This window comes from Asparagus officinalis, chromosome 8, assembly GCF_001876935.1.
Source record: "Asparagus officinalis chromosome 8, Aspof.V1, whole genome shotgun sequence".
Lineage (NCBI taxonomy): Eukaryota > Viridiplantae > Streptophyta > Magnoliopsida > Asparagales > Asparagaceae > Asparagus > Asparagus officinalis.
The window spans coordinates 13,131,495-13,198,487 of record NC_033801.1 but is presented as its reverse complement, the minus strand read 5'-3'; the positions used below and the strand labels follow the sequence as shown (position 1 = coordinate 13,198,487).

The 66,993-nt window shown below is 39.4% G+C and overlaps 1 protein-coding gene across 4 annotated transcripts; it reads right to left on the bottom strand.

Annotated features, from left to right (window-relative positions):
• Positions 6,549–47,754, bottom strand: LOC109851213 (mitotic spindle checkpoint protein MAD1). 4 transcript variants are annotated; one of them, XR_002249720.1, is made up of 18 exons: positions 47,305–47,754; positions 47,126–47,225; positions 46,899–47,059; positions 45,298–45,495; positions 45,130–45,222; positions 44,727–44,849; positions 32,123–32,370; positions 31,685–31,856; positions 31,333–31,443; positions 31,062–31,250; positions 20,400–20,562; positions 19,023–19,110; positions 18,853–18,922; positions 10,777–10,905; positions 10,653–10,691; positions 9,673–9,784; positions 7,116–7,166; positions 6,549–6,867 (listed from the first exon to the last, which is right to left on the bottom strand). XR_002249720.1 is itself a non-coding variant. In XM_020421250.1 (17 exons), the coding sequence occupies exons 1-16, from the start codon at positions 47,455–47,457 to the stop codon at positions 9,695–9,697; spliced, it is 2,127 nt and encodes a 708-aa protein (XP_020276839.1). In that variant the 5' UTR covers positions 47,458–47,754; the 3' UTR covers positions 6,549–7,166; positions 9,673–9,694. The 4 variants fall into 4 exon arrangements, 2 of the variants coding, with proteins under 2 accessions (XP_020276839.1, XP_020276838.1); XR_002249719.1 differs by having other exon boundaries at positions 7,116–7,177; positions 47,305–47,753; XM_020421250.1 differs by having other exon boundaries at positions 6,549–7,166.

The following is a 66,993-nucleotide window of genomic DNA, read 5'->3' as shown; positions in this document are numbered from 1 at the left end:
AAGTTCAAAACAGAGGTTGAGAACGCATGTGACCACAAGGTGAAGACATTAAGGACGGATCGTGGTGGCTAGTTTTTGTCAAAAGATTTCACCAAGTTATGTGAAGACTACGGCATCAAGCGTCATCTCACTACACCGTACACCCCGCAGCAAAACGGTGTAGTGGAGAGGCGAAATCGCACGGTGATGGACATGGCGAGAAGCTTACTTAAAAGCATGCATATGCTCGGAACGATGTGGGGCGAAGCGGTTAGACACACGGTGTACATCCTCAACCGACTACCAACCAAGGCGTTGTACGACCACACACCCTACGAAGACCCCACCTAGAACACTTGAGAGTTTTTGGATGTATGGCGCATGTGAAGATTGCAGGCCCTTCTCACAAGAAACTCGACGATCGGAGCATGCCAATGGTGTATATTGGGGTAGAGGAAGGAAGCAAAGCGCATCGCCTATACGACCCTCAACATAACAAGATACGTGTCAGCAGGGATGTCGCGTTTGAGGAAGGAAAAGAGTGGGAATGGAGCGCCGATGGAGTCGAAAGATCACCCAGCTGGATGGACATAACAGTGGAAGGCGAAACTGCAGCTGTCGACACAACAACCGGCGCATTCTCTGCAGTCCAAAATGGACAGCAAGCAGACCGATCTGCTGCAGTTTTTCCTGGACAACCTGCTGGCCGAACAGCCCCTGCAGGAACTCGTATCGCAGCGGCGCTGACCGGAGACGACCCTGGACAGCCGGCACACCGAACAGCTCCTGCAGGAGCTGCTGCTGCTGGCACTGCTGCAGGCCAAACACCCGCAAATGTTGGCACTGTTGCAGGCCGAACCAGGGGTAGTTTGCTCGCTGGTCCAGAAACTGCTGCACCCGCAAATGTTGGCACTGTTGCAGGCCGAACCAGGGGTAGTTTGCTCGCTGGTCCAGAAACTGCTGCGGAGGCAGCGAACCCCACTGTTTTGGACGCGTTCGGACCCCCTGAAGCTGCAGTTATGACTCCTGTACGCTATCGATCCCTTGCGGACATCTATGCAGAGACGGAGGTGATTGATCTCCCTGCAGAGGAGTTGTTCCTGATCACAGAAGAACCTGCAAACTACATTGAGGCCGCAACAGATCAAGAATGGCGGACTGCCATGGAGAAGGAAATGGAGGCCATCGAGAAGAACAAGACTTGGATACTCACGGAGTTACCGCGGGGTTGCAAACCCATTGGTCTCAAATGGGTATACAAACTGAAGAAAGACAATGAAGGCAACATTCTCAAGCACAAAGCAAGACTTGTAGCAAAAGGGTACGTCCAGCAGCAAGGCGTGGACTTCGATGAGGTGTTTGCACCTGTGGCGAGGCTTGATACCATCAGAATAATCCTCGCTATATCAGCACAGAACGGGTGGGAGGTGCACCATTTGGATGTGAAGTCGACATTCCTAAATGGTGATCTCCAGGAAGAGGTGTATGTGGTTCAACCTGAAGGGTTCGTTGTGAAGAATCAAGAGCACAAGGTCTACAAGCTTTCTAAGGCACTCTACGGTCTACGCCAAGCACCTCGAGCATGGAACACACGCCTCGACAAGTGCATGAAGGGCATCGGATTTGCAAGGTGCACACAGGAGCAGGCAGTATACACCAGGAACAACAAAGGGGATACACTCATTGTTGGTGTGTACGTGGATGACTTGATCGTTGCGGGCTCGAGTGCGGATGAGATAAAGTTTTTCAAGCAACAAATGATGAAGGAGTTCGAGATGAGTGACCTTGGATTGCTTTCCTATTATCTTGGTATCGAGGTGGATCAGCGAGATGATTGCATTGCGCTAAGGCAGGTGGCCTATGCGAAGAGAGTTTTGAGTCAGTTCAGCATGATTGATTGTAACCCGATCCAATATCCCATGGAAGCAAAGCTAAAACTTGGAAAGGATTCTGAAGGAACACCGGTGGACGTGACGGAGTATAGACACATTATCGGATGCTTAAGGTATCTAACTCACACCCGACCCGATATCACATATGCCGTGGGGATTGTGAGTAGGTACATGGAGCACCCTACAGTTTTGCATCGACAGGTGGTCAAGCATATTTTGAGGTACGTGAAGGGTACTATATCCTACGGATTGGTGTACAAACGAGGTCGAGGCAATGAAGAGTTGGTGGGATTCACTGACAGTGACCTTGCGGGAGATGTTGATGATAGGCGCAGCACAGGCGGCATGGCATTTTATCTAGGTGACAGTTTGGTCACTTGGACATCACAGAAGCAGAAGACGGTGGCATTATCATCCTGCGAGGCAGAATTTATGGCGGCAACTGCAGCAGCATGCCAAGGCTTGTGGTTGAGGAGTTTAATCAGCGAGGTGATTGGGAGTGAGCCCAAGCCGGTCACACTCTTCGTCGACAACAAGTCCGCGATTGCCTTGATGAAAAATCCAGTTTTCCATGGAAGAAGCAAGCATATCGACACACGGTTTCACTTCATTCGTGAGTGTGTTGAGCGAGGACAGATTAAAGTGGAGTTCGTGAGCACGAGCGAGCAGCGAGCGGATATTCTTACGAAGGCACTAGCGAGGGTGAAGTTCATCGAGATGCGGGAGCTTCTAGGAGTAAGGGACTTAGAGTCTAGTCCAGATTAAGGGGGAGAATGTGAGTTGTTAATCAGTCCTAGTTAGAATAGAGTTCTAGTTAGAATAGAATACTAGTTAGGATAGTTTTTCTAGTTATTGGATAAGATTAGAGTTGTAATCTTATTCCTATATATATGTAAACAATCTTTGTAAGTAGTAGAACGAAAATAAGAAAAAAGTGAAAACTCCTCCACCGAAAACTCCTCTCTCTCTGTTTTTTTTTCGGTTCTGTTCTATTTCCTGCAGCAACACCAGTTTCTGTTTTTTTGTATTTCCTGCAGTTCGGTTGCTACAGTGTTTACAGTTTTTCCAACTCAGTTTCAGATTTGATTCAGGCCGATCCTATTACAAATCCAACATACTGATCCTATATCACTCTGATGCTCCATTAATACTATGAACGTAAACCGCTAGATCCTTAATTTCTAATTTGAAACAAGCTTTCAAAGGGAACGCACGAGAGTTAACTTAATTGTTTCTCAATTATTCAGAGAACGAGGTCCCACTGAGCACGCGTAAGTGAGAATTCGAATCAAGATGGCGATTCCTGTGAAGATTCGTCAGGGCTTTTCTCATCTTTGAGCAATTGAAATGCCAAGCTTGACGGCTCCAAAATAAAGAGCAAAAGGATAAGAACACCCCACACGCACACCAAACGCCCATGCATGCTTGTTGCTTGCAATTGTCAACCTTTTCGTCCCTGGCCTGTTATTTGTCATAGCATCCGGTACCATCAGGGAAACGACACGACGCCATAAACCCAATAAGACTACGATTCATGCTTATCAATCTCGATTAGACACGCACCTGTTATTTGTGATAGAGAGTTTGCGACGGACACGAATGCACCTCCCTTATTATTATGTACGTTTTCCCCCTTTGACTAGCATTAGCACAAGTCTCGCTCGATCGCTTTCTATAAAAATGTTATATAATGTTGTAGATCAGGTTTGTTGGTGTAAAAGGTAGACAGCGTTTGCCACCAAGCTTCACCACCCAAACGAAAGATCAAAAGTCGGTTCGGATCATTGAAGATCTGCGGCCATTTTCATTTTAAGAAATTGAAATTATAGCTAAACTAGATAGTGTAGTCATCCTCATTTTGCCATCGGCTGTGCTGTACACCCTTGATCATTATTTTCGTATTTGAGTGTTTCGTCCCGCTACTATTTGTTGTTGACATTCATAAGGAACATTACTTATGAGAAAGCTCAACCATGTACTATAATCATATCTCATTAATTTGTAGAGAGACGGGGTTCTCCCTAGTTAATTATACACACGCCTTGTACCAGAAAGAATCAGGATTAATTGTCTCAGAAAATTGCCCTCCAAATCTCTAGACAGGCCGAAGGATCTCTCTGCGTCGCACAGAGAACTAGATGTCAAGCAAGAGCCTGAGAGTGGAGATTTCCGCATCATCCACCAAAACCAAAAACATCAAAAGCATCCGTTAGCTTCAACGTCACCCCAGTTCCGACCCGCCTCTCCTTTAAAAGAAGCTTCTACGGGCAAATCACATCACCGCACCTTGCACAATGCTATCACTAGCATCCTTGCTAAAAGCCTGGTATGGATTTTCCCCGTGGACCCCTGCTTCCGGGTAACATGTCATAAAGAAGAGAAAGGCGACTGTCCGTGGGCACCCCACCCACCCCTCAAAACCAAAGGGGTGGGCACTGGGCCTGGTTTTGGGGGGGTTCGGTCGGGTCTACTGGGTCACGTGGGGGCTTTACCGAAGCGAGTGATTAAACGACGCTTTGCTCGAACTCCCCTCGAAAGTAAAAGGCATCTCGACAAGTACGATTTTGTTCGGCTTGTTGAGATCTTTGTTTGAGCCGTCGCGTCGGCTCGCTTGAAAGTAAGCATCCCCGTTGGTCTCGAAGTTGTTCCTTTCTTTCGTGCTCATCCGCGCAATGTGTATCTGCCGTACCCAACTGAGGGGACATCAAGAAGGGGTACGCGCATATACATAGTATCTAGAAGCTACAAGCTGTTAGGATGCATGTATACTATAGACACCTATTTTACACCGCAGCTTATTATTTACCCAGCAGCTTACTCTTTAGTATATTCGGCTCACGTACGGAGCGTTTGCAGCTCGTACCGTCGAGCTTCACTTGTGTTGAGTGTTGGTGTTACCCGTAATCGATAGGACGAGTTATTTCCCCAGACTCTCTACTCCGAACACAAGCGAAAGAAGAATAGTCCAGGGTAAGTTGGGACTTCATACCCATATTTTAATAGATGTAAACTATTCATACCGCCCCGTTGGGAATTTCAATATCAGGAAAATATACGCATTCATATCTCTACCCGCAGAAGAAAACTAATACATGTTACGTGTATAGGGCACTAACATTTACTCTCACGCGCACCTGTCAAGTTTCCAAATTTAAGATAATCTTGAAGGTCAACACTCTGTTATAAGACGAAAAACGTGCAACTTCACCACTTCGTGGGATGGTCCATGGTAATTAAACCTTTTCCTTGCAAACAGCCTCAGCTCAAATTCACCGTCAATGAATTAAACTTTTTAAGTCTTTCATAAATCTCTTCTTTGGTGAACCATTTACAATAGCACGTGGTAAAACACATTCCCGGTTGCACGTCTACGGCTTGCGCTTGTTCAGTCTTGGGGGTTACTGAAAGTCAGAACATTACTCATGTCGTTCAAAATTATCACCTCATGAAAGTTCTTAAATTTTTATTTAGGAATACTTGATATGCAAGTACAAGTATAATCACATTAGTTAATACTATTCCTTTTCATATATGAAACAACACTTAACCAAATTGCATAATAACACTGCGTAATAAGTTCAAAGTAACTAATTGAGTTATGTACTGGTGTATGTGAAGATACATGTAAACTATAGAACAGAAGCTACCTCGAAGTGAGAAATGGGTTTTAACGAAGTATGTGTCTGCACATTCCTCCACATACAAACTACAAGACGGATAAACTAGATGAAGTGATAGTACATTACTCCACTCAAACTAATTCCACGCTACAAGAGAGAAGTATGGAGCCAATCCTTTTAAAGTTTTTTTTTTAACTTAGAGGACTCAAAAAAGCTCACACTTCTCTCACTTGTAGTCTCACTTATAGTGTAGCAGCAATTTAGAAAAGTGAAGCCGAACGAGCATTATCCCAAAAAAATCCATACACATAGAATCCCTACCTTAGACAAACCTACAGGCATTTACATACAATATGATTTTATAGTAGGGGAAGGGAAGAAAAATAAACAATCCACATAGTATCCCTACCTTACACAAACCTACAGGCACTTATCATACAATATGATTTTATAGTAGAAGAATATAATAGATAGCAATTCATCATGACAGAACAAGGCACTTAGCCCATACCAATATATTCCACATCTTTTGACTCTCAAACAGGCATGGCATCAAGTATTCAACAATCTCTGAACAGTACAAATGGAACCTAGAATCTGTTAATGATAACTGAGCTCTTGACACTAGGCGCAAACTGAGCCTATAAACCGTTAACAACGCAATAACTAAGCTTCTTAAAATCACCGCTCGGCAAAGAAAGGTGGTTTACCATGAATATATAAAACCTGTAGTTTGGAATCCATTTGAAGCTCCAAACAAGCAGATAGATCCTTACGTCGAGCATGGAAATCAAGTGAGACTTGGATTACAACTTTACACAAACTTAAGTGGCAAATATCATGTAATGTGGTTTATATTAGAACACTATAGATCATATGTGCATCATAAAAAAATATGACTCTTGTGCTCATACCAAATAGATTCCAAATAATTAGCTTTGACACAGGCGCAGGATGAACATTCAGCAGTCTCTGCAGTTGATACAAAAATGAAACTGTAAACCATTAATAAGGAGATAACTAAGCATCTTGACATTGCTGGGAGAGAAAAAGGTGCTTTAGCATGAAAAAGAAACCATTGGTTTGTAATAAACATGAAATTTCAAAACAAGACGTTAGATTCTTACATTTTATGTTTACAGATGAAGCACTAAATACAGAATTAGGGATGAAATCTGTCCCTAACACATTAAACAACTATTTGATGAAGATTATGAAATTAAAAATGCATCTGATCTGGCGCAATGTTCGTCAACATCTCTCCCTTCAAATCTTTTAATCCTTTCGCTTTATGAATCAAGTTCTGGTTGCTCTCGTAACTCCATGTTTTCCGACATCATGGAAACTATCCGACTTAACCTGATTAAACAGTGATTCTGAAAGAAATATCTTAATAACTGACTGTGCCAGGAAAGAAAGACAAACATGGCTCTATAACTGTCTTTTTACCTCCGGAGTAAGCTTAAAAAAGCAAAATGACAATTATCAATTCTACAAAATTTCATAATATCAGGCTGATGAGTGACCAACAAATGCTAGACATAGGTGTGAATTGCAGGCCCCTTGTCAGTTTCTGAATATGAAACTGGGTCCACATGCTACTCAAAAGAGGGAAGGACCTTACTTGAACAATCTGTTGCAACTCACAAATTTTCAAAGCAACTATGCCCACTGCCTGTTGTTAACCTTACAAACAAAACACACTGTCAGCAATGAAAATATGGTGAAAGAATATGCTTATAAAAAATTTATTTTTTTAAAAGAAGCTTAAGAGTAAAAATGGAGGAAACTATTGGAAAATCAGGATCAGGAACAAACTGCTTGCTTCTTACTATATAGTATATGCAACCAAGTGTCATGCACATAAAAAAATGGATCAATTGGTTACATACAAGTGTCAGACATAAAAAACATGGATGAGTGACACGCACATTAAAAGAAAATATATTTAAGGACTATTGACAAAGATACATATATACTTGCGCAGTATGGCAGTCAACACACACAATACACTTAATGTTTATGCAGTAAGGCAGTCAATGCACACAACACGGACACTTAATGTTTGTGCAGTTGTATATCTGTTTATGCATGTATGTGAGTACGAGTTGGGAAGTCCAGATAGTGTTCTAGAACATGTAACATAGACATAGGAAAGAAGTTAGTGAAGAAAACATAATACTTGTGAACAGACAAAGCATGCATTACACATATTAATGCGTGCAGGTGTACAGACATAAACATGATTGTATGGACTATGGAGATACATATTCCTATATCTCAGCAATGCACATGAAACTTGGCCTACGCAACTAATTACACAGCACGGAAGGCAATGTAAGCACCAAACAATTTTATGCCGCCAGATACTCAATTAATCTGAATCAAGTCTAATTTTGGACGTAATAACAAGACCACTTTGACTTACGTTGTACTACCATTATATGCCTTTTCCTCTTTGATTTTTTTAGTCTTTTCCATATATTGCCGTCCTTGATTCCTAACTTTTTCACCTTACTTTTCCAACAGCATCTTCAGAAAATTGGTGTCTAGCACATCATATTATGATGTTTTATTTATATTTCTGTTGTCTTGTATCTTAGTCATTTCTTAATTTTGGCTTAGATTACACCAGGTCATAGACTGACAGGGGTGTTATATATTTATGATAACATTAGTGGTTAAATGTTACCGTGTTAACCTAGTCTTTCTTACCTAGTACCGACATAGTAAAATTGAAGTTAGTAGCCATATGACTAATTTATACGTGTTATTGTACTTAAATAATCTACGCTTTCAAAACTTCCTTTATATTCCGTTACTACTGCTGATTCTTTCCGATTCATTTTGGAACTTTATGAATGTTCTTAATTTAATTTTCCAACAAGCTTAGCAATAAATGTGACCTTACTCAACAGCATGTACTCTTACCAAGTATGCAATCCCCAACTTGTATGTGTGTGTGTGAGGTCATAGTTATTAGATAGGATCCAGTGACACATACATCAAGAATGATTATGCAAGATCCAGGTATCTAAATGCAGCACACAGTTCCAACACCAACACAAACGACATGCACAATGTGTGAGTGCACACTTGCACTCTTTCACGTGGACCCATTATATATATATATATTTATATATATATATATATATATAATACTATATATCTATATATATATAATATATATGAGATTAATGAGGTAATCCATTGTCATAGGAAGGGGATTTCCTTGCTTGACGGTCTAAAATCAAACATTCTTGGGAACATTATGGATGATCGCTCCGTTAAATTTGATCTACATATTCTAAAACCCCAACAAGACATCCAGTTTGGGGTGAATCCGTCGTTGTTCGACCTTCAATCGAGCCATATGAAAAGTTCTATTCATTCAAAACCGTTAAAGATGATACGGAGTGGATGAAGGGTCAAACGACGAGCGGGTTCACCCTAAACTTGGTGTGTTGGGGTTTTAGAATATGTAGATCAAGTTCAACGAGCGGATCTATCCACAATGTCGCTCATCATGTGATTTTAGCAGGCGTCAAGAGGAAATCCCCTCCTATGACAAGGATACCACTTAATCTCCCTCTCTCTCTCTCTCTCTCTCTCCTCTCTCTCTCTCTCTCATATATATAATATATATATTATATATATATAAATATAATATATATATTATATACTGTCAATTTGGGAAAAGGTCCAATTACTCAGAGATGTGGAAAAAGATTAAAGAAGTTCTAACAACCATATTGATCTAAGCATAATACTAACCCCCAAAAAATGTAAGTATCATACTGGTAGATATATGCAAAAAAGATGAGATACTAGCGAAAACCCTCGCTTGCGTTCTTCTTTTTCTTTCATATACAAAAGAAATTTAGGTCATGATGATTAAAGGTTTTATTGGAAACAAGTAGAAAAGCTAGTAGACTAACTGAATTACAACATACAGGAGATATAACTTCCTTTTCCAATGTGTGCAAAAACCACTAATGTAATTTTCATACAGAATTCGTACAATTTGCAAAAGAGAATATATAACCTCGGAAGAAAATAAAACTTAAATAATGGACACTGCAACTGTATTTTTTATTGAAAAGAAATAACCATAAAAGAATAGACAACAAATACCAATACTATGCATCTGCATATATCATAAATGGACAGACAGCACATACCACTAGTATCCCACACTTTGTTTCAACTTAAGGTACGCTTGTTGAATGACTCCATAGTCAAGTTAGCCGTAAAAGCAGGTATTGAGTTCATCTTCCTTACAAATATCTCAACCTGTAATATATGATTTAAAGCTTAATCTGATAGCTTATGCTATATCTCAAGTTCATGTTAAAATATCACAGTAAAATAACAGTTTCAATGTTAAACATATAGGTAAATAAAAGTCCTCGGCATTGATTGATAACCAATAGGCAGCGATTAAGACAGTAACTTGGCCTGACAACGATGAAAGAAGAGTTATTTTGATACCCCAATTTTTTTGTGGTATAAAACCACCACTGATACTGGATGAACCAGAGGCAAACTTCATAAAAAATTAAAGAGTTTGAACAGAAGAAAGATTCTCAAGATCCAACACCTGAACGAATTTCCATTCTAATCATTGTGACTCATGAATTTCTTAGGCTTAGAATTTCCAATTTTTAGTACCCATTTATCAGAAATGGTGGCAACAAACCCAGATAAATCGAAGGGGTCAAAGAAAAGTATAAGAGGCTCTAAGACAGGGCAATCTGGAACCCGTAGAACGTAAAGAAATAATCCTCATAAGAAAAGAATTGACAACATGAAGTTTTTAATGCTTTCAAGATCGCTCATATGAGCAATACGTCAATTAAATTAGTAGATGTGAAAAACAAAACTTTTCATAATTAGTAGCCATGATTAGTGTTGACGTGCATAGAAGGTGTTGGATGTAACCAAGTAACTGGCTGGACATTGTATGCATGGCTAACCAATTTGCACCAAGACCATGAAGAGTTAAACTAGCAAAATGGATATCATTCAATAGAATGCAAATAGTGCAGAGAGGATGAAAATTTGTTATTTTCCTTCAAGATGGTCTGCATGGATAGATAAAGATACCTAACCTCCCAGAGAAAATCTATAACCAAATACTCCAAAAGCAATTCTTAAATACCTGATGAGATATCTCAGGCTGAGATGTGTAGTCATTAACCTGCAGAGTCGAGAAACTGATGTCAAGACCAAATAGGACTATTGTAAAGATCAAATCAACGACTATTCTCATCAGCGCAGCATACCAAAATGCTCATAGTCCCTGACTCGTAATCAAACTCAAGCTTTTCATCATCATTCAATGCATATATAGACTGAAGGGTAAACCTTGTCACAGGTATCCCATTAGGACGTTGTTGATCATCCATGACAATCTGAAAGCAAGTTTAAGAAAAAGACTCAGAATAAAAGTATCCCTGTCTGGTTACATAAAAAGGAATGTTTAACAACAGTAGGCTAAGAACTAGAAAATCAAGAGTATCCAGATAATTAGTAAAAGTTCAATTACTGATACGCTATAAAGATGTGATTGTAGGATATCCAAGTAAGAGGTGATAACATATACATCTAGAATTACGTGGAAGAGGTTTCTAGGATCGAGTTGGAGTCCTTTGATCTCTCTCTCTCTCTCTCTCTCTCTCTCTCTCTCTCAATCGACAAAATTGTAGTTAAGGGAAAATTGCCTCGGTGTCCCAACCCCCTGAAAAAAGTCAAGGGTTAAAAATCCTCTTGACCAAAATTTTCCTTCTCTCTCTCTCTCTCTCTCTCTCTCTCTCTCTCTCTCTCTCTCTCTCTCTCTCTCTCTCTCTCTCTCTCTCTCTCTCTCTCTCTCTCTCTCTCTCTCTCAATCGACAAAATTGTAGTTAAGGGAAAATTGCCTCGGTGTCCCAACCCCCTGAAAAAAGTCAAGGGTTAAAAATCCTCTTGACCAAAATTTTCCTTCTTCTTCCCCACTTTCCCTTTTAAGGTAGCTTATATCTCCAAATTTCCCTCATCTTAATCTTCAACATTTTCCTCCTCCCTCCTCTCTTCTTCCCTCCTCCTTCACCTCGCCCCACCTTTATCCTCCTCCCTACTTTACTTCCTCATGAACCCATTTCATCTCCCTCATGAACCAATAAACCTTCCCTTCTCCCTCCGTTGCTACACTCGCCTACACCTTCTCCCTTCAATGGTTTCGCCTCCATCAAAGGCACAATGAAGTTAACACTTAATGTCCATATTTAATATTTAAGTTTTAAAGTTAACATAAAAGCCTCTGTTCTACCTCCTCCCTCCTTATTCCTCCTTCCATTTCCTTTTCTTCTCTCTTCCTTTCTCCATTCTTCCTACTCCTTCCTCCTCTGTCCTCTCCTTTTCCTCTTCTCTATGCACAAAAACCACTAAAGTTAACAAAACTGTGCGTCAAGATTAACAAAAAAAGTTGAAGTTGACAAAACAACATATCAAAGCTAACAAAAAACTAAAGTTAAAAAAAGTAACATGTCAAAGTTCAAAAAAAATTAATTTAAGGCTTTTATTTCAATTTCTAAAGTTAATTGTTAAATGATAGCTTTAGATCTTTTTATGTTAATTTTAAAATTTATATGTTAACTCTAATTGTTAAGTGTTAACTTCAGCATATCTTTAGGAGATGACCATTTTAGCCAAAGGTGATGGCTTTTGAGAGATGCGGCGGTGGTTGTGGAAGGGGGAGAGATGGTTGAGTAAATAGGAGAAATGTCGGAAGAGAAGCTATGACAGTGAAAAACAGTGGTTGAGAAAGGAAGAGAAGAAAGAGGAGGATGCAATGATGGAGGTGGAGAAGGGCAAAGGTGCAAATGTGAAGTGGAGGAGGAAGAGAGGAGGGTAGAGATGGAGTAGGGAGGAGGAGAGAGGTGCTAGAGTGGGGTAGCACAGAGCAGGGAGTTGGGAGGTTAAAGAAGAGTGATCCTTAGAGAGAAAAAAGGTTGAAGACACGGGCATTTTGGGAAGAAAGGATGGTAACCTTAGGAGAGAGAATGTCATAAACGGGTAGAAGAAAGAAAACTTTGATCAATGGTGTTTTTAACCTTTGACTTTTTTTCAAGGAGCGGGACACAAAAAGTTCATCCAAGGGACTCGAGGTAATTTTTCCTTAGGAAAAATATGAAGCAAAAGCAAAGAGGGTTAAGGTATCATGCAAAACTATTGGGTGTTATGACTATCCAGCTTGACTGAGTCTTGCTTAGTTCTTTGATGTATTCGAGGAATAACAAAAATTTTGCTAAATCATTATCAGAAGATGTACTAGCACTATCAACTTTTGTGCTGAAAATACACTATAATCGATACAATGTATAAATCTACATGTAAAAAAGAAGCAATAGCCTAATTGTCCTTCCTGTTGGCGCACGTCATTCCAACCCGACACCAATCATTGCACACCGATCGGAGATCTATATGAAAGCGTAGTCAGCAAAAACATCACCGAGCACCCTAATTAGTTCTCCTCCTTCTTTGTAGACCAATCAATCACTGGGCGATATGAAAACACTGACAAAATGCTAGTTCGAACAAATAAGTAAAGCAATTACCACAGAATAATAGATCAAGAGACAAAGACATGGAATTTACGTGGTTTAGCAATCACCTACATCCACCGGAAGAGAATTGAGTCTTATTCTATTATAAAGATTGCAGGATAATCTAATCTTGTGATCTAAAATAAATCCCACAAGAAACCCTCTCAATCTCACCAAAAGAACTCTGACAAATCCTAAGTTTCTCCCCTTAGTTCTCTCTACTTCTCTTAAAATATGCAACTCTCATTGGCTTTCCTATAGCTTTATTTTCAATGAATCTCTTAAAGGGTATTTAAAGAGCTTTCCCTCTCTTGAATTCATGTAGGACTCATTTGACTTGGATTATCAATTCTAATTCTCATCTAATTAGAATTTAATTCCAATTATAAGTGCTTCTTTCCAATTAAATTTAATCATCGGTCAAAATCCAACTAGAATTTTATAAAATACAAGGCTGTTTCCCCACCCTTCCATTGTTCAATAATGCTAGAACATGGACTCTGAGATAATGATTAGGAATTAGGCGGCGAATGAGCAATACAAAATCCACCATTGTTAGGTGCTGAAACAACTAGAGAACATAGGAGAATCTCCTTAAGTTTCAAAGGATAAAAAGTAACCTCTACCTCAGTCAGAGTTACGTATATCACTACTAGGAGTTCTTAAGACGACAAAAGGACATGCAACCACATTCCTTTGTATTTTTTAATAATTTATCATTTATACAAACGCATAACTTTATTGAATATTCAAAATTTTCTAGCCATGATCCACTCAATAGGCATTCTGGGGTCTTTGTGGATCAATTAGCACTTGTCTATTAAAGCACCTAAGAGAACTACGCTCCTTCAAGGTATCCACACATCATTCCTTGCATCAAGCAATTTTGTAAAAGACACCTGAATTTATGTTTTAGAATGCAAATTGATAAAGACACTTGAGGCTTCACGGAATAAGACTTATCCCTAGATGCTTAAGCAGAAGCCTATGCGAAAGTGCCCAAAATATAATATTTTACAAATTAAATGATAATAAATTGGAATAAATCGAAAAAGTATGGGGAGAAATTACAGCAAAACACATATCAATCTTTTAGGGTCAGCTATTCCACTAAGTTTTGTTTAGGGCTATCCCTAAACTGTAAGGAATCTTGTCGACTTTAAATCCCGAACTAGGACTTTTAACTTTTTAAGGTTTCATAAAATAATTTAACTTTATAGGGAGATAAAGGAAACAAACAACCATACAAAGCACAAGAAAATTTATGTGGTTCAGCAATTTGTCTACGACCACGAGAGGTAGAGCATACTTTATTAACTTGAAGAAGTACAATAATACTTCCTCCCTACATCTCTCACGAGAAGAGTAGTTCATCTAGCTTATTGTAAGTCCACACAAGAATATAACTTCCTGCTTGTAAATCCTTACAAGAGTAATCTTCGTTTCTTCTTCTTAATCTTGACGACTTAGCCTTTGATCTCTCTCTTATTGCGTCCTTTCCTCACAACTCCCTCTCTCTCCCTCTCAAACCCTAGATCCGAGATAATACCTCTTTATATAGGGTAGAAGTCTTGGGTCCTAAGAAACCAATAAAAAACCGGTAGAAACCCAAATAGCAATAGGAAATCCGCGTGATAGTGTGCACCTACCACACATTGTCCGTGATCTACAAAAGAACAGTGTACGATGGCTTCACAATATCCAATACCTGGACCAGGACAGTGTGCAGTCACCGCACACTATCCCTTTGCTGTTGCTACTCCGCTTGCGGTTCTGCTATTTCTAATCATTGTTGTACGTGCCATTGTTGCTAGTTAATTGTCTATTTGTTGGCGTCGCTTTCAAGCGAATGTTGCACCACTCAAACAATTGAGCTACTTATGCAAACCTTTTCAAATTCGTGCATTTTAGAACAATCTCCACCTCAACATCCTTCTCCATCTTCATGGCCCCACCTTATGCCGCATACCATCCGCAAAACCACAAGTACCTAAATACTTTCATAACCTCCACTAGAAGCTATTTGCTTTCCTCAAATCCATGAATACACTGTACACCCGACACGATCTCTACCTAAAGTTGCGTACTGTCGCAATCTCCACCCAATACCACATTCCTATCTCAACAAAGTGAATAAATGAATATCTTTCACGACTCTTGTCTAATATCGTATATTATCGCAGTTTACATTGCATTCTACTCTCATGATTGAATATCTGGATGATCTTTCACAACCTCCGCACAAAGCTATATACTGACTATAATTATGAGGGTCCTCTCTTGCAATGATTGTAACTGTCTATCTGCCATCATACTAACCATCACCTTCAGAGCACCTGAATAAACTTAATAATCAACTCCTTAATTGAAGAGGTCCACTTCCAATTCCCTGATTTGTCGACAATCAACCTAGACTGTCCGATCTGAGATTTAATTTAAGATAGCGATAATCATACATCACCTTCCATGAGTTGAGCGCCTTGAACCTTATATGTTGCATGTGAACCCTTAACATGACTTCCATCAACACTTCACTGTGTTTTCTATTGCCGGTTTGACGCTCTAACTGCGTCGTTGTTCTCTCTAACCCGTAATTGCCGAATTGCCTATCTTCTGGCATCTGTCATGTCTACGTGCATCCTGATTATCGTTGATAGCGACCTGCTTATCATTGTCTTCGTCTAAGCTTTGACATCAAATATACCTCGTACGCCTCCCACGCACTGTTGAATTTTTTTCTTGTGGCCTCTATCAACGACAAACCGGTCATTGTATCCTTGTGACACGTGGAATCATATGCATTGCTACTACTATCCGCCTACGTGTATCGTGTGTACATCTGCCTTCACTCGCCAACTGGTCAATGAATCCACAATCATCCAGCGCTTCCCCTCGTGCTTAGACACTTCTTCGTGCAAGCCCCTTTTGCAATCTCCGCTATATCGTCCATCGTATATGTTGCTTGTATCGTTCACTACTCTTAGCGAATCTCCTACATGATTACTTATGCAATACTGAGGACCTCACGAACCCTAATCTTGCTGTCGTTGTCTTCTTTATTGTTGCTTGAAGCCCTAACATTTTGACTTGAACAAATTTGGCCATTATTTTCCCAAGAGAATCTCGAATCAGAATAGCCATCAGCTCTGATACAACTTGTAAGGAATCAATTCAACTTTAGATTTCGAACAAAGACTTTAACTTTTTAGGGTTTTGCAGAAGAATTTGACGTTACAACGAGATAATTAAAAACAAATAACAATCACACAAAACACAAGTAGATTTATGTGGTTCGACAAGTTGCCTACAAACGTAGGAGGAGGGGGAGTATACTTTACTAACTTGGAGAAGAAGATACAATAATACTTTCCTGTCAATGATCTATCACAAAAGTAGTTCATCTGGCTTCTTGTAAATCCGCATAAAGAATATAACTTCCCTCTCGTAAATCCTTACAAAACCAATCTCCTTTTCTTCATCATCATCATCATCTTATTCTTGATCTTGTCGGCTTAGCTTTTAACCTATATGGTCTCCTTTCCTCCTAACCCCTCTCTCTTAGATCCTAGATCTAAGGTAATACCCTTTTATATAGGGTGGAAGTCTTCGGTCACAAGAAACCAAAGAAAAACTAGATAGAAACCCAAATAGCAACAGAAAATCCGCATGACAATGTGCGCCTACCACACTGTCTGCAATCTACACAAGAACAGCATGTGGTGGCTTCACACTGTCCAAGATCTGGACCAGGAGAGTGTGTAGTCACCGCCCATTGTCGCCTTGATGTTGTTGATTCTCTTGCTTCTTCTGATTCTAGTTGATGTTGCCGCTGCCGTTGTTTCTTGTTGTTGATTGGTTGTCACTTTTAAGTGAGTGCTACACCACTCAAACGATTGTGCGACTTGATGTCACTATCAATGTGCATCAAAACACATTTAAATTTGTGTCATTTAAAACATGCACCAAGTTAATCATTATCATATTCTTTCTCAATGGCAAATTATATAGAAAATGAAAAAAAATTAAGAATAGTAAAAGAAGAGGCGGGTGCAAGCGGCAATAGGAAAAAGAAGTTAGAAGCAGAAGCATGATAGAACAAAACAACCTCATGAAAATCTTCAAAAGAACCACAACAGTAATTGAGCATAGACCTTTCAGGTTAGGGTTAAGCTGTTGGATCTCCTTGTTCAAGTCAAATGTGAGACTTTTGCTCATGAAAAAAAATAAATAGTTCAACAATAAATAAACGAAATATGGAAGCAAACTTCGAACCCATCAAGTAAAGAGAAGTGGAGGTGACTATCTTTTAAAATCTACAATAACATTGCAAGCACTAAATATCCATTTCTTTCTCACCTTTATATTAGATGGCCAGGACCCAAAATATAATATGTAGAAATAAATAGATTTTTCTTGAAAGGAAGTGTAAACTGCAAAGGATTAGCAAACACTCTACTTAGACCTATTTTTAACTTAATCTTTAGTATAATTCATCATAAGTCCAACATCCATTAGAACTGAAAAGCGATATGCAGAAGCCTAAGATGAAGGAGAACCTTTCATTTTATGAATCAACAAACTTTTATAGAAGACCAACATATAACAAATGGGTGAACCACCAATTAAATAATTTATAAAATCAAATTTCAACCAAACTACAAAGAAACATCATCAAAATAGAAAGCAAAATGCAAATAAATAACAAAATCCTAAATATCAAATTTCTAAATTACTTACATTTTAATAGAGCCTCCCCTAATTGAAATCTAAGAAGTAGCAGTCAAAGCCTCTCTTCGGAAAGAGCTCGTCGACGTTGAGTCAGCTGAAGTGTAAGAACTTCACCATTGACACAATCGATACCCCATCAATTAAGGCAGATGACCCACTTGTCAGTTCAAATCTAGTGCTCAATGTGTTCAGAGGAGATGAGCGGAAAATGAGAGAGATGAATATTTGTAAGTACAAGCATTCAGCTGAAATTGAAATTAATATTTGGTATTAGTGGCTATCAGGTTTAAAAATCGCTCTATTAGAACCTGATGTACTCCCGACACATTTAAATAACATAGAAGTGTTGGACATGATGATACGTATCAAATACCATGTCCAATGTGTAACTTAAATGAAAAAGGTTCGAACACAGGTTCAGGACCCAAATACCCATACCTGCATAATATAGTCAAGAGATTGACATCTTCAGTTTGCTCTCATTAGGTAAACTGGAAGGTTGAGTTGATTCATGTGAGAGCACTAAGACTATGTTTGTGTCTAAGGATATGTGGACCTAAGTAGAACGGATGTGACTAATTCACTGATGGAGAAGTTGAATTTTGTGTTTGATAATCAATTATTTAGTTCCAATCTACTGTCCCTTGCCGCAAACCCTACCTCCAACGCCCCCAAAAATGATTAAATGAATAAATAAAATGAGTAAAAAAGTAACACCTTTTCCTCCTCCATCCACCCACAGCACAAAGACATGCACGTTCCAGACATTGAAGTCCACCAAATGTAGGCTAATTTATAAATGTACAATAATAGTGCAGTTAAATCTATGAGATTTGGGACATGACAAGTAAGGGGTTAAAATCTTCAAAATATCAATTTAACCCCTAAATTAAAACCTTCTACCTTTCCCTCACAGATCATTGTAACAGTGCCCAATCTACAGTATGTGCTATAGTATGAAGTATGAACAGTTAAATTTAATAAATACCAAATGATAGGAAGTATCTATAATTAATGCTTCAAACTATAAAATAAGAAAAGACCAAATACCTTATAGCCAAAAAGCGAGCAACATGCTCTTCTAAAAACTGATATCCTCTCTGCAAAGACAGTTTTATACCTGTCCATGAGGAATGAAGTTGAAAAGAATGAATATCACAGTAGGCCATTTAAGAATTTAGTTTAAAAAATTTAGACTTTAAAAGGAATCTAGTATCTGCCTTTCTTCACGCTTCTCAAGTATTGCAATCTGTCCTTTAAGCTGTGCTAGTTTCTCGGGTATGTCTGCATCTATTATTTTCCCAGCATCTGTTGAGAAATTTACGAGGCATCTATGTTAGATCAGAAAGTGATAACCCACTCTAGCAAAACCTTGGAGATGTTAAGATTTTACATGAAGGATAAGAATAAAAGATCAGAAGTAAAATGGTACATTTTTTTTAACAGAAGGAAGTTCACAGGAAAGGTAGCACAGCCAATATATTAATTGGCTGAAACATAACTATTAGCTACCAATTTACAGTTAGATTTTTAATCTAACACTCAATTTCTTGATTAGAGAATGTACTGAATTTATTCCTCACATTCTGATAAGTTGGTTAGTAATCTTAAAATATTATTAAACTATGCTCCCTTCTTTTCGTAGGGCGAGAGAATTGAAGTCATTCTGCAAATACTTAGAGAAGGATGGCTCCTCCTAGAAGCCCTCTTTTCTACTTCTCTTGCCTCTCGTCTTCAGAGCACAAAACCCACTGCGAAAGAGAATCGACATAAGGGAAAAAGAGAGAAATGAGAGAATCAAGATTATACGCCAAAAGCTCACACCACAGCGTCAAGAACTGCCCCTTCTTCACCAAGTGCATCCAGAACCTCAACCCTGACATTATTTGCATTTTAAGTCCTCAATGCGATTGGATTTGTAAAAAAAAGAATTGATTCAATCTAAGAAGTTAGCAGGATTATACTACACTTTGGCAATTGGATTTGGAAAAAGTAGGAGTCAATTAAAGCTAAGAGGAGGGATTTCCCAAAGGGTAACATGCATTAGCTAATTTCGGGAAGTGAGTGGACTTTGTGGTGACTGGTGAATGTCAGAAACTTCCTACCTCTTAATTTTCATATTTGTATGTGCATTTTGGGGTTCAGCCCATGGGGTCATGACAACTCAGTGCCGTCCGTCATTGAATTTCAATAGCTGTAAATCATGATTTAAGTTCTTCCGATTTTTAAGGATCTGAGGCGGATTGGATCCTATGGGTGACAGTAGAAGACAAGGGTAGATAGAAATTTCACGTTAACTCTGTTAGAAAATCCAAGAGAAAGTAAATCGAAGGGTGAATTTGAGTTAATTTTGAGGGTAAATTGGAAAGCATGAAGGGTTTGTGTAAGTCTAAAAAATACGATAGATGTAAGGGTGTGCATATATGACCCCCAAAAACAAATTTACATTAAAGCTACACTAAACATCAAGTTACTTATAAATTATAATTAATCCAATGTGCTCTATGATATTCATTCAAGATAAGTTCATAGATCTCAAATATAGAGATTAAAAGAAATGTCCCATACTGAATAAGAAAATGAGACAATCCCTGTACCTGATTGTCCTTTCAAGTCTTCAACAGCTTGCAGCTTCGCCTGTGTCTTCTGCAATTCAGCTCTCAGTGCTTCTATAGTATGTTTTGCCTCATTGTCTACTGCTAAAGTATTCACCATACGCAATACTTTTGTACTTGCAGCCGAGTAATCACCATGCCCTAACTAAGAGGGAAATGTAAATTATTAAATTATTGTTTCTTGTTTGCTAGTACTATTATAGCAGATGCATTGACCACTATCTACTATAGCATGTCAAGAAAGTAATAAAAGAGATAGAACCTTGAAATAATCTAAGCTAACCATAGTGCCATGAGAAATTAGAAGTATTTTACTGATTAGACAACCCGCAAACAAGTGCATGGAAGAAAAGATGATAAAAACATGGGCCTCCAAAACAAATTTCTGGACTTTACCAATCTCACCAATTGAAACATGACCAGTCTTTGTGTAAACCCTAGATCCTTCGAAATTACAGAAGCCTAGCAAGTCTTATTCAGGCCCAAAACTGGAAAAGAGCTTTTTTAAATCTACTGTCATATAAAAAGGGCCTCACTCAACATATATGCACCAAGTCGAGTCCATTCACAAACCGAAATGACCCAATTCTATTGATCATTAACTTTAGTTTTGATTTGATATAGATCAAGTATATGTTTATGCCTATTAAATACCCATCACTTTCTCTTAAGTTTCTGCAGCATCAGCAATATATGCATAATAATCAATATAAGTGCATAAGAGAAGACCAGGAGGTCTAGATGTCATGTTAATCATCAGAGCTGATTTAGCATAGCATCTAAAATTAAACTGTACTAAAATAGGTGATTTCTAGTGTGGCAGATGAACGGAAGGAGCGGGTCTTCGGCCTTTTTTCTATTTCCACACTACACATAAATCAAAGATGTGATTTAAGTTGCATGAATATTCACAGGCAGGTTCCATTGCATATGATCATAAGTCATGTACATTTATAGGCCAAGGGTAATTGACAAGAAGAAACTAAAAGTGATTCCCATGATAAAGCAATCAGGGTAAAATATAAAGGTAGCTGTATGTTTAGAATGAAAACAATTTAGCCAAACATAAAACAAACAATGTGAAACTGCAAAATAATTATTTAGCCTGAATCAGTTGAAAGAATGGACAACTAGTAAATGAAAAGTTGACCTGTACAAGTTTTCTACTACCTAAAAGGTTCAAATTTTGGATTAAAGTAGATACAAAATTGTATCAGAACAGTAGCCGTATAAACATTGGTTCTTGTCTTCTGCAATTACACATTTTCCATAAGAAAGCTGATTTTCACTTCTAAAAGCTTGAATTTCTGGGTGATAGGGTTAATTTTTTTTAACAAGGTCAAGGAACAAGATGTCTAACTAAAGAAAAGTGAGTGGATGTTTAACCACGCATTTATATTGTGTGATTTTTTATGTCATTACAAAAGGAAGATAGAAATTTAATATGATGGAAGCACAGTATGACTGGGAATTAAGTTGACAAGTCCTGGGGACATAAACGAGCATTACAGAATACAGAGATGACATTTTAATATAATACAATGGGCCTGATATTACAATAGGACACTGTTAGACAAAGTCCTTAATGCTATCAAATTTGTGGGACCATTGTACCATAAAGGCAACCTCTTAATGGTAATAGATAAGAAGAAACAATGAAATAAGTGGTATATATTGCATGTAATAACATATTTGTATTTAGGAATTCCATTATAATTATGTGCTATATCTTTTCAAAATTCGCATAAATTGAGGCTTTAGCAAAAGCACCTGCATGTCGCTTGTAAAAAGATATGTTTCTTTCTGTCATCCTCAAAATCTAAGCAACCAGGTACAGCCATTGTTAATTGCAAACAGACACCCCTCCCCCGGTTGTATCACCCAATTGCGGATAGACACCTCGTAGGTCTATTTTTGTGAATAGCCCCCTGCTTGAACTTTTTTTTACTCTTAAAATCATTGAAAAGGTTAGAGGTGGGTAGATCACCAAAATTTATATTGATGAGGATAAATCCTCATTTGCTAAATTTTTTTATTTTTAAAAGAGTTGAAAAAATAACTAAGGGAGTATATTCTCACCTAGACCAATATTTTAAGGGGTCTATTCACAACAAATAGAACTACATTGTATTCACAAGTAGGTGATACTATAGGGGGTCTATTGTAATCTTTGTTTTAAATATCCCCAACAGAGCCGATATATCTATCCGAAATACCCTTTTACAAGGTTTGCCACAATATGATATGGCCTCAACATTATTTACGGCTATTTGACAATTTTTGGGCGATATATCTCCAATATAACTGATATATTAACGGATATGTTGACCGATATGTTGGCTGATATGTTATTCTATATGGCTTATCACTGTACAATATAGTTTTGTAATATCTCTTCAATGTATTTACCAAAAAATTTCAGCCCTATGAATTTTTTTAGCAAATTGTAGTAGGTCTTTTCCTTATTTTAGCCCTATTTAAGTTTTTACAATAACCTAAATATATATTATTTACATTTTTGTGTGACAAAATTTCATTAAGTGTGTTTAAATTATATTTTAGAACATTATATTACATATGCACATTAAATATGGCACTTTGATATTTACTACATATCCCCAGTATCTGCCATATACCCGGAATTCAATATGGATTTTGATCGTCCGATATTTCCCTGATAATTGATATGTAAAACCTTAGGTACAACAGTTGACTGATTTAGAGATTAGAGATTATTGTGATGCCCCCATTAACTTAATCTCATATCAAGAAACTAAAGCATGTGAAGGGGTTTAAATAGTAGGATTTGAGAATCAAGTGCAACAATGGTTAACCATTTTTTACAATGGATTGAGCCAAACCGCATACTCAATGGGTCACATGGCTCACGATTCACATCGTGCCAACAAGCACTCAAGCCTGTGGCGTGAAAAATAGTATCAGAGCAGTTAGTTAGTCTAAAATAAGGACTTAAGTGCTATATGGAACTAAGTATCATATCATGTAAAGGCAATAGGAGACACCTCTAGACCCTGTAGGAGCCACTCTAGAATCCACATCGTCTGATGATGATCCAGTGATAGACCTTTATCATTGTCACGAAGAGTGCAATTAAGATATTTGATTCTTATCTTATTTTGTCCAAATAATCACTTCAATATATCTCCATCCTTTTGTTTTGCATATTTTATTTTATTTTATTTTATACAAGACATTATAATTAGGATGTTTACGGATTTGATTTTCTTTAGATGAGATATTTGGTTAGGAAGAAGTTTTTTTTAATTATTGGAGTTGTTATTTTGTTAGGATTTACATTTGATATTATCTAATAGTTAGAATATTTTTTGTTATGAGAATTTTTGATGCAAGACAAGTCAAATTTAAAAGATTCTTAAGGATTTGATTTTTAAGCTAAGATATTTGGTTAAGATGAAGTTGTTACTTAGTTATTAGAGTTGTTGTTTTGCTAGGATTTATATTTGTTGTAATCTAATAGTTAGGATTTTATTTGTTATGAGAATTCTAATTTAGTCATATAAATAAGGTTGCATCTTTTTCATTTAGAGGAGAGATGAATGGTGAAAACTTTGTTATTTGATAATCCTTGCATGCGAGTTGCAAGTATCATTAGGCATGTAATTTCCACAAGCGTGAGGCCTGACATTTGTATGTTTCTTTATCAAACGATGAATGCAATTTTATTATTTCTATTTACATTTTATTTTTATCCAAATAAGTTCCCTTAAGAAATATTCTTATCATTTTCCATCACCAATCCAAAGAGAAAGAGAAAAAAAGAAGAAAAAAAGAGCAACAACATGCATATGTTCACATATACGATGTTGTTACATCAACAATTGGCTTCATTTCTTGTGTCATCTTTCCTTCCACCATCACCACTCCTACACCTACAGAAAAAGGGAAGAGAACAAGGTAGGGAGGGATAGAAAGAAAGAGATGTCGATGTGTGAAACAAAATCCATCCTATTGAACAATCACCAAATAAAGTTTTAACCATCTTAACATCTCTAGCAATACTGGATAATTCTTAAACTCTTGTATCACATCATTCATTACCTTTTAAATAGCCTTCATTTCATATTTTCTATACCCGCCACAATCACTCCCTCCTCCAATTTGTTTGTTACTTGGGAATATATAGTACATATCTAGTTGAGGCATTTGCCTAAACTATCTCCATCAGTTGCCTTGCATTTTCATTTTTGTCTTTCCCACAATAATGCAGTTACCTACAGATAATCTATCACCTTCACACTATATATCAAACATTTTCCTAACATGAAGGATTTGTGCTAGATAATATGGAGCTTAAATTACAACAATAAATGAGATAAGTTTCCTACTTGACAAGTAGCCAGGTTTTATGTACAATGATTCCCCCCACCCATAAAAAATAATATTAATAAAATAATCCACAGTTCCCACTATTAGGAACAGATCTCAAAGTTGGCATCATTAGCAAACTATCAACAGTATGTCCTCAAATTTTTCGTGGACTCTTTTGAATATGAAGTTGAACTCCATGATCACACACTTGAATGGGAAAGAGGATGAAAGATAGTGATCAAGGTTATCGATAGCGGATAGCGTCGCGTAGCGGTGAGGCATCGCTAAGGCTATTTCGGGCTATTGCGGCAAAATAACGGTAAAAAATACAAAGTCAAATAGCGGTCTAATTTAGATATGTATAAATACTAAAAAAATTAAAAAAAACTAAGAAATCTAAAAGTACATATTGGATGATTTAAAGAGATCCTAAATATGAAATAGGCATATAACCATCACGTAATATCGAAGATGACTGGAGGAGTCAAAAAGTCGTCTTCGAGAAGAAGAGCGTAGCGGTGACAGGACTGTCCTAAGAGGAGCTCACGATGAAGGAGGTGAGAGGAAGTATCAATGTAGGTGCCAGAAGCTATGAGAGGTGGCTGGAGTATGCTGAAAATCACAAGAGACGGTGGAATGCAATGGTCAAGGGTTGAGTTTAATTTTAAAAAAATAAGCCTTAAACCGTTTTTAAATAGCAGTCAAAAAGTAAATTTCGAATGCAATCGCTCATTATTTACCGTTATGACAGATTATTGACCGTTTTTGCGAACAGACATATTCCGCAATATGTCACCGCTATTACGCGATAACGTAACGGGCGATAGCGTCGCGGGAAGGGATCGCTAACGCTATTAGCGCCGCTATTGCGGGGCTATTTACCGCTATTTATAACAGTGATAGTGATGAAGGCGAACCCTTGCAAACTTCTAATTGAGACTCATTCAAATATGATTATGAGCATGTGCTCTATTTGGTTCTTGGCCTTGTGTGATTAAGAGTTAAATGAAATTCCACAGCAAATTCATCATCTTTATCCTTTTGCTGGGCATTTTCCCTTGTTAATTTCGTCATTTTCATCGTCATATGTCGCATTCTAGGATCAAGATAATCCATTCTCTTGTTAATTAGTTTGCTAAGCTATGATGGTAGGCAATTAATAAGAGTGTTGATGCCAGATTGAAAGCCGATCATAATATATTGTTAAATATCTAATGAAACCTTACTCAATAATTGACTCTATTTGATGAGAATTGGCGAATACGATCTTTCTTTTTCCACATCTTGGGTGTTGCAAAAAGGAAAACAAAAATATTTATGCATGTTCTTCATTAATAAAGGTTTTAGATGTCGGGGGTTGAGAACATATTGGACGGCTAAAATTCATGTCAGATTGCTGAATTGATGATGTGCTGTAAATATCAGATTTTCATATCGAATGGTGTGCATATATATAATATAATTTCCAAAATGCAATCTAAGCATACTTAATAAATTATATAGTCTAAACACACAAATATGTAATACTATATGATGTTTAGGGTCACAATAAATTCTATAGTCATACAATAATGCAATACATATTAGCTTCATATCTCTATAAATGGATTTACAATGAAACTAAAAAACAGTAACTTCTAATAAAAGGATTTATAGTAACTAAAACAATAGTAACTTATGTATATCTCAATTTATTTCTAAATTCTGATAGAGAGGAAGAGACTGTGCGAAAGAGAGGGGGAGGACTGAGAATTAGAGAGAGACTGAGAGAAAAAGGGAAATAAAGGGAGAGAGAGAGAGAGGGGACCGAGAGGGAGAGGAAGTGCGTGTGTTGAGACTTGAGTAATGGAGAGAGAGACTGAAAGAGAGAGAGAGAGACTAGAGAAAATGCAACAAAGAGAGTACCTGACTTGTGAGAGTCGAAACCCTAGTTTCATCTGTTGTTGACTTGAAGCCTGGTTTCCCCCCTAGAGAGAGATTATTATTCTAAATCGTTGACATTGCTGAAGTCACCATCGAAGATTGTCAAAAGAGAAGAGAGGGAGAGACGCAGATCAGTGATTTATGTGTTTGTGCTTATGGATCATCTATTCGTGCCTTATAATGTATTCCATATGTGGTTTGATCAAATCCCACAAAGAAAATTTTCTTGATTGATCAAACATCGTTTTTGGATTTAAACTTTGATTTATGATTTCTTTTGGTTGATTTGTTTTCACTTGAAAACTTTTTTCATGGTTCTCATGTTTTCCTTTTCTTTTGATTTCATAAATCTATCTTTACACATGGTTTTTATGGTCTTTGATATGAGACACTATTTTTCATATTGATATATTCATATGTGTTCTCATTATCTCTTGAATGTGAGTGATTGTTAGCATATCTTTTATGCTTGCTCACATATTTCCCATGATCTTTATTTCATATTCTCCATATGGCATTTTGATAGGGGGAGCAATCCCTATATCTTTTTTATACTCACCTATGCTTATTGATAGGGGGAGCTTTCGCTCTCTTAATTCTTTTATTCCCTTTTTGATGTTGTCAAAGGGGGAGAAATATTGTGAGTATACATTTCATGTTTATATGCATGTGAGCATATATTTCTTTTTGTAAATTGTTTGTCATCATCAAAAATGGGGAGATTGTTGGCCTTCTTGTTTTGATGATGTTTAACAAACAATTTACCACTAATGTTGTTTGTCTAGTATTTGTGTTTTTTTATTTATTATAGACAAACAACGTGTTGGAGAATGGATGGAATAGAGCCTCAACGATCATATCCAAAGGAGGTTGGCGGAATATCGGTGAAGCCTTGCAATTCAAGTTAAAGATCAAGTTCAAGCTTCATCCGCGAGATTACCAAGTTCAGCTTATTGAAGATCAAGATCATAGCTTGGGTAATGTAGTTTTAGATTTTATATTATGTGTGTTATATACTCTAAGCTCAATATCTATACACACACATTTATTGTTATCTTATAACACATTAGGTTCTATATATTATATAATATATATTATATATATATATATATATATATATATATATATTATATATATATATATATATACATAACATAAGTTTTGCGTTTCTATGGCTATATATTAATTAATAGAATATACATACATGTGTTTTGATTCTTTATGAATTATTATATGGAAATTATATAGTTCATATTTTCTATGTGGTTTTGAAAAACATTGCCATAGAATATGTAATTTTGTGAAAAATATTATATTCTTAGTTTGTAGACTTGAATCGAGTTTATACATGTTTACTAAGTCATATAAAAACATTTCACCAAGCTTTCAAAAGTTTGCGTTATTGTCAAAAATCAAAATTCAGAGTATCTCATATTTCTCATGTTTTGGAACTATTTTTAAAATGATTGATATTTTTCATTTGGAAGTCCTTTTTTCGAAACCAGTCATTTGCTAGCATGTTTATTATCAGTCTACAATCATTTCCCCAAAGTTATATTTTTTTGAAATTATTTGATATTTTTAAACAGGCTTTAAATCAGAAAATTGAGTTTCATGCTATCAGAATTCGCTGTCGACGACGTCCGTCACCGCTCATATGTTCAGCGTCAGGTGTGGCCCCCAGCAGAGAGTTGGTCGGTCGACCGGTCCGGTCGACCGAGAGCTCCATCGGTCGACCGCACCGGTCGACCGACGGATTGTCCAGAACAGTTCTTCATGTTTTTGCTCTCCGTCGGTCGACCGATATTTCCGTCGGTCGACCGCCAATGTATCCGTTGGCTTCCAACGGCTATTTTTCTGAGCTGTTTGTTGGGGCTGTTTTTGTCTTTTGTTAGGGGTTTTGACTGAGTTTTTGAGTGGGTATAAATACCCTATTGCTGTTCTCTTTCAACCCAACCAAGACCCAACCAAGAGAATTGTTTAAACAAGTTTAAGGGTGTTTTGTGTTTGTTTAAAAGAGTGTTTAAGAGTTTTGTTTGTGAAGCAAATTTCACAAGAGCAAGTGGAGATCATCCTTTGGTGTTTGAACATTCACTCTTCTCCCTCTCTCTTGTCATCTTTAGAGAAGTGTTTCTAAACTCATCTAGCAATTTATTATTTTGATTATAATTTCCATAAGCTAGATTTATATTGAGTTTAGTTTAATTGATTTTATTTATCTCTGTTGACACACACAACCATTGAGCTTGTTGTATCTACATTCATAGTATAATTGGGTTGTGGGATTGTGTAACTTAGAGAGTGAGCTTATAATTTGTTCTCATTCATTGTAGACAACAAACACTTTGTATTGAGCCTAATTGTGAGGATTCACTTGTAATACACTTGTACACCGAGAGAAGTGTGTGGTGAGAGACGGGGTCGAATCCAAGAGGAGTGACGTCGGTTGACGTGCCTAGGGAGAGGTTGTAACCGAGCACTTGAGGAGGACACGAGCTAGGACCAACACTTAGTGTGTGAGGTGTGATTGTATAGTAATTGTATTGTGAGGTGTAAACGTTGTTCGGGTGAACGTAGAAAACCCGATTGTGATAGTGGAGATCTCCTCGAGGTGAGGAGCGGAGACGTAGGTCGTGGGGACCGAACTCCGTAATCATATTGTTTGTTTGTGATTGCATTGGCGCACTTCCTTTTATGTTCATATCTTATATCACCTTTGTATATTGCTTGTTGATTATATTGCCCACTATCTAGTTTAGATTGTTTACCCTTGAGTTTATATATCCTTGCACATACATTGCCTAATATCTTATTGCTAGGATATATCACTTAGTTCATATTGCTTATCCTAGCTTACATATCTTGTTGTGCTTCATACTTGCTAGGATAATTTGTTAATTAGTTTTTAATTGGCATATAATCGGATTAGATTAGCATAAGACCCTAATCACCCCCCTCTAGGGTCTAACAATGTCAGCCGCCATAACGGACACGGCGGCCAACATTTAGTTTAGGATAAGCATAGGTTTTAAGGAAAGACAAGATAAGCATGCAACATTGTGCATTTGCATCCAATTACCCAGCTAACCCGAAATAATTAAATAAAAAATATGGAAAATCTAAGCATTGTAAACACTAAAATCAGTTTAATAGTTTATAATTACATATACATAAAATTACTTTTAAAATTTTAAGTACCTCTAAAGGACCAGGACAAGTTAGGGCCTATAAGCATCCGCTATGTTGCAAACAAGGATTATTTCAAACAAGGATCAAATGAGGGTCCAATTAGGAGTTTCAGTTTTGAAAATTCATGCATGTTTCAGCTGTAATGTTTGATTTGTATTTCATTATTATTAAAATAAGAAAGTTAAAAGAACAAAAGCATCTTGCACACTATGTTGGAGTAGTGTTAACAAATTTTTTTTAAAATTTTTGAAGTTTCTTATGTTGTAAATTCAAGATGATAAACTTACTAATAAATATGTGAGAGAGGAAGAAAAAAGGAAAACATCAAAAACTATGCCTTAGTTGAAAGTGAATTGCTAGGATTGTCTATATTTGTACCATGTATGTCACCAATTAGCATGATGCACCACAATAGGGAAAAATTAGGATTACACTGTAAAATATGATTATGCTGCTATAAATAATCATTTATTTATTTATTTTTGTGTGTGAGGAACCTAGATGCACCAGATTGACTATGTGAATCTCAAAGAAAAGAGAAGAGGCGGGATTATCTATGTTGGACTATCTATGTTGTCGTGTGTGTCACGGTGTTACCAATAAACATGCTGCATCAAAATAGGGGAATATTAGGACTCATAATAAGGTATGCATAAGTTGTAAGTGTACTGCAAGAATGGTGTGTGTGGATGGGTGGGTTGGTGAAATCTAGATTCAGAAGAATGGCATGACTCCTATGACCTATCAATTGACCATGTCAATTCTCAAAGAAAAGAGACAGGACTAGTCGACCACCAAGTTGAATTAGTTAGCTAAAAAAATTCATGGCAGTACAAAGTCCAATACAACTATTACTCTCCACAATACTAATATGAGAGAAATCTTCAAAATTATTTACAATGAACTAGTTCTTTTTCTTTTTGAACAAAGGTACGTCACCCAGCCTTGAACAGAGGACCTCCCATAAACCAAATCACCAATTTTACAAGTGAGCCAAGCCTCATAATTTAATTTAAAGTTGAGTACATTGGTGCAAAAGAAAACTTCTTAAGGCAAGACAAGACATGTGATTTTGACATAGTCGGTTACACACAGAATTATCATGATAAATAAGCAGAAAATTTCAGCATTAATAAGGACATCATGCGAGCAGAAGAGACATGAAGTTTATAAGCACAATACCTTTGACTCTAACAAAGCAATTTCCGAACGCAAGTGGTCCCCTTCCCGCTCTAAAGACTTTACTCTCCTTGCTTCCACATTAAGTCTTTCATTCATCAGCTTAAGTTCATCATGTTGATGACTAATAATTTCTCTCTGTTCCTGCAAACTTGCCTCCATTTCCCTTTCTGAAAGAGCTTTATCCAGATCCTGCACTACCAGAATAGTGAAAATAATTAAAAGCTATAAAGCTACTAAAAGGATACAACAAATATGAGTCATCCAGTCCAACCTTAACTGTGGTTTCATTTTCCATCACGCTATCGGGAAGTCCACTCTTCTGCTTATTGATAGTAGAACAATCCTTCTTTAGTTGCTCCCTTTCTTTAATAACCAAAGAAAGCTGTGGAATGTAATGAAGAACTAAAGACATTCAATGCAAGAACAAATAAATGTAAAACTCTGATTTTAATGCTTTCCCACTGAAAATAATCAGTTCTTATTTATATATAGTCAAACTAACAGAAATGTACATATCTGAGTATGCATTATCATGGAACACCAGAAAGCACAACATCATGTGAAGTATGAGACGATAAATGGAACTTTGAGAGTAAGAAAAGAAACTTAGTATATGCTATCACCATCTGCTCAAGTTGTTTGATCTCCAAAACTGAAGTTTCTGCCTTTTGCTTGGCAAGCGAAGCTTCTTTTTCAGCATGCTGTCTACTATGTTCTGACAGTTCTAAGGCTACCTCCAACTCTTTCAAGCGAGTATTTACCTCACCAACTTTCATCATGCTTTCAATTGCTTCCCTAAAAAACGAAAAATGATACATGCTCAAAAGTAAGTTTCCTGAGAAACATAAACCTGTTGTTCTACTGGTATACTAGTTCAGTGATGAAATTTATAATTTATAGAGATTAAATTGGTAGCTAATTTTGTCTGAACCAACCTTAAGAAATATGATACAAACTACTGCAAGTGATGCTGACCATCATGATGATGATAATAATATCAAATCCTACAGCATATGATAATAAAAAAGATACTAAAACTAACCACAAAGCTAAGAACATACTGTTGTAGTCTCGCAAACTTTTTAGGTATATCATCATAACATGAGACATCAGGTATCACTGTGAGCAATGATTTCCAGGAAAGTAGCTCGCATTCCAATTTTTGGGCATCAAGCTGGATTTCCTGTAATTTTGACAGCTCCAACTCTGCCTTCTCTCTGCGATTCTTTTCCTCTCTCAATTTTTCTTTCAGTAACTCATTATTGAGATAAGAAGATTTGATTTTTCTTGCTTCATGTACTTCTGCCTCCTAGAAACAAGTAAAACAACTCAGCTGCATATATATCAGTCATAAAAAGTAATTCAACGATATCAAACCAAAGACATGCAAGATTTCAGAGAAAGTAAGCAGGAAAAAAATCACAAAAGCAAGCAAAATAAAATGCTCCAAAGGAACCAATGATAAACTATCAATCCAGTTAACAAAACTCTAGAGCAGATAGGCCCACAAACCCATTCCTACAACATGCAGATAGCATGGAAACTTAATTTCTAAAACTTTGGACAAGACAACATGATCCTCCTTATTTGTCAATCTCAGTATCTTTTCCATTAAGCTCCATAGATATTCATTAATCAGATATAAGTCAGAAAATCTTTCAACCGATAGCCCCTTTCTTTTTCATTTGCTTTGTGTCATCATCCATGTATTCATGCTTTTGTATGATAAATACAAGAAAACATAGCTGAATTGAGGAAATTGCAATCAGCAGCTAACGGTTCTTATGCTGAACGAAATCTTAGGACTGAAATTTCTCTGCAAACCAAGCTTAAATCTTCCATGCTTGCAGATAGCATAAGCCACCCTATAACATATCGAGCAACTGTTCTTAATGACTGTAGGCAGTTATGACCTAAGTTGCCTAACAAACAATTAGAGCAATTGATGCGAAATTATCAAGCTTTTTTTTTTTTGATGGAATCAGGGTCATATTATTAATAGTCCTTATCCTAAGATAATTGGGAAAATAGCATGAAACATGAAATGCTTGATCAAGCAATACAAAAGACTTGGAAACGATGACACGAGAGAACGAGCTATGAAGCGGACATGGACACAGCGACACGGACACGGACACGGCAAAACCCAAAAAAAATAGGACACGACGACATGGCTAGATTTTTGTAATATTATTATTATATATAGATCAATATTGAATTAAATTCCTATTACATTTTTATATTTTTTGTTATGTAAAGTGGAGATTATAAATAAGAAACTAAAGGAAAGTGTGTTGCAGGTGTGAATTAAGACGTTGGGATGGCAATGATCTCTTGGAGAATTGAAGACAATAATGTTAAAGAAGACAAGAAAGAGAAGATGAACATATAGAAAAATAGATCAATTTTTATGTTATATTATTATGTAACATTGGCTTGTATAATCATTGACAAATGTAAGTTATGTAACTGATTTGAAGATAATACCAAATTTTAATTTTCATTACCTTCATCTTGAGCATATAAAAATACAAGAGAATAAAGTTCAAGTTGCAACTAGTTCCATGGCTACAAAATACTAAGTTACTAACATTGTAAAAATATAAAAATTACAACCAAAAGTGTATCTTAAAATAAAGTTTTCAAGTTGAAACATCAAAAAAATCGCTCTATGGCTTCAACACATTCATCCTCCTCAAACACAACGGCCTCCATCGTGGGCTCGTCAAGAGAAAGGGCAACAACATCTAAAATATCGGCACCTTAAAATGAGTCGAAGGCATCTCCACCAATATCTCACATTCTTGATTCCCCTTCCATATACTCTTCCGAACTTCGAGAAAGTAAACGAAGGTTGGTGTGAATATAAACAAGATCCCCCGCACGTGTCGGGGTTAGCTTGTTCCTCTTTAAGGGGTGAATGAAACCATACGTACTCCAATTTCGTTCATAACAAGAAGAGGAACAAGGTTGGCCTAGAAGCTTTACAGCCAATGCTTGCAAATTTGGAGTACTTGGACCATAAAGAAGCCACCATGACTTTGGATCTATATGTCCTCTATCGGAAAGAGAATCTGAATCATTAAAAGCCTCCAAAGCCCCCGCAAACTTAGCATATTCCAAGTTCAAAGCTCGTCGTTCATCGGGTTAGAATAGCATATTCTTAAGCACTTTGCTCTTTCCGTAGAGATCTCATGATCTTGATTTGGAGCTTGTCGATTGACGTTCTCATTGAACCATGTGGAATGATAGTACATATGTTTGTTAACAACATGAATTAGCCCACAAGGTATTGATTAATAGAAATATTCGTATTAAAGAGTGAAATGTGAAATACTACCTTAGAACTAAAGAGAGTGCCAAGCACTAAAACGGGGTGTTGCCCTTGTTCCATCGATCCTCCAAGATCTTGTGAACCACCTCATAAAAAAGAGATTTCTCGTTATCCCTTTTACCCTCATGCCTATAAATAGCTTGCTTCACCTTCTCAATCATCGTATCCCTCATATCATACACCAAATGAAGAAATAGTGTATCGGTGTCGGTGACCCTTATCATTTCATAGATTGGACCAGTGAAATCAAAAATAAAATCTATCTTGTCCCACCACAAATCATCGAGGACTTTCTCTTTCACAAATTGAGCGTCCCCACATCATCTTCCCTATACAAGCTCCATCGATCATTAAGGACCATGTCTTGGAGAACTCTCTTGACGACCTTAAACCTCTTCAATATAATAATCCACGAGGCAAATCTTGTGTCGGCAATCGATAGGAGCTTCATCTTGGAATAATCATTGAACATGGCAACCGCATAGAGTGGTTCATGATAAAATTCTTCATAAGCAATGCATCATCGGAGATCTTTATAATCCAATGTAATTGTGCATAAGCCACGGCATTTGCTTCTGTGTTCTTAGCCGCACAAATATTCTTGATAGCAAGATTGAGTGTATGGACTACACAAGGAGTCCAAAATATGTGACGCCAGGTGCCCTCCATAAGCCCTCCCGCGACCTTGCATGCCTAAACATTATCGGTTATGATTTGGATAACATTTTACGACCCCACCTCTATGATGCACTTTTCTAGGCTTCTAGCTTCGCTTGGATAAAATATTTATTCTTGACTTCTCCCTCGGCACGGTCCCACCTCTGTGATGCACTTTTCTAGCTGTGTTTGGATAAAATACTTATTCTTGACTTCTCCCTCGGCATTTACGGCATTCAAGAACATTGGCTTACCCTCACATACCGCCATAAAATTGATGATGGGTCTCCTTTGTGCATCCGCCCACCCATCACTACAAATGGAGACTCCCTTCTGTTGTCATGTGCCCCTGATGGACTTCAATCAAACATGAGTTTTCTCACGTTGTAAGATAGTGATCCTCATGTAATTGTAATCGGGAGGATTGTAGCCAGAGATTGGATTGCTTGCGACATATGTAAAAAAGCCTTGACATAATATGAATTCCTTATCAAGTTGAAGGATAATCCCCGGTGAAAAACATCCTACCAACAATGCATCAGAGAGAGATCGGGAGAGAGAGACTGACCTAGCCGACGAGAGAGATCAAGAGGTCGATGGAGAGAGAGACGAAGAATCAGAGAGAGACGAAGAATCAGAGAGAGAGAGAGAGAGAGAGAGACTGACCTAGCCGACGAGAGATCGAGGGAGAGAGGACGAGCTGACGAGGACGAGCCGAGATTGGACGGCCGACAGAGACAACACGACGAGGAGGCGAGCCAAGATCAGAGAGAGAGAGACCGGGATGTGGTGACAGTTTTCTTTTTTGTTGCGCTGAATCCCGAATCCCAGCCGATGCGGCGTGAGTGAGAATTTAGGGTTCGGGGTTGGGTTTCGAGTTTTTTCTTTTTTTTTTGCTCCCCTGTCAAGCCGTGTCGGGAACGAGTCCAGCCATGTCGGGAGCGAGTCGACACGCGTGTCGGGACGTTGACGCGTGTCGGCGGCGTTGATCGCATGTCTGACGCGTGTCGAACGCTTGTCTGCGTCCGACACGCGTCCGACACGAACTCAGGGCTTGTTTCCGCGTGTCGGTGCTTCATAGAGAACGAGAATGATATAATTATGACATTCCCATATCCTCGTGAACTCTATGTTTATTTTAGCAATCTACACACCTAAAGGGACTCAATACCAATAAAGTTGTTTAAAAATTTGTTAAAGGAAAAAAAATAATATGAATAGCAACACCACCGAGAAATGATGTCAAGGACTACAGTACTAGCATTGGGTAGCAGTTAATTGACCACTTGATCATGCATTAAATAAAAAAACAGATCAGAAAAATGAACAAGCACAATGTTCAAAAACAAGGTCATACTATGTGTGCGGTTGGGGAGCGCTTAATGGTTAATCGAATTATCCATTGATTAACCGGATCATGCGAACTTGTGAATTTTTGAATTATACTATATATTTGTTATTGTTCATATGTTAAATATATACAAAATACATGAAAAAAAGTATACTTAGAAGCTTTAACTAATCTGTTTCACCAGAGAGCTCAGAGAGAGAACGTTGAAGAACTTTGGGGTTGGGAGAGCATTCGGAGGTCGTACAACCTTCCAGTGAAGTTTCGTGAGCATTGCGAAGTAGAGCAAACGTTGACAAAGGGGGGAAGATATTTGCCTCAACCACTAGGTTCGAAGAAGAGAGAGAATAGAGAGGACTAGTGGGACATTTGGAAAACTTTAGGGTTAGTTTTTTTATTATTATTATTTTTACTTTAGTGGTTGGGTTAGGGGATAAACTGATTTAACTTGGGAAGTATTTAAAACAAAAGTGCCAACATAAAAAAAAATATGCGAACGCTTATTGAAAATGCGCCTGATCATGCGGATGACCACACAATGGAGCATTTTTTTTCCCTAATCAAAGTGGTTCCAACCCGCTTATGCATAAGTGGCCTCTTAATCTACATTTCAGAACATTGATCATGTGTAACTCCTATTTATCCAAATAGGCATTAGTGCTGGTGTTGTTCCAGCTCTCGTTGAAGTGACCATGATTGATATCTATTTGACTAAATAACTAGTTTTGTAATTTTAACAAATAATGATTAACTTCTTGCCAATTGTACTACATTCTAAATGTAGTATTATCTTATGCTTTTTTATTATATATTAATTGAATTTAACATGCTTGTATTTTTACTTCTTAGACATGGACTTTGAGAAGGACCTAATAGAGACCGAAGCTGAAAAGTTTATTGTGTTACAACAAATACTTGTGCACATTTATTATATATTATCCTTATATGCACATTTGATGACACTCGTCATTAGGGCCTATTATGCCTTTACTCTGCAGAAACCACTTAAGCAATCATGTAAGAGAATGAAGTTTCTAAATGACTCTGTAAATAGCAGCCATCAGACAATTGTAGAACAAGTAAGAATGAAACGAAATTGTTTTGGATTTTATGTGAGTTGCTTAGAACCTTAGATGGCATCACTGAGACTAGGAATACAATAGTCGAGGCACAACTCACCGTGTTCTTACATATACTGACTGGCCATTTTAGGAATAGGCAAATCAAATAACTATATAATAGGTCAGGAAAAACAATTCGCAGACATTGTAATAGGATGTTGAAGGGAGTGCTTCGATTACACTTCTAGTCTAACCAGAATATGTGCCAGCCAACTCAACTGATGAGAGGAGGAAATGGTTTAATGCAACTAAAATATATACAAGACTTAAGAAATTAAACAAAATATTTATCATTATCTAATATAATAATATTTTTAAATTCTTTGTAGAATTGCCGTGGTGCCACAAATGTGTTGGGGGTTTGTGCTCTAAAAGAGAATAAATAGCAGTCATAATGTTCAATCAATAGAGGGAAAGTAGGGGAATGCTGATTGATTTGTTGAGTTGAGTATTATATTACAAACTGATTTTTATTAATTATATTGATTCTACTTGTTTAATTGAACATGATTTCTACTTATATTTGCAAATTGCAATTGATAAGCATGCTTTATGTATGAATAGAATTAAATAACTTTTATACTTATAGTTGTTAGCCTAACATTACATTACAAGTTGAGTGGAAAGAGTCATCAACCTCAAGCCATAACCCTAGTGGAAGGGTAGGGGCAAGAGGGTGGAGAAAAACTGAAGAGTAAGAATGAGGAAGATGCCCCAAACTCTGCTTAACATAATATTATAATTGACTGATTGAAGCAAAAGTCGGCTCATCCAAGAATAGCTACGTCCAAGCAATTAAAAAATACATGTTGAGTATCTCGCCAAGCATAGATATTAAGGGCACACCAAACATTGACTCAAAAATAAAGATATGGAAGAGAGTGTTTAGTGTTATCTTTACGGCAATCCCAGAACCTACCCAATAAGATATCAAACATGATTAATGAGTTTGTTTGGACTGAGTACTATAAGGTATTGTTTTTTATATGTAGTCCAATTATTATTTACAATGTGATGTCGTTTGAATTAAATGTAAAAAGACTTAAGAGTTGCCTAAGTGGAGGAAAACTTCATGTCATATTATGACGATTGGCTAGTCATATATGGCAAGGAAAGCGCTATTGTTTAGTCCCCGAGTGATTCAATGGAAGACATAACCAAAGAGCAAGCAGCAGTTAATGAGGAGGCTTTGGATTGTTAGATAGCATGAATTTTAGCAGACTTGGAGAGGGATTAAAAAATTCTACTCGACACAACCCAACACTCAACCCAGTGTTACTAATCTCAACCCAAATTGATAAATCTCCCAAAAAAGGCAAAGAACTCTGAGAAGAGTAGAAGTCAAAAAATATCTTCCTACAAGTGGCTGAAAAAATGAATAAAAGCCTCAGGGATGGCGTCATCCACTAATAGGCATTTTAGAATTTTAGCATAAAGTTTAAGCTATTAGAACTTAAAAGGTAACTAAAAAAGAGATCTTTAGTGCTGTTGAGAAGATTGAGGGCCTGACTGAGGATGGGCAGGAGATAGGTGGAACTCTTGTTGCTGAGAGTGCCAGCAATTTCGATGTGTTATTCAATTTACCAAAGGAAAGAAGGGTGACGCATGTGAGTAGGTTGATCAAGGAGGATGAGTACGTTGATGAAGAAGGATATGAGGCAGTAAGGTATTTTCAGATAATTTTTATATTTGTTGCTATTTTATTAACTTGTTTAAGACTTACGATGAGATCATGAGGCTTCTTTATTTGGAGGTGACATGTATTTCATTTACTTGTTTAAGACATACTTAAGATAAGACTTAGATATGTTATAAGATATAGGCAACGATAGATTATTTGGCAAGTTTTTTCCCAAATATTAAGGATCTCGGAAGATGTGTTATCTTCTAAAGTAGGATCAGAACTCAACCATCTATATTTCATGTTTGGCTTTCTATAGAATATTTGGTTCCCTTTGCATTGCTAGTTTGATATAATTATATTTCTTCACAGCTTCAAGAGAAAAATAAATGCGATCCATCAATGCGGATAGAAGAACGTTTCATTTTTACTAAAATATTGTGATTGCAGTTTCATCTCGTTTGGGAACATATTAACAATTTCCGTTGTTATAGGAGAACGTCTTCTATTACAACCTTTGACTAATTAAAGTGTCATTATTGTGCCCTCAACTCAAGGTAAGTTTTCTGCTAATGAGATAAATTGTTTGGCTTGTTAATGTTCTTTTCTCAAACTCCAAATTTTAAGTTCCAATAGAAATTTGATGACTATAGTTGTCTATGTTTTGTCCCAAAACGCTACCAAAATTAACTTAGACTTGGCTAAAAGCATGATTAGTAGACAGAAGGGCGGTAGCGATATTTGTTGTATGTTCTAATCCTATACCACCTTTTAATGATAAGTTCTCAAATATGACATAGGTATTAGAGGTATCGCTAACAAATTTGAACCAAATAAATTATTAAAATTTTAATACCCCATAATCTTTTAATCATTATATCTCAAGACTGCAATGAGTAAAATTAATCCCAAAATAAAACAAATTTCCCAATCTAAACAGGGCCATAGGTTGTGTTTTGGGTCTACAGTCTCATGATATCAATGTTTTAGAAAGCGATATATATTTCAAGGCGCCAGACCTAGCGCCTAGCGCCTAGGCGGACACTTAAGCTGCACATAGATGTTTTTAAAGTCGAGAAAGAAAGGATCGTTTTCGAATATTTGAATCATATTCTCACTGTGAGATGGACTTGGAGATAGTGTTTTGATCTCCAGTACGTTTTAACCTAGCTAACTATTTTCAACCATTACGATGCTTAAGCGAGCAATATACATCTTTCTAAGTATGTTCTCCCCTAGGCGCTCCTAAGACTTAGACGGACGGTCTAAGTACTGTTTAGGTTTAAGTGGCCACCTAAGCGGATGCCTAGATCGCTTTTTAAAACAATGCACGATATCATAGTTTGCGACTTTGAAATTTCGGTTGTGGCTAATTTTCTTTATTTTGATTTATTGATATTGTGTTTAATTGCATATTGTTTTACTTTTATGAATGTTTTCAATATTTGTTGCTTTAGATTACCCAGGTAATCACATTATTTAGTCTCCTGCCTCAGGCAACGTAGAATCTTACTGTGTTGACCTCATCTTAAAATACTGTTAAATAAACCATACATAAACTCAAGAGGTTAGAGTAAATTATCAATAACACCTACGTTTCTACTTCAAGGTCTTATGCAATATTTTATGTGTGCGCGCACCTAGGTTTCACAAATACGGATGGGGGATAGGAGGTACAAACATAGGACATGACAAATTTGTATAACATAGGATACGGGTATGTAATTTACATAAGATCATATATTGAATTAAAATACATATAAATTTGTATGTTTCTTTTATTTATCTATAGCAATTAAGAATAAAGAAAACTAAGAATTAAGGTTTAATAACAAAAGTTGATTTAATAGTAATTTAAAAAATTGTGCAAATCAAACTAATAATCATAATTTAAATAACATTGCAGCCTAAATAAAAGTAAATAGAAAATTTTAGAATAACTGTAGCTCAAATATAAGAGGGGTTTTTGTCTTAAGGCCCAATGGTTTACCTTGTTTTATCTTTAAACTCAATTACTTTGTTTTGTACCTTTGAATCTAATCATCTTTATATATTTATCTCTAAGCCCAAATTCTCAAATATAATACATAAGTTAACGGGTCCCCTTAAAACTTTTCTAAAAAACCAATTTACCCCCTTCTCTCTCTCGTCTCTTTCTTTCTCATTTAATCCCCCCTCTCTCTCACCTCCTTTCCCTCTTCCTTCTTTCTTTAACTATCATGAACTCATTAATTAATCAACTCCATTAATACATAGAGTTTGATTGCTCAATTTTGTGGACATTCATCACTTTTTTGGTATTTTAAGGTATATATTTGTCCTTTACCTAACTTCTAAATTTGGAGCATTAATTCCGTATTTTCTTTGTCAAAATTATTTCATATTATTATTCATGAATCCATATGGTTGTTTATTACAATTAATACGAAAAATAATACAAAAAAAAAATTTAATTTTAATTTCAAAATTAGATTTAATTTCAGAAGATTTAATTGCAAAATTAAGATTTTAATTTCATAATTTTGATTTTAATTTGTTGTGAGACCAAATTTCATATTTAGTTAATTTTGGTTTAAGTTGACTATCTTTGATAAAATTTACACATTTTATTTATTTTTTGTGACAAACAGAGATGAATGAACGAAGATTTGTATTGTAGTTTCACCAAAACCCACTCTACTTTCACCAAAATGTTATATACTTATAGAAATATCTTTTATATTTTCCTCTAAACTTGCTATACTTTTATAAAAACCTATTGTACTTATAGGAAAACCAGTTACACTTCCACCAAAACCTGCTATACTTTCACCAAAACCTACTACACTTACAGGAAAAACTGTCATACTTACAGAAAAACTTATTGTACTTTCACCAAAAACTAAAAAGTCTGCTATACTTATAGAAAAACATGCTATACTTTCAACAGAACCTGCTCTACTTACTAAAAACTTTTTGTACTTACAGGAGAACCTGCTAAACTTTCACCAAGACTTGTTATAACACGCTACACCTTACACCAAAACCTGTTACACTTGCAGTACTAGTGAAAGTATAGCAGATTTCGGTTAACGTATAGTGTGTTTTGGTGGGAAGTATAGAACAAATCTTCAGTCATCTCTATTTGTCACAAAAAATAAACAAAATATGCAAATTTCATCAAAGATAGTCAACTTAAACTAAATTTAACTAACTATCAAATTTGGTCTCACAATAAATTAAAATCTTAATTCTGAAATTAAATCCAATTCTTAAATTAAAATTAACATTAGATTTTCTTTTTAGTATTAATTTTTCGTATTACTTGTAATAAACAGCCATGAGGATTCATGAATAATAATGTGAAATAATTTTGATGAGGAAAATGAGAAATTAATGCTACAAATTTAGAAGTTGAGTAAAGGACAAAGTTATACATTAAAACACCAAAAAAGTGATGAATCTCCACCAAAATTGAGCAATCAAACCAGTGCATTAATGGAGTTGAGGAGTAATTAGTGGCAAGGTTTTAAATATCGGCCGATATTCCGATATTATCCCCGAGTTATCGATTTTGGGAGCTTTCCGATAGGATAAGTTGAAATTTAAATCGGTTATCGTTTTTTGGGGTTTATCGGCGATAATGCAGCGATAAAGGTGATTATCGACCGATATTAGCGGCTCCAAAAATCGAAATTATCGGGCCACACCATTGGGTTGTGATTTTGGGTAATTGGCAGTTTTTGAGTAAACTTGAAACCCAACCCGACCCGTTCTTTACAATAAAACTTAAATCCGTTTCTGTAGCTCTAATCCTCCGTTCTCTCCCCCCTCATTTGTGCGGATGTGCCCACTCCCCTAATCCTCTGATCTTCATTCCTCTTTGAACTCTGTCAACCTTGACGCTCACCTCCGCCGACTTCGACACTCGCCTCCGCTTCTCTTCGGACTCCGCTGACCTCAACGCTATCGACTTCGACCATTCGACGCTGCTCTCTCATCGACGTTAACTTCATCGACTTGACAACTTCGACCAACGTTGTGCTCTCTCCATCGACGCCATCATCAACTTATTGACTCGACGACGTTGACTGACGCTGAGCTCTCCATTGATGTCGAGCTCTCTCCATCGACGTCATTATCAACTATAAGTTCGACAGTTCTACTTGGACTCTCCATCGACGCCACGCCCTCAACACAACTTCTGAAGTTGTAGCAACAAACAATATTCACTATTCATTTGGTTTTTTCTCTAGTTATTTAGTGAAGGTTGAGAGAATGAAAAAAGGGTGTATGGTTAGATTACAATTTGGGGTATTATATTATATATATACATCATACAGTATATGACTCTAATAAATACTACTTTATATGTCTTCGATTTTCGCTATCCGATAAGGATTTTGGTCGTCCGATAAATCCCCGATAACCGATATTTAAAACCTTGATTAGTGGATTCATGAGTTAAAGAATGAAAGAAGAGAGTAAAGAAGGTGAGAGGGGGGTTAAATCAGAGAGAAAAATAAGGGGGTAAATTGGGATTTTTAGAAAAGTTTAAGGCAGGCTCATTAACTTATATATTGTATTTGAGAATTTGGGTTTAGAGATAAATATATAAAGACGATTGGGTTCAAGTACAAAACAAAGTAGTTGGGCTTAAAGATAAAACAGGTAAACCATTTGAGAATTTTTCTTTAAAAAAAAGGTACAGCTTAAGACTGCACGTGTCAATAGCATGCCAATAGTAAATCAGTGTCCGACACGCGTTCGACACAGATACGGGAGCCAAAATGCAGTGTCCTGGTAACCTATGTGCACACTGAGATAGCAGATAATATGAAGAACTCAGTAGTCTATCGTTGAAGCCACTACATTTGTAGCTAAGAAGATTCACTATTTGGAACAAGCCATTGTTTATTATCATGACCTAGAAGTCTAGATCCATAATTTTCAAACTGACATGAGAAAAGTCACAATTTCACTAAGTTGATGTGGTTTTTACAATTTCAATATGACATATCTCATAAAAACTAACGTAAACCATTGGCTGCTTACTCGTTTGGTTGTGCCATTTCATCATGAAAACTCCAAGTAATCGATATCCATTATGCCCAAAGAAGACACCTTCCTCATTTATCAAACCTCTCCTATCAGTATTTAAAAGATATAACTAGGAGAAAATAAGATACTATAATTAACCAATAACATTACATTTACTATTAGATAGCAGTGATAATTGTAAATAAATCATTAGGTTCCTTCCCTATTCTTGCCATTAATATAGTTACTTTGTAGATAAGGTCACACAAATTGATATTTCTAGCGGACTCATATACTTGCATGAAAGAACTAAATCACATGACCACAGGGAAATGCCCATAAGCCATAAGGAACATGTGGATAAGCAAACCAAATATAGTTTCACTGATCATGTATAGTACCAATAGAATGAAGACGCATCATTTAAAGTAACATATCCAAAACCGTGAAAATTAGTGTCGTAAAATGTGGTAAGCTAGTCTAAAAGATATAATATTTATAGTACTTAGAAGTATTTGCTGCATTTTTATCAAATAAGTCGGTCTTTTATATGCTACTAACTCACATAGTTCCGAAGTTCCTCCTGTAGATGCTTCACAAGAATCTGGCTCTCAGACAGACCAGTTTCATGTACTGGAGCAGTGAAAGTTGTTAGCTTGTGCTCCAATTCACTCTTCTGGTGAAGGCACTGGTTTGAAGAAAAGTACAATATTAGCAATATGTTGCATTTATATATTCAATTTACTTACCAGACAAATGACATAAGTGTAAATTGATCATAAAAATCCAAATTCTAACACTTTTGTGGTAGTGTTTTCATTGATTCGATCTATTCCAACTGCCATTTCTATTTTATTATTGCTAAAATAATATTGAAGATGAAAAGAAAATTTTACGTTGAGACAGAGCAGCAAAAACAATTATGATAAGTACGTATATGTATATGACGTGAAGAAGAGCCACGCTACCTCATTTAGCTGATTTTGTAGGTCCTTCAACTCATCTTTCAATAGTTTTGTCTCTTTCTCAGAGTTAAGTGCTCTAAGTCTTGTTCTTTCGAGCTGAAAAGAACAAAAAAAAATGTTTGTTAAGAGGAAGGGAATAAAATGCTAATTGAGCATCTTTTTTTTTCTCACGTCAGCGGTGACTCTAGACAAGGATAGCTTTGATTCATCTTTCAAATGTAACAACTCCTTTTGGAGATGATTCTTCTCCCTTTTACTGCTTTCAGAAAGCCGCTGAATTTCTCCTTCCAGAACTGTAGCTCTCTCCCGAGCCTCCGCTTCTGATAAGTTAGTCTTATTAGTAGAATCAACTTCTTTTCTAAGTTGCACCTGACAATCGAGCAAAGGAAAGATTTGTGAGAAGATGAATCATAAAAAAGAGAATGTAAAAAAGAAAACATAATAACAGAACAAATCCTTCATTCTGATTTTTTAGGCTCAACTACATGAATCCTATTCCTTTGTTTATTTCGATTAAATTTTATCTCTTCCATTTAGTTAATCATTGCCACAACCTGTCTTGATTGCTTCCAAACAAGTTAGGCCTACTTCCAAGTCTTCAACTCCTTGACTCATTATGAATGTGTCAGTGTGTATACATATACATACACACGCATATATACAAATATACACACACATATATAGAGACATAACATACATGTGTGTGCATCTATATATATGTGTTTGTGCGTGCGCTATAAAAGAAAGGACAAAACTTTTAATTAGACCCTTTAAACAAAATAATCACAAAAAACGCTATTCCCAAAATATTTAACAAACTAGACCTAGTTTCACCTAGTTTCCGCACATTGGCTGAAACTTGAAACTAGGTCGATTTTGATAAATATTTCAGGAATTAGGTCGATTTTGGAAGAAAAAAATTGTATAGTCTACGAGATTGAGAATCCCATAGAATTTAACACACAATTTAGCACTACAGGATTGCCAATCCCATGGAGTTCAAAAACTTTTTTTACATAATCGACCTAGTATTACTGCTATGGCAAAAACTAGGTCGATTCTAATAAACATTTGCAAATAGGTTGATTTTCTTTTCTTTTTTTTTTTTTTTTTGAGAGGTCTATTTCAAAATTTTATCCTAAAAGAAAAACCCTTAAAGTGTAAAGTTGTGAAAGCCATGGAAAAGGAATAAACTTTATCTTACGTATTTTTATTTTTAGACAAATAAACGTGGAACCAGAATATTGAGAAATTTTACTAGGGTGAGTCATCTCTTAATCAACAAATAAACCTTACTTTCAAAACTTCAGAGAGGAAGAATGGATGTTTCTTTTTCCTTTTCTTCTTTTTAGTCTCCTTACTTATCCTTTTATTCTTCTTATGTTCTGACATTTTACATGCATGTTACGAAATTTTGCTTAGGGTTACAGAAAGAAAAACCAGTTCAACATGAAAAGGAACACCCCTCCTAATAATGGACACTTAGACCTCAACTCCCCGCTCCAAAATATTATGCATCATGCATAGAGATTTATGTTCACGAGATGATGGACAGAGTTTATATCCCGTTAATTGCAAATTGCAGTTACTATCTGATGCAATTCAAAAGGGTTGTTTCTCAATTCAGACATATCCTTAATCCATTAATACCAATAACAATCTTTAAATGTCTTTTGCCTTCTCAGCATACGGTTCTATGATATCATGACGGTTTTCTTGAAGAAATCATTCCGGCGAAGATTAATTTAGGGCGGATGTCCCCCCTTTAATACCTCAAGCTCAGAGCAGCGCTTCAATTGAGCTCGGTACCGCTCCTGTGACTCAGTAACCTCCTTCAACAACTGCTCTTGCAGTGCGAGCTCTCGCCCTTTCGCCGCCTCAAGCTCCTGCTCCACAGATCGAAGGTGATCCCGATAATTGATCCGCTCCTCTTCTGCATCAATAACCATACATTAAGCAAATAAAACATCTAAACACAAAACCCGAACAGCGAACCCACCGCTCTTGCGCAGCTCGTTGCTCAAGGCCTCGACTTTGGACTGATACTCAGCAACTTGCTTCTCTGCTGTACTGAAAGCCACCATGAACTCCGATTTCACCTATCAATAGAAAGAAAAGAAAGTTAGGGTTTTCAGAAACCCTAACCAGAAAATGAAAAGATTGAGGGGGGATTGTTACCATCTGACGGCATTGATGAGTGCAGACGAGATCATCGGAGGTGGAGGAGGGGAATGGATCGTTGTAGACGACGACTCGGCGGTCGGAGACGGGCGTCTCGATTATCGGCGATTCTGCTCGTCTCTTTCGCTGAGGTGGAGTTCGGAGGATCATTGTTCCGATGAAAGTGGAGGAATTTTTGTTTTCTGGGGTTTTCAATCAATGTCTTGGTCGGGAAGATCGACGATGCTCGACCCTCAGCCGGCTGGAGGAGGAAAAAGAAATCGGATTTGGGTATAAAATACAGAACCCGCGCTTCGTTCACCGACCCGCAAAGTCGGATGTTTTCGACTAATTCGTCCCTTGCATCGCGTCTCCTGCTGTTATGAGAGCAAAACCTCAGAACATATCGCCCATGAACAGCACTTCCTAGCTGGTCCAATCAGGAGGTTGATCGCTTCTCGAAAATTCCAAAAAAAAAACTACAAAAGAAATGATAGAGGCACCCTTGCACTTAAAAGAGAGAGAGAATTTGGTTGATGGTGTGACTTCTGTAAAGAGAGAGGGAGTGTGGTTGATGGTGTGCCTTAGAGTGTGTCTCTAGCGCCTCTCAAACTACAGAGAAGTCCTCATCTCACATTCAAAAGTCAAAAACCCACCAATTTTTCAAAAAAAATCCCCTCTTTTAGCCTCTCTTGATAAACACTCATGCTCCCCTCTCGAGATCTCATTCTCTCTCTCTCATATCTGTCTTTCTCTCCTCCATCTTCATCCTTCATCTTCTTGCCATTCGCCTCTCACTCTCACCCAATTCGCATGAGCTCTTCCTCGATCACCTCAGCCTCCACCAATCGCCTTTTGATGACGAAGCCAAACCCAAAGATTTGATAAGAAGAAATTTTTGAAATAAACTTATTCACAATTTTAATCCTACGTTTCGACCTAATCCAAACTTATTTACGACTCATTTTCTCGTCATGTCAACTCCGTGGCCAGAAAGTTGGTCGTTTTAAAAAAAAAATCGCGATCCTAATTAGTCGTGTTGCCAACCCCGACTAATTAGGACCTCCCCCCAGTCCTCTCGTCGTGGTTCTCAACCTTGTCCATTTAGCAGAGACCGGAACCAACCCATGAAATGGTCGGGGTTGTCAACTCCGGCTATTCACTAGAGACTCCCCAGCCCGAAAATCGGAAAGAGACTAAGTCATGAAATAGTCGGGGTTGTCAACCCCGACTATTTGTGGTGGGTCCGTCCCCCTTATATATACTGACCAAAACTATTTTTCCCCAAAATCCCCATTTTTCTCCTCTCCAACTTCGGACTCACTCGTTCAGCCGCCTACCCACTTCTCCTAACCCCATTTTGCGGCAGAAATCCATCGTGAAAGTTTGCTTAAATTTTCTAGGGTAATTTTTCTTCCTTCTCTCCTCTTTTAACATGTAAAAATCTAGGGTTTTCTATCAAAATCCAATTTCTAGGGTTTGAAATTTATTATCAACCACTCTATTTGTGGTAGTTTGAATGCTTTGTGTGTTGATTATTATAATTGAAATTAAACTTCTAGGGCATAGAATGCTCAATTCTAGGGTTTAGAATTTTCATTTTGGGGTTTAAGGTTTTTAGTCAAAATTGTATGAGATTATTTGCATCTTGGGTTTATCTCTCTTATTCAATGCCATGATAAACTTTTTTAATTTTTTGCATTTAAATGATATAATCTTCTTTTGCATAGGTTGAACAATATGATTTTTATTGCTTACTCTTATGGTGAAAAAATTAATTATAGAATGAATAATATGCCAATGTACGTCAGAGGGGTAACGATGCCGTTAATAATCTCGGAATCATATAGTTATTGTGACTTGATTAAGGAATTACACTAAGGATTTGGTGCATGTTAGATGGTTATCACTTCTTGAGGATTTTGAGGAGTGTGGAGAGTTATCCTGGGAGAATGCAGTGTTAGCATATCTCTACAGGGAGATTACAAAAACGGCACTCATGCAAAATAAAGAATTCAAATGTTGCCTCACTTTGTTGCAAATATGGTTATGGGAGCGATGGCATTTTGGGAACACCAGATTTGAGGGAGATTCGCGCTCTGAATGGCCAGATTCCGTTAGGATGCAGGTATTTTAGTTTGTAATAGATATGATTACATATAATTTTATATATTTATTTTAATCTATACTAACCCTTTGTATATCAAATAGATGGAATATTTTCAGATCTTAGAAAACCTCCCCAAAGGGTCACGAAAACCTTTACGTGAACGAGCTTGATCAAATGGAGGATGAACATGTATAAAATCATAATATCTAAATATATTCAATCATTACATCATTTATTACTGATATGCAAATTTACATAATCTTCTTTATTGGTCAAGTGGATGCCCTATAAACTAGTTTTAGCTTCACTACCAGATATTTACCGAGATGGTGAAGATATATGGCGTGCTTGAGTACCGATTATATGTTTGAGATTGTCAAAATGCACGTGCCTGATCATGTGCTTCGACAATTTGGATTAAAACAACATATTCCAGATCCTGTAGAAAGAATAAAGCAAAATCCCTAAAAAGGAGCACATCATCAAAATTGGGAGATAATTCGTCATGCTTACATTAAGAATTAGGAGTTGAGGGAGGATGTTGTAGTGATGGAGAGGGCTGACGTACCGGATTTAGATGTGTACTTACGGTGGTATTGGGGGATTACTCACCGATGGATATTTCGGGAGAACAAAGCACCTAAGGAGTACATATCGAGAGGTCCAGTTGAGAGAGAGTTGGTAAATGTATAAGAAAAATATACAATTTATTTTGTGATTATCATTTTATTATCATTCACTTGCTAATAATCCTCTTTTATTTTTTATTTATAAGTACTAGACCTCGATGAGGTTGCTTCTATTACACATGATGCATTGAGATCGACTGCCGAGCCAGGGGCGAGGAACACATTTGTTCGCATCATATGAAAGGTTCAGTCCGCTCTTAGAAGGACGTGTAATGCGAATCATGATGGATATGAGGAACGATTCATAGGGTACGAGCGTCGATGGGTCCGAGGACACACGAGAGCGGGCTCAAGTTGTGAAAATGATGAAGCTAGAGGCTCACAACAAGCTCAACCCAGATGTTCACAGCAGGTTCAAGTCGACGAGGATGTCATGCGCTCACAAGTTCACACACAACCGGAAGTTGAGATCATCCAAGCTCATGTTGAAGGTGAACGGGGAATGGGGAGAGGAAGAAGAGGGAGAGGGAGAGGGAGAGCGAGAGCGAGAGAAAAGGGAGTTCTAACTATTTGTTAAATTTTGATATACTTCATACGATGTTTATGTTTGAAATGCTATGATGTTTATGTTTGAAATGCTACTGAGACTTGATTATGGTTGGATTTTTAGTAAGTGAATTGAATGTTACGTTTTTGTTAAAGATTTGTGATATATGTAATAATTATATAAATATATGTGTTTATTTGTGTTTGAAATTGATTATGGATTAATAAATGTGTAGCAAGAGAGCTGGTGTTACACTTGTGGATTGATATGTGTTAGCAGGAGATAAGATTTTCTAGCAAAGTGTGGGCTGGAGGGTCTCTACCAAATGGCCGGGGTCGAGATCCCCGACCATTTTTATGAGGGGCGGCACAGGCTCTGGCAAACAGTGGGGGTTGGGAACCCCGATGAAATTAGTTGGGGTTTCGAACCCCGACTTATTTAGTAGCCTAACCACGAGAGGGTTGTGGGGGAGGTTCTAATTAGTCGGGGTTGGCAACCCCGACTAATTAGGATCGTGATTTTTTTTTAAAATGACTCACTTTCTGGCCATGAAGCTGACGTGGTGAGAAAGCGGGTCGATTTTGGTAAATAAGTTTGGATACGGTCGATTTTTGGATTAAAATTGTGAATAGGTTTATTTCAAAATTTTCTTCAATTTGATAACTTTATGATTGTTTTTACCTTTTTTTCCTTTCAATTCGTTTTCTCTATTCTTGATCCTCAATTTTATTGGTTTACTCTTGATTTATTTTCCACTTATTTTTAGTTAGGTTTTTTTTCTCTCATAATTCTGATGGGTTTTGATTCTTAATTTTTTTGGATGAAGCATGTGTGCGGTTTAGAAGAATTAGGAGTTCCTTTAACAACTCAGTGTCTCTCCTCCCTACAACCACAAGGTCCCTCTCTCAAGCACTCAAAGATGAGATTTTTCCTACTTTTATTATAAATTTTTCTTTATATTCATTTTTATTTAATTGTTATGGTAAAGTTTACTTTTTAAAGTTTTGTATTTTCTGATCCCCAAAATTCTAGGGTTTGTGTGAGGCTCGGGAACCTCGGTTGACTCTGGAGCTGTTGTTCCTAGCCATGGCGGATCTCTACAAAAGAAATCATGAGAGAATTGAAGAAGGAAAGAGATGGAATCAAGAAGAAGGAGACAGAGGAAGAGATGACTCAATTAGAGAGAGAGAAAACTTGTAATCCATTTCTTGGTTTGTGCTTGTACAACATTGTATTTATACATCATTATGATTGTGAGCTGAGTTCGTGCACGTGCACAAACAGTGCCGAACTGATTTGTAACAGAATGTTGATAGTTTAACCGAATACAATTGCTTGTGATTATCTTGTTTACAATGTGCTAAAGTTCAATCTTCTATGTTCTATCTCTTTTGCGTTTCAGTCCAATTATTTGCATATCAGTCCATGTGCTCATCTTCACTCTACCAAAGCCTGTAACTCAGCTTCCAAAACCTGGAACTCAGCCGAACTCAGTTCCCCTGCCCTCCATTGCTTGTAGTATAGCCTTCCATTGCATGCATTATAACCTTGTCAACTGCAGCACCTGACAAATTCCCACCCCTTAAATTTGACCATGTCTTAAGGTCAAAAGTAGAAAATCTCTTGACTAATTCCTAGTATGATTCCCAAGTGGATTCCACAACAGGCCATTGTCTCCATTTAACAAGAACCTGAGAAACTAAGTGCCTCCCTTTAATCACTGTCCTCCTGTCCATAATCTGCTCAGGCTCATCAATTATTTCAGTCACATAGTTAGGAGGATCAACTTGAAGAATCACCTCAGTCCCAATCCGTTTCTTCAACTGAGACATATGAAAAACAGGATGAATTTGAGACTGATTAGGTAATGCCAATTTATATGCAACTTCTCAATTTTTTTCCAAAATCTGATAAGGACCATAGTATTTAGGAGAGAGTTTGTGGGGTTTGTAAGATGACACACTAATTTGCCTGTAAGGTTGTAATTTGAGAAAAACCCAGTCCCCCACAGGAAAACTCCTGTAACTACGATGGTTATCAACAAATTTCTTCATTTGCTCAGCTGCTTGCTTCAAGCTATCTTTGAGGAGTTACAAAGTAATATCTCTGGAAGAGAGGATTTCATCAACAACCTCCACCTTACAACTTTTAGGGATATATGACAGTAAGGAAGGGGGTTGTCTACCATAGACTACTTCAAAAGAAGTAACCAAAGTGGAGCTCTTCCAACTGGTGTTATAGCAAAATTCAGCAAGGGCTAACCATTTAGTCCACTCCTGTGGTTTGTGATAGCAGAAACATCTTAGGTAGGTCTCCAAGCTTTTGTTAGTAATTTTAGTTTGGCCATCAGTTTGTGGATGATAGGCCGAACTAAACTTAAGTTTACTGCCTTGCAATTTAAACAACTCTCTCCAAAATAGACTACTGAATAGAGAATCCAAGTCACTTACTATAGATTTTGGCATACCATGCAGCTTGAATATCCCCTCAAAGAACACATGTGCCACTGACTGTGCTGTGAATGAGCATGAAAGGGCAAAAAAAGTGTGCATACTTGGACAATCTGTCAACCACAATAAAAATAGCAGTTTTATTCCTACTTTTTGACAAATGTGGGATGAAGACCATGGATGTATCCTCCCACACATAATCTGGCACAGGTAAGGGTTGTAACAACCCTGGAGAGGCCACATTCTCCCCTTTTGCTCTCTGACAGGTGTCACTGTAGGCGTTAAAAATTGCCCACAAATCCCCGCACGTAGCTCGAGACAGAGGGAAGATGATAAACGTCGCTATCCGAGTCACAGAAGCTCACTTGACGATGACAAGCGCATGAAGTGAGTCAACGAACCATGCAAAGCAACGGAACTTCGTAATAACGGAAACACGAAGGGATCGGGAGCTATGTGTCACTTACGAAAGATGAAGCACTCCTTATGTCCCATTTACTCCACATATGATTCAATCATGGAAGCTCATAGATCTCCTCGTCGGCTTTCCGACACATTTTGAATCACGTGATTCCGAGTTCGGATGACGAAGATACGACGAAAACGAACAGAACACGTGGAACAATGCTCCAGGCCTCAGAGAGACACCCATAGGTGTCTCGGCCAAAGCTTGGCTAAGACACTAAGAGGTGTCTTGGCCAAGGCTTGGCCGAGACACCCACGGGTGTCCGTAGCCCCGAAAACAGTTTTTAGCAAATTTAAGCTGTTTTTCGACCGTTAACCGCCTGGATTTGTTCCAACTGATGAAATATCATCCAAGAACATGGTTAAGTAGTTACAACTGAAGATAAGAGTGAATCGATTGTTCTTATCTGAAAACAGGGGTCCCAAAGCCTATAAATACAGCCCCAGGGTCTTTATTTTTTTAGAACTGGAATTCTCGAGCGTTGGCGAAGCCCTGCTGGATTGAAAACTGAAGGAGCATGAATTTTAGAAGAGAGGAGGAGATCGGATCGAGTTTGTCAGCATAAAGAAGAGGAGCTCATCAAATCTATACTTCCTGGTTCTTTACCTTGAGATTGCTCCATTGCGGTAATCTCGAGAAGAGTGATTATCTCGCTGTTGCCAAGATAATTACTTTGGTTTCTTGATTCCTTCACAAATCAACGAAGTTCCAAATCTGATCTGATCGTTTGGTCATCTATGGATATCAACATCCCCGTCACAGGCCAAGATCTCACGCAAGCAGCAGAGGATTGTAGACGGTAAAAAATACCTCTGATAAGCCTACAGGAAATTCGCCCACGAGAAGTCGCCTGCCTAAGCCGCATGGTCGTCAAACGTGCTCGGTTCCAGATTCGCCTGAATAATCGACTCGCCTGCACGAGTTGAGATCAGTTGGAATAGCGGAAATTTGCCTTTCACGCAACTCGCCTGCCCGAGTCCAAAGTCGAATCTGCCTGCAAATCTCAAGGCCGCCCGCACCCGCTACCCCACGTGCTAAGATGGGCCTTCCCATCTCTCTCTCTCGACCCAAAGGGATAGGGCACAGTACCCCAAGACCGTCAAGCGGCCGCTCACAGTACGAACAGTGCGAAGGACTGGACAGGTGTCGAGTCGACCTGAACAGTCATAAATGCGACTCACATCGGCTATCTAAGTCGGGAGACGAATCCGCCGGCGTTCGGCGAACTGTCCAAACCCACTCGAGTACCAGGAACACGCTTCCCCGCCTCCCCGACCTGAAGAGAGAAGGCACGGTACTCCAGGCCCGCCGAATACGCGAAGGACTGGACGGGTGTCGAGTCGACCTGAACAGTCATAAATGCGACTCACATCGGCTATCTAAGTCGGGAGACGAATCCGCCGGCGTTCGGCGAACTGTCCAAACCCACTCGAGTACCAGGAACACGCTTCCCCGCCTCCCCGACCTGAAGAGAGAAGGCACGGTACTCCAGGCCCGCCGAATAGCCGCCTACAGTACAAGTGAGCAGAAACAGCAAGACATCTCTGGACAATGTATGGTCACATCCCATAATTCAAGGAGTAGTCAAGCTGTCCTTCTTCCATTTAAAAGCCTCTTCCAGGAAACTGAAAGAGAGGTCGCAAAACTTGGAGAAAAGTAGTTGAGACCAAGCTGTTAGCAGATCCCTGCATTACAGCGCCACTGCCTAGTTCTGAGCTCCGATCGCCGGCGAACTAAGCAGACCCGAACTCCATCGATTCGAGCTTCTACTGCGAACTGAAGCTGTCCAGCAACCTCGATCGAACGGTCCAAGGGAAGCAGACTCGACACGAGCATCGAGCAACATCCCATAATTCAAGGAGTAGTCAAGCTGTCCTTCTTCCATTTAAAAGCCTCTTCCAGGAAACTGAAAGAGAGGTCGCAAAACTTGGAGAAAAGTAGTTGAGACCAAGCTGTTAGCAGATCCCTGCATTACAGCGCCACTGCCTAGTTCTGAGCTCCGATCGCCGCAGGAGATAAGATTTTCTAGCAAAGTGTGGGCTGGAGGGTCTCTACCAAATGGCCGGGGTCGAGATCCCCGACCATTTTTATGAGGGGCGGCACAGGCTCTGGCAAACAGTGGGGGTTGGGAACCCCGATGAAATTAGTTGGGGTTTCGAACCCCGACTTATTTAGTAGCCTAACCACGAGAGGGTTGTGGGGGAGGTTCTAATTAGTCGGGGTTGGCAACCCCGACTAATTAGGATCGTGATTTTTTTTTAAAATGACTCACTTTCTGGCCATGAAGCTGACGTGGTGAGAAAGCGGGTCGATTTTGGTAAATAAGTTTGGATACGGTCGATTTTTGGATTAAAATTGTGAATAGGTTTATTTCAAAATTTTCTTCAATTTGATAACTTTATGATTGTTTTTACCTTTTTTTCCTTTCAATTCGTTTTCTCTATTCTTGATCCTCAATTTTATTGGTTTACTCTTGATTTATTTTCCACTTATTTTTAGTTAGGTTTTTTTTCTCTCATAATTCTGATGGGTTTTGATTCTTAATTTTTTTGGATGAAGCATGTGTGCGGTTTAGAAGAATTAGGAGTTCCTTTAACAACTCAGTGTCTCTCCTCCCTACAACCACAAGGTCCCTCTCTCAAGCACTCAAAGATGAGATTTTTCCTACTTTTATTATAAATTTTTCTTTATATTCATTTTTATTTAATTGTTATGGTAAAGTTTACTTTTTAAAGTTTTGTATTTTCTGATCCCCAAAATTCTAGGGTTTGTGTGAGGCTCGGGAACCTCGGTTGACTCTGGAGCTGTTGTTCCTAGCCATGGCGGATCTCTACAAAAGAAATCATGAGAGAATTGAAGAAGGAAAGAGATGGAATCAAGAAGAAGGAGACAGAGGAAGAGATGACTCAATTAGAGAGAGAGAAAACTTGTAATCCATTTCTTGGTTTGTGCTTGTACAACATTGTATTTATACATCATTATGATTGTGAGCTGAGTTCGTGCACGTGCACAAACAGTGCCGAACTGATTTGTAACAGAATGTTGATAGTTTAACCGAATACAATTGCTTGTGATTATCTTGTTTACAATGTGCTAAAGTTCAATCTTCTATGTTCTATCTCTTTTGCGTTTCAGTCCAATTATTTGCATATCAGTCCATGTGCTCATCTTCACTCTACCAAAGCCTGTAACTCAGCTTCCAAAACCTGGAACTCAGCCGAACTCAGTTCCCCTGCCCTCCATTGCTTGTAGTATAGCCTTCCATTTCCTGTATTGTAGCCTTGTCAGTTGCAGCACCTGACAAATTTCCACCCCTTAAATTTAACCTTGTCTCAAGGTCAAAAGTAGAAAATCTTTTGACTAATTCCTAGTATGATTCCCAAGTGGATTCCAAAACAGGTTGTTGTCTCCATTTAACAAGAACTTGAGAGACTAAGTGCCTCCCTTGTATCACTGTCCTCCTGTCCATAATTTGCTCAGGCTCATCAATTATTTCAGTCACATAGTTAGGAGGATCAACTTGAAGAATCACCTCAGTCCCAATCCGTTTCTTCAACTGAGACATATGAAAAACAGGATGAATTTGAGACTGATTAGGTAATGCCAATTTATATGCAACTTCTCAATTTTTTTCCAAAATCTGATAAGGACCATAGTATTTAGGAGAGAGTTTGTGGGGTTTGTAAGATGACACACTAATTTGCCTGTAAGGTTGTAATTTGAGAAAAACCCAGTCCCCCACAGGAAAACTCCTGTAACTACGATGGTTATCAACAAATTTCTTCATTTGCTCAGCTGCTTGCTTCAAGCTATCTTTGAGGAGTTACAAAGTAATATCTCTGGAAGAGAGGATTTCATCAACAACCTCCACCTTACAACTTTTAGGGATATATGACAGTAAGGAAGGGGGTTGTCTACCATAGACTACTTCAAAAGAAGTAACCAAAGTGGAGCTCTTCCAACTGGTGTTATAGCAAAATTCAGCAAGGGCTAACCATTTAGTCCACTCCTGTGGTTTGTGATAGCAGAAACATCTTAGGTAGGTCTCCAAGCTTTTGTTAGTAATTTTAGTTTGGCCATCAGTTTGTGGATGATAGGCCGAACTAAACTTAAGTTTACTGCCTTGCAATTTAAACAACTCTCTCCAAAATAGACTACTGAATAGAGAATCCAAGTCACTTACTATAGATTTTGGCATACCATGCAGCTTGAATATCCCCTCAAAGAACACATGTGCCACTGACTGTGCTGTGAATGAGCATGAAAGGGCAAAAAAAGTGTGCATACTTGGACAATCTGTCAACCACAATAAAAATAGCAGTTTTATTCCTACTTTTTGACAAATGTGGGATGAAGACCATGGATGTATCCTCCCACACATAATCTGGCACAGGTAAGGGTTGTAACAACCCTGGAGAGGCCACATTCTCCCCTTTTGCTCTCTGACAGGTGTCACTGTAGGCGTTAAAAATTGCCCACAAATCCCCGCACGTAGCTCGAGACAGAGGGAAGATGATAAACGTCGCTATCCGAGTCACAGAAGCTCACTTGACGATGACAAGCGCATGAAGTGAGTCAACGAACCATGCAAAGCAACGGAACTTCGTAATAACGGAAACACGAAGGGATCGGGAGCTATGTGTCACTTACGAAAGATGAAGCACTCCTTATGTCCCATTTACTCCACATATGATTCAATCATGGAAGCTCATAGATCTCCTCGTCGGCTTTCCGACACATTTTGAATCACGTGATTCCGAGTTCGGATGACGAAGATACGACGAAAACGAACAGAACACGTGGAACAATGCTCCAGGCCTCAGAGAGACACCCATAGGTGTCTCGGCCAAAGCTTGGCTAAGACACTAAGAGGTGTCTTGGCCAAGGCTTGGCCGAGACACCCACGGGTGTCCGTAGCCCCGAAAACAGTTTTTAGCAAATTTAAGCTGTTTTTCGACCGTTAACCGCCTGGATTTGTTCCAACTGATGAAATATCATCCAAGAACATGGTTAAGTAGTTACAACTGAAGATAAGAGTGAATCGATTGTTCTTATCTGAAAACAGGGGTCCCAAAGCCTATAAATACAGCCCCAGGGTCTTTATTTTTTTAGAACTGGAATTCTCGAGCGTTGGCGAAGCCCTGCTGGATTGAAAACTGAAGGAGCATGAATTTTAGAAGAGAGGAGGAGATCGGATCGAGTTTGTCAGCATAAAGAAGAGGAGCTCATCAAATCTATACTTCCTGGTTCTTTACCTTGAGATTGCTCCATTGCGGTAATCTCGAGAAGAGTGATTATCTCGCTGTTGCCAAGATAATTACTTTGGTTTCTTGATTCCTTCACAAATCAACGAAGTTCCAAATCTGATCTGATCGTTTGGTCATCTATGGATATCAACATCCCCGTCACAGGCCAAGATCTCACGCAAGCAGCAGAGGATTGTAGACGGTAAAAAATACCTCTGATAAGCCTACAGGAAATTCGCCCACGAGAAGTCGCCTGCCTAAGCCGCATGGTCGTGTTAGGAAAGCGGAAGTTCGCCTTTCACGCGACTCGCCTGCCCGAGTCCAAAGTCGAATCCGCCTGCAAACCTCTGCAAATCTCAAGGCCGCCCGCACCCGCTACCCCACGTGCTAAGATGGGCCTTCCCATCTCTCTCTCTCGACCCAAAGGGATAGGGCACAGTACCCCAAGACCGTCAAGCGGCCGCTCACAGTACGAACAGTGCGAAGGACTGGACAGGTGTCGAGTCGACCTGAACAGTCATAAATGCGACTCACATCGGCTATCTAAGTCGGGAGACGAATCCGCCGGCGTTCGGCGAGGAACACGCTTTCCCGCCTCTCCTGACCTGAAGAGAGAAGGCACGGCAACTCCAGGCCCGCCGAATAGCCGCCTACAGTACAAGTGAGCAGACAGGTGTCAAAACAGCCTGTGCCCTCATAAATGCGGCTCACCTCAGTTGTCCAGGCGAAGGGACGAGAGCCGCCGATGCTCGGTAGTTGGTCAGATCCACGCAAGCATCTGACAGCCGTTGTCACTCATACGAGGAGGGGCTTTCCCACTCCTACGTAGTGTGATGCAGAGCGCAGCTCTTCGAATGACCATTGACGGTACGAATGAACAGCAAGACATCTCTGGACAATGTATGGTCACATCCCATAATTCAAGGAGTAGTCAAGCTGTCCTTCTTCCATTTAAAAGCCTCTTCCAGGAAACTGAAAGAGAGGTCGCAAAACTTGGAGAAAAGTAGTTGAGACCAAGCTGTTAGCAGATCCCTGCATTACAGCGCCACTGCCTAGTTCTGAGCTCCGATCGCCGGCGAACTAAGCAGACCCGAACTCCATCGATTCGAGCTTCTACTGCGAACTGAAGCTGTCCAGCAACCTCGATCGAACGGTCCAAGGGAAGCAGACTCGACACGAGCATCGAGCGAAGCGTCCTATAGCCACCTAAAGTCCCCACACAAAACAAAGAGGGCATTCCCTCTGCTTCTGTTGTAACCATTTGATTATTAGTTTGTAATAAGCTTTCTTATAAATACAAACGAAACTCCCTTTTCCGGGAAATCAAATTTCTACCCTACAAAGTATAATTCTAATAAAAGTTATCTTAAGTATAGATGGTATTAACATTATTAGTACTTGTGCACCATAAATAGCTTGCCCGAGAGTACTAAAACGGAATTTTGGGATCGATTAGATGAATTAGTATATGTTAGACCCTAATGCCACTATGAAAGAACCCTAGGGGGGAGGGGTGAATAGAGTCTATGCTAATCTAATCTGATTCAATGCCAATTAAAAACTAATTAACAAATATCCTAGCAAATTAGATATACAACAAGATATATATGTAAGGATATACAAACAAAGGTAAGTAAACAAATACAAACAATATAGTGGATAAATTAGATAATGAGAGAATGACGATAGAGATAAACAAAATATAAGTGTACAAGCCAAACTCAAACACACAATAAGTGATCACGGAGTTCGGACCTTCATCCTATGTCTTCGCTCCCCACTCTAGGGGAGAAATTCACTATCACACCGGGTTTTCAACGCTTACCCGAAAACGTTTACACCTCACACTCGGTTTTCTAGATCACCGAAAACTTTACAATCAACACTCTTGTAATCACACTCTACACCCTCTAAGTGTTAGTCTTTCTTCCAAACAAAGGGTTGAAACCCGCCTACGTACTAGAGCTCGCTCAAATGCGAAGACTTGCCAGTCAAGGTGAGATCGCCCAACTCCAGTACCAAAGCATTCCACCCAACGCGCACCAGAGAGCGCATCCAAAAATCTCTCGTGCGCTCACCCGAGCGACTCTTCTGAAGCTGGGGATTGTCACCAACCGCCTACAGAAGACCTTAGGGAATACTTAACTCGCAAACGTACTATACAGGAGGTGAATCCTCAGTGCCACTGTGAGAGACTCATCCACACGGTCCTCACCGACTGCCAATGCGTCGGAACGGCGAAACCTTCGGTGTTCGAGAGACTGTCTCAACAGTCCTCTCGACCAAGGCCCTCCCGTCAAAGGCGTCGTCACCAAAAAAGACGCGCTGCCGACGACCTAGAGCTCTCATCCGCCACAGTTAACATGACGGATAAGGGGAAAGCGGTACTCTCCGACTCGCCAGACTCGGACTCCGTCCTAAGACCTAACACTCGGTTCGCTCGACGCCGGCATGACGGCATATTCTAGCGAACACGTAGTCGTAGGGGGGCAAGCATTGGGTTTGATTACTCTACCCTGGTACCCCCCTCCTGCGGTGAAGACGAGGTTCATTCGGCGGCGGCCACATCGAGACGGAGGATAATCAGCATTCCGATTACTCCTCCAAAACGTCGATAGGAACGTCACACACTGGGGATAGCACCCGTGACAAAAGATTCGACGAGTTTCAGGACCAGCTCAACGCGCTGAAGCTCCAGCAAAACATGAACAAGCTGGGGGTGGTACGTCCCTACCCCATCGAATGGGACACGGTCCCATACCCAGCAAAGTTCAAGTCAATCAGCTTGGTACAGTTTGATGGCAAGGGATCACCCTCGCAGCACATCTACTATTTCATGGCGCAAACCGGATTCCTTACGGGGAATGATGTCATTCTCACCCGACTATTCATAGGTACCCTCAAGGGGGTGGCCTTTGAATGGTTCCGCAAACTAGAGCCCGGCTCTATCAAGGCATGGGCCGACGTCGAGAAGCTCTTCCTCGCCCGCTTCTTCGACAACGACACGGAAGTGTCGATGGCCACTCTCCTCGCTGAAAAAGCAGCGGAAGTCGGAGTCGATCAACGACTTCGTGAAGAGATTTCGGAATCGATTAGTCAATTGCCGGGACCAAGTTTCCGAGTCGACGCTGATTGAGATGTGCCACAACAACCTGGCGATCCACATCTTGTCCAAAATCGGGGCAATAGAGACCCGAACTTGGAAGCAGCTTGTTCGCCAAGGCGAGCAAGTCGAAAACATGATCAAGAGGCTGGAGGCCGAAGAGCCGAAGTCCAAAAAGGGAGCAGCAGAGCCAGCTGCGCCGAAGAATCCTCCTCGGTCGAGAGGAAAGGAAATCATGGCAGTTGACTCCGCCCCGGCTCCGAAGGCCGCTCAAAAGCCTAAACCCAGGCAATTTGAACCACGCCCCCAGCGGCAATATGATTTCAAAGAAGACCAGGTGGTGGCGACTTTCGACACTCTACTCAAGAGTGGGCGAATTAAGTTGCCAGAAGCCGCCAAGCCCGAGGAGGCGGACAAAACCGGTGACCCAAGTTACTGTGCATATCACAGATTCCTGGGCCATCACACAACCAAATGCTACGTCCTCAAGGACAAGCTTCAGGCCCTCTACGACGCGGGGGTTTTGAAGAAGGAGAAAGTCCAGAAACAAGTGACTACGAACATGATCACTTTAAGCTTTGGGACAGATCTCCCAGAGGTTCAAGCCCCAGCGGGGGTAATCCCTATCCCCAAGGCGGTCTTGAAGATCACTAACGATGATCCTCACAACCATCGGGAAAAGGGTTTGATCCCACAGACTCTGCTGTCAGGGCAGGTGATGTGGGTCCATCCAGACCTCCTCAATGACGAGCAGTGGACTGCACAGCCTTCCAAGGAGGCTAAGAGGAAGCACTACAACGTTGTCTCCGCCATCCTAGGTAGAGATGATGCGGCGATGACTGCCCTGACTGACTCTGAAGAAGACACCAACGTCTTCGCCATGAGGGCAGGGAAAGAATTCGCAAAAGAATATCCCGTGAGGGCGGAGAACCCGGCAGGACCTCCCGTGAGGCCAGTCGCAGCAACCCCTCCTAACCCAAACGAACCAAGCACGAGCCGTCAGCCTTTCCGGTTCAACGTGCTCACGCAACTGAAGAGCATCCCCGCGCGGATTACCATGTACGACCTCCTCCGATTATCTAGGTCCACGCGAGAGGCCCTCCAAGAGGCGCTGGCCGACTCGGAGGCATTCTCTACCCATTTCTCAAAGGAGACGGAGGTAGAACAAGGATGTGCAAGTTGCTGCCAAGTCTCTGAGAGGCGGGTCCCGTGCATCACTTTCACCCCTGAGGATATGCTCATCAAGAGCACATCTCATGACCGGCCACTGTACTTCACGGGATACGTCGGGTCTTCGAAAGTGGATCGGATTCAAGTCGATCCAGGGTCTGCGCTGAGCATCGTGCCCTTAAAGTTGATCAAGCACTTGGGGATACCGCCAAAGAGCCTCTCCTCAACTACGACTACCATCTTCGGCTTTAACGCCACAGGGACTCGGCCGCTCGGCAAAATCCGCCTGAAATGTTGGATAGGCGACATGAAGACGGAGGTGACATGCTACGTCATCGACGCCGAACCCTCGTACAACATACTCCTAGGGCGTCCGTGGATCTCGGCAAAATCCGCCTGAAATGTCGGATAGGCGACATGAAGACGGAGGTGACGTGCTACGTCATCGACGCCGAACCCTCGTACAACATACTTCTGGGGTGCCCATGGATCCATGGCAACAGAATAGTCCCGTCCACGTTACACCAGTGCTTGAAGTATGTGGACAACTATGAACGAGTCAGGACAGTAGTGGCCGACAAGCAGCCCTTCAAGGGCATCGAAAACTACTTCACGGATTCCCTGTTATACCAGGACCCCGACGCGCCACCAGCGGAGGAGCCAGAGAGCGGCAACGAGGCGGATAGCGAGCCTGAATACGGTGACAGCTTAATTCTGAATGACTTTGAGTTAATTGTAATTGGTTACGAGAGTCACCATGTAACCAACACTGTTCAGGCGGAAAAATTTATCGTGAATGAGAAATCCGACTTTGCTTATTTGTCGTCTTGTTCCACGTCCGAAGAGGATGCGCCAAATAAATTATGGTCGAAACTCTACAGTGATCCTTCCATACACTTGCCGGTGTGCTCGTCATACGCCGCCAAGACGCAGCCGATCAGGTCATCGCAAGCTGTGTTCGTCGTACCGGCCCGAAAGAATTATCGAAAAGATATTATTTTTGGTCGGATCGATCATCCCCTGCGCACTCTATGGGACGAATCCGAGGACGAGGACCCAGCGCCCCAGTTTTCGCAGTACAGTCGAGTTACGAAACGAATGATGAGCGACATGGGGTATGACCTCACTCGTTTAGAGGGCCTAAATTACGGCCGAGGACGTAAGACGGTCATCAAACCCGCCTACGTTCCCAAAGGGAAGCCCTCAAATTACTTCAACAGGACGAGAAGAGGCTTAGGCTACTCCTCCTCCTCGTCAGATCTGTGCTTTTACGTCGACGAGGACTCCGACTATGCATGTTCGGGGACCAATCATCAACGACCTCGGCTTGGGACTCAGACGACAGCATGAGGGATCTGTTCGATGGCCTTACAGTCAACATGGCTACAGTAGACCCCGTCGAGATGGCGGAGGACGAACAACTTCCACTCTATGACGAGACATGGGATCGCCATGTTAACGCTCAGTGGAACAGTCGCTTCGAGAAACGCGAACCGCCAACCGAAGACGAAGTCCTCCGGGTGAACATGGGTACTGAGGCGAATCCTAAACCCATATTCATCAGCGGCAGTCTGCCTCCACAGGAAAAAGAAGACCTCATCGCCCTCATACGGGAATACATTGACGTCTTCGCCTGGAATTACGAGGACATGCCTGGTCTGGATCCGCGGGTCGCCACGCATCGCCTCAACATCAGCCCTGACGCTAAACCAATCAAACAACAGCAGAGGCGGTTTCGCCCCTAAATCATGGAGGCGATCGAAACCGAAGTGAAGAAACTGATTGAGTCCGGTTTCATCAGAGAGGAGCAATACCCTGACTGGGTGGCGATCATTGTTCCCGTCTTGAAAAAGAATGGTAAGATCCGCATCTGCATCGACTTTAGGAACCTCAACGCCGCGTGCCCTAAAGACGAGTTTCCCCTACCGATCACGGATGTCATCATCGACAACACGTGCGGATTCGAGAGGATGTCCTTCATGGATGGGTTCTCAGGGTATAATCAGATCAAAATGCACCCTGAGGACGAGAAGCACAGTGCATTCAGAACTCCCATGGGGGTGTACTGCTACACCGTCATGCATTTCGGACTCAAGAACGCTGGCGCAACCTACCAGCGCGCTATGAGCATGATCTTTCGAGATCATTTGCGGAAGACGGTCGAATGCTATGTAGATGACCTTGTCGTGAAGAGTCGCCATAAGGAGGACCACCTCCAAGATTTGAAGGCGATGTTCGAACTCATGAGGACCCATAAACTCAAGATGAACCCCACTAAGTCATTCTTGGGGATGTCTAGCGGTAAATTCCTCGGTTTCGTCGTCACGACGAAAGGAATCCAGATTGATCCAGACAAGGTAGCAGAACCTTGCAGGGCGCCGAACAACGGTACCCAATGGTCGAGAAGGAATGCCTAGCCTTGGTGTTCGCCATCCAAAAGATGCGGCACTACTTGGTCGGCCAGACAATCCATGTCATTTCCCGGATGAACCCCATTCGGGTCTTCATGACACAACCTGCAGCGTTGAACTGGCGCCTGGCCAGGTGGGCGCTTCTGCTCTCTCAATATGACATCCACTTCATGCCGCAGAAATCAATCAAGGGACAGTCCATTTGCGATCTCATGGCTAGTCACCCGCTGGGGGTGAAGACCGATCTATTCGAAGATCTGCCAGACGAACCTCCCGAAGCCAATGTGACTTTGTCACCAGAAGTGTGGCAGATGTTCTTCGACGGCGCGTCTCGCGCAGGTGCGAGCGGTTCTATCTTTGCAGGAGTGGGGGTGGTCCTCACCTCTCCGCATGGCCACGTGTTACCCCGGGCCTTTTCCTTAACGGAACCGTGCACCAACAACGTGGCTGAGTACAACGCACTGCTCATAGGGCTCGAGTTGGCCAAAGAATTAGGGATCAAGCATCTGGAGGCTTATGGCGACTCCCAACTCATCGTCAAGCAAATGACCGGCGAGTATGAAGTCAGGAACGACGATCTCATCCCGCTCCACAAAGCGGGGGTCAGACTGGTTGAGTTATTCGAGAGTTTCCGCATTGAGCACGTGCTCTGTTCAAGGAACACCCATGCGGATGCTCTCGCGTCCTTGGCGGCTAACTTAGCCCAGCCTTTGGGAACGACCCAACGGGTCACAGTCGCCAGCCGAAAACTCTTTCGACTAAAAGACGTCCCAGAGGCGAACGCCACTCATCAAACCCCAGATCAGCCTGATCAGGAAGACTGGCGTCTCCCCATCATCGATTACGTCCTATACGGCATATTGCCCGAAGACGCGAAGGAACGAGAGTCTATCCGACGACGTGCCTCGCGGTTCTACTATGATTCAACCACTAAAACGTTGTATCGAAGGTCATACGACGGCTTGCTTCGTTGTCTTTCAAATACGGAGGCGCAAGAGGCCATACGCGAGCGCATGATGGCGTGTGCGGGGCTCATCAGCCTGGACCCAAGCTCTGGGATCGCCTACGGAGGATAGGCTACTTCTGGCCTGGGATGGTTACTGATGCAGTCGCTTATGCGAAACGCTGCTACGAATGCCAAATCCACGCCAACTACATGCACCAGCCTCCCGAGGACCTGCATCCCGTCTTGGCCCTTCGAAGCATGGGGGATGGACATAGTCGGGCCAATTTCTCCACCATCGGCGAGAGGCCATCGCTTCATCCTCGCGATCACCGACTATTTCTCTAAATGGGCAGAAGCCATCCCCTTAAGAGAAGTCAAGACTAGCGACGTGATCAAATTCATCAAGTACCATGTCATATACCGATACGGCGTACCCCGGCGTATCATTCATGACAACGGCACGTAGTTCGTTAGCCATGCATTCACCAGGTTTTGTGACAAATTCCGAATACAGAACCTCTCTTCCATGGCCTACAACCCTTCAGCGAATGGTTTGGCCGAAGCTTTCAACAAAACGATCATCAAGATCCTGACCAAGCTGACTTCCACTAGCAAGCGCGACTGGAACG

Bases quoted from the DNA above. Each gene is read 5' to 3' on its own strand.
- LOC109851213 (XM_020421250.1), bottom strand. From the start codon at position 47,457: ATGATCCTCCGAACTCCACCTCAGCGAAAGAGACGAGCAGAATCGCCG. The intron at 31,251-31,332 runs GTTGGACTGGAT...CTGGTAGTGCAG, and splicing joins AAAATGAAACCACAGTTAAG to GATCTGGATAAAGCTCTTTC. The intron at 10,906-18,852 runs GTATTTGGTCTT...ACTTGCTTTCAG, and splicing joins GCTCGCTTTTTGGCTATAAG to ATTGTCATGGATGATCAACA.